The following is a 72,089-nucleotide window of genomic DNA, read 5'->3' on the forward strand; positions in this document are numbered from 1 at the left end:
AGATATGGCTGGGAGCTAGACCATGCTGCATCTCATAGACCGTAATAAAAATCTCTGTTCTTTGAAAAATGTGGAATTTTAATACATTTTATGTACAGGAATGATATGACCAGATTACACTTTAAAAGATTATTCTGCAAGTGGTGTGGATACCATGTTTTAAGAATGTGGTGGTATAGGCTATTTTCTTACCTGGAAATTTATTATTGAAGTAGTTCAGAAGAGAGAAGGTAGTACTTAGACTAGGGAACAGAAAACAGTGGAGAAAGTTATTTAAGAGGTCAAAACAGCATAATCTGTTATGCAGTGTTTGACATGGAGATGAAAAAGAGGAATGTAGGGAAATGTCTCGGACAACTCCTAGATTTCTGGTTTGCATAGCTAGATTGTGGTGCCATTCCTCAGAAAGGGAAAACTAGAAGACCAGATTCGTATAAGATCCTCTCAGTGTATTGCTGTATATTTGTACATTTTAGCTATCTATCAGAATATCTTCTTTCAAACTTTAAGTTACTGAGAAATGAAATGTGAATTTAATTGAGTCTGGATACATTGAGTCTGTTGCTGTTGTTCAGTTGCTAAGTTGTATCCGACTCTTTTCAACTTCAGGACTGCAGCACACCAGGCTTCCCTGGTCCTTCACTCTCTCTCAGAGTTTCCTCAAACTCACATCCATTGTGTCAATGATGCCATCCAACCATCTCATCCTCTGTCGTCCCCTTCTCCTCCTGCCTTCGATTTTTCCCCAAACCAGAGTCTTTTCCAATGAGTCAGCTCTTCGCATCAAGTGGCCAAAGTATTGGAGCTTCAGCTTCAGCATCAGTCCTTTCAATGAATGAATATTGAAAGTTGATTTCTTGTTGGATTGATTGGTTCAATCTCTGTGCTGTCCAGGGACTCTCAAGAGCCTTCTCCAGTGCCCTGTATGTGTGGGTATTCCATAAATCATAATCATCTTCATCCAGCCTCCATCATTACTAGATTTGGTGCAACTGACTTAGTCTCTCTGTGCCCCAGTTTCCTCAACCTTAAAATGGAAATAATACCAGTGCCTGCCCGGGAAGAAACTAGCTAGCAGTGTTTCCACAATCCATTCTCTCCCTTTACTGAAGGGAGGCCCCTAGAAAAGAGGGACACTGACCTAGTTGAACCTCCTTATGAACATAATGACAAATCTCCTAGCAAATCTGAAGCAAAGTCAATTATGCCAAATTATCATGTCACCCAATGATGCCAGTGAGATCTCTGACTCTTGTCTGACTGGAGAATACAATCTTTGTGTTAAGATTACTACATCAGAGGACACTAGTGAGGACTAAATGAGTCCATGCTTGTGAAAATGGAGTGCCAACTCGGTTAGCAGGCACTCATTAAGCTGGCGACTATTAATAATATATTATTATAATACCAAAAAACAGTAAGAGCTATCATTTACAGAGTGCATATTATGTGACCGGCAATTAAGCTAAGGGTCTTCCAGGGATTATCTCATTTAATCACCAAAAAAGCCCTAAGTTCTATGTTTTTACCATTATATAAGAAGCCTGAAGCCCGGAGGTTAGTTTTCCCAGTCATACAGCTAGGGAATTGTGGTACTAAGTTTTACACCCAGGCAGTCTAACTCACCAGTTGAGCTCTTGTCCCTAATTCCAAATAACACTGCCTTGCTACACTCCCGCCTCTGAAAGCTCACTACAGTGTCCGTCCGGGTACTATTTTAGTATGATGAAAGCACAATTTATTAAGAAGCACCAAAATGGCACTCAAAATGTTAATATAGTTTCTAAATATACATGAGTTCCATTGAGGGAGCTGCTAACCTCAGGAGAAGTAAAAACAGAGAAAACTATTATTTTTACTCCATTTCTCAACATGTAATGACCATTTGATATTCCACTGAGCACAGCCCCCTTGTGCTGCCCCCAAAAGAGGCATAGGGCTGGTCAGTTATGAAACCATGAAATAAAACTGGAGTTGTAGGAAAATTACCACAAGGTTTGGTGAGTTTTTCTCTCTATGCTCATATCACTTAAGTTATTTTATCTCCTTATTGTTATCTTATAAACAACAATAGGGATAAACAAAGCAAAAGAAGAGATGCAAGTTAACTCAACTTTGCGTACAGCAATAATTAACAAATATGGCTAAAATATTATTTTGGAGGGTGAAAGAGTATTGATTTGAAATCACGTTTAGAAATGACATAGGCTTTCCACAGCCTCTATTACATAAAAGTTATAAGCCACAGGCACTCAATTTAGTCTTGTTTCATTCATTACGGCCGTTCCCTTTTTAATAAAATCATCTGTATATTGGACACGAAATCTTATTCCCATGAATTTTACAACACACACAATCCTGAGAATAAAATAACTATATATCAGTGTCCCTGGCACTGACACAGGAAAGTGGAAGATTATCTAATGTTACCCAAGAAGCATTATGGTAGCCATGTTCCTGCCGATTGTGGTTTTCAGTCTAGATATCAAACAGGAAGCATTTTTCCTGCTAAACGGAGCAGACCACAGCCTTGAAGAAAACAGGACATGGCAAAGAGAACCAGGTGCACAGAAGCCATGTGAGGAAAGGGCCATATTTAAAGTAAGCTCTGCTCTAGGAACTTCAGATGCATAGGCAAAGACATTTCTGTAAATAGTTAAAGGCTTTGATACAAAAAAGGTCACCATTCTATGGCAGATTTGAATGGAACCCTCCAAAATATGATCAGGAAGACCTGGAAGAAAATAAATCTAGATTGGACCAGAACACAGAAGAAAGCTTATTAAGAAGGAAAATAAAATTGGCATCAGTATCCCATTTGTGAATAATTCATACTTAAATGTTATATAACTATATGGAAGTTAACTGTACATGAATATGCATATTTGTTGTTCTGGAAATCCCAATATGAAGAAATTCTCTAAGTATCATTGGAGATACCAGAACTGAAAGGACCTATTGGGAGATGTAATCTGCCACGGGCAGTTAGCATCCTGCACTTTTTTTGCAAGGTGTGAAACGCATGCAAAGCTCTGACTACTCTCTGCTCAGGCCATTTCTCAAAATTGTGTTTGCAGAGACCAATCTTGAGAGAGAAGGTAATGCACCCATCACAAAGAAACAGCAGGCTTGCTTGCTGCTTGCTATAAAAACCATGGATCCCCAAGTTTGGCTAGAATATAACTGACTGCATGTGTCAGCTCCCCACTAGGCCCTCCCAGGGTACTCTCACATGAATGAGGGGCAAGGGGAACTAACACCAACATACTGATGCTCATGCATTGATAAAACAGTAACATGCTTGCTGTTAGCTTGCAAGCATGGTAAAATCAAATTCCAGAACTGAAAAATCCTGCCTGTCCTTATAATAAATTTCTGGGGCCCAGAATAAGAGAAGTAAGCAGCATCTTTCATAATATGTCTTGGTTTTTCAAAATAGGCTTTATTTTTTAGAGCAGTTTTGAGGCTTCAAGTAAAATTCCCCAGAAAGTTTAAAGGAATTTCCTATTCCTCCAGGTTTATACACTATCATTAACTAAATGTGACACACTTGTTACAATCAATGAAACAATATGATACATTAGGGTTTACTTTTATGTCCTACATTCAGTGGGTTTAACAAATGCATAATGGCATGTCCATCATTAGAGTATCACATAGAATAGTTTCACTAACATAAAAATTTCCTGTGGTCTACTTATTCAACTCCTCTTTCCCCTAACTTCTGGAAACCACTGATTCTCTTTATTCTCTCCTTGGTTTTGTCTTTTCCAGAATTTCATACAGTGGGGATTATAAAATACAAAACATGTATCCTTTTCAGACTTGCTTGTTTCACTAAGCAATATGCATTTTCCCCCATGTCTTTCCACGGCTTGATAGCTCATTTAATTTCATCACTTTGTGATCAGAGAAGATACTTGTGTGCTCTTTGAAACTACTGAGAATGTGTTATATACATAACCGGGAAATTTTCCCCTGTGACCTTGAGAAGAATGTTTTGCTATTTTTGTTGGATACAGTGTTCTGTATGTATTTATTAGATCTTGTTAGTGTATTGTGTTAAGTCTTCTATTTCCTTACTTAACCTCTGTCTGTTCTATCCATTATCGAGAGTGTATTGAAGTCTTCCAACTATTATAGAACTGTTTCTCCTTTTATTTTTTCTGGTTTTATAATTGACATACAACATTGAATTAGTTTAAGGTGTGCAACAATGATTTGACATGCGTATATACTGCAACGGAGATGGCACCCCACTCCAGTACTCTTGCCTGGAAAATCCCATGGATGGAGGCGCCTGGTAGGCTGCAGTCCATGGGGTCGCTAAGAGTCAGACACAACTGAGCAACTTCACTTTCACTTTTCACTTTCATGCATTGGAGAAGGAAATGGCAACCCATTCCAGTGTTCTTGCCTGGAGAATCCCAGGGACGGCGGGGCCTAGTGGGCTGCCGTCTATGGGGTCGCACAGTCGGACACGACTCAAGTGACTCAGCAGTAGCAGCATATACTGCAAAATGATTAGGACAGTAAGTTTAGTTAATACTTCCCTGGTAGCTCAGAGGTTAAAGCGTCTGCCTGCAATGTGGGAGACCCAGGTTCGATCCCTGGGTTGGGAAGATCCCCCCCTGGAGAAGGAAATGGCAACCCACTCCAGTATTCTTGCCTGGAGAATCCCATAGACTGAGGAGCCTGGTGGGCTACAGTCCATGGGGTCGCAAAAAGTCGGACACGACTGAGTGACTTTGCTTTTCTTTCATATAGCTACAGGTTTTTTCTTGTGATGAAAACTTGTGAGGCTCACTCTCAGCAACTTTGAAATATACAATATGGTATTTGTAACTGTATTCACCATCCATATATTACATCCACAAAACTTATACTGGAAGTTTGCACCTTTTGACCACCTTCACTCTTTTCCCCTACCCTCAACCTCTGCCTCTGGCAACTACCAATCTGCTCTCTGTTTCTGAGTTTGATTTTTTTAGATTCCACATATAAATAAAATCATTCAGTATTTGTGTTTACCTGATGTACTCCACTTAGCATTATGCATAGCTCACTTTAATTCTGTTTTGCTTCATATATTTTGATGGTCACCAAGTGCCTAAGTGTTTGTTACATCTTCTTGTTGCATTTAAACTTTTCTAAATGTTTTTGTCTCTTGTAACCTTTTTTGATGTAATGTCTATTTTGTCTGATAGAAGTAGAGCAACACTTTCTCTCTTTTGGTTACTATTTTCATAGAATATCGTTTCCCATTCCTTCACTTTCAATCTGTTTGTACCTTTGGATGTAAAATAAACCAATTGGAGACAGCATACAGTTGGATTACGTGTTTTTAATCCACTCTTCTGATCTCTGTTCTTGTCATTCACATGTAAGTACTAATAAGGAGTACTATCATTTCTTCCAGCCTAATTAAGATATAATTGACATAACACTGTACAGACTTTGGAGAAGGCAATGGCACCCCACTCCAGTACTCTTGCCTGGAAAATCCATGGACAGGGGAGCCTTGTAGGCTGCAGTCCATGGGGTCGCTAAGAGTCGGACACAACTGAGTGACTTTACTTTCACTTTTTACTTTCATGCGTTGGAGAAGGAAATGGCAACCCACTCCAGTGTTCTTGCCTGGAGAATCCCAGGGACGGGGGAGCCTGGCGGGCTGCTGTCTCTGGGGTCGCACAGAGTCGGACACGACTGAAGCGACTTAGCAGCAGCGGCAGCAGCAGTGTAGACTTAGATTAGGGTATACAATGTGATCCTTTGTTACACATATATACGTGAAATATTTACCATAGTAAGATTGTTAAAATAGTCCTCCTCTCACACAATTACCCTTGCTTTTGTTGTTGGGGTGACAATGGTTAGAACTCTACTCTCACAGCAACTCCCTAGCGTACAACACACTAACGTTAACTAGGGTCCCCTTGTACTACCTTAGATCCACAGGATTTACTCTCCTAACTGGAGTCTGTACTATTTAACCAACATCTCCCTATATCCTCTATTCCTCAGCCCCTGCCAATTACCATTCTCCTACTGAGCGACTGATCTGATCTGATCCAATCTTTCTGTTTCTAGGAGTTTGTTACTGTTGGATTCCAGGAGTTTGTTACATTTAGATTCCACAAGTGAGGTCATAAAGCATTTATCTTTCTTTCTCTGACTCCTTTCACTTAGTAAAATGACTTCAATGTCTATCCATTTGTCACAAATCGCAAGATTTCTTTTATATGCATAAATAATATTCCACTCTACAGATATACCTCATGTTCTTTATCCATTCATCTGTCAGTGAACACCTAGGTTATTTCCATGTCTTGACTGTTGTGAAGAACACAACAGTGAACATGAAGGTATAGGTATAGCTTTGAGATAGTGATTTCATTTCAATACACACTCATCAGTAGGATGGGTGAATCATATTATAGTTGTATCTTTAATCTGTTGAGAAACCACCATACTTTTCCAATTGTGGTTATACCAATTTACATAGGAATAAAGGTTACTAAGAGTATTGCCAAAAGAACGTACTGGTCATAGCAAACACCGTCTTCCAACAACACAAGAGACGACTCTACACATGAACATCACCAGATAGTCAATATCAAAATCAGATTGATTATATCTTTCAGCCAAAGATGGAGAAGCTCTATACAGTCAGCAAAAACAAGACCAGGAGCTGACTGTGGCTCAGATCATGAATTCCTTATTGCAAAATTCAGACTTAAAATTGAAGAAAAGTAGAGAAAACCACTAGACCATTCAGGTATGGCCTAAATAAAATCCCTTTCGATTATACAGTGGAAGTGACAAATAGATTCAAGGGATTAGATCTGATAGACAGAGTGCCTGAAGAACTATGGACAGAGGTTCATGACAATGTACAGGAGGCAGGGATCAAACCACCGCCAAGAAAAAGAAATGCAAAAAGGCAAAATGGTTGTCTGAGGAGGCTTTATGAATAGCTGAGAAAAGAAGACAAGCTAAAGGCAAAGGAGAAAAGAAAAGATATACCCATTTGAATGCAGAGTTCCTAAGAAAGGCAAAGAGAGATAAGAAAGCCTTCCTCAGTGATCAATGCAAAGAAATAGAGGAAAACAATAGAATGGGAAAGACTAGAGATATTGTCAAGAAAATTAGAGATACCAAGGGAAATTTTCATGCAAAGATGGACACAATAAAGGACAGAAATGGTATGGACCTAACAAAAGCAGAAGATATAAAGAAGAGGTGGCAACAATACACAGAAGAACTATACAAAAATGATCTTCACGGCACAGATAAGCATAATGGTGTGATCACTCACCTAGAGCCAGACATCCTATAGTGTGAAGTCAACTGGGCCATAGGAAGCAAAACTATGAACAAAGCTAGTGGAGGTGACAGAATTCCAGTTGAGCTATTTCAAATCCTAAAAGTTGATCCTGTGAAAGTGCTGCACTCAATATACCAGCAAATTTGGAAAACTCAGCAGTGGCCACAGGACTGGAAAAGGTCAGTTTCATTCCAATCCCAAAGAAGGGAAATGCCAAAGAATGTTCAAACTACTGCACAATGGTACTCAACTCAAACACTAGCAAAGTAATGTTCAAAATTCTCCAAGCCAGGCTTCAACAGTATGTGAACCGTGAACTTCCAGATGTTCAAGCTGAATTTAGAAAAGGCAGAGGAACCAGCAATCAAATTGCCAACATCTGCTGGATCATCAAAAAAGCAAGAGTTGAGAAAAACATCTACTTCTGCTTTATTGACTATGCCAAAGCCTTTGACTGTGTGGATCACAATAAACTGTAGAAAATTCTTAAAGAGATGGGAATATGAGACCACTTGATCTGCCTCCTGAGAAATCTGTATGCAGGTCAAGAAGCAACAGTTAGAACTGGACATGGAATAACAGACTGGTTCCAAATCAGGAAAGGAGTACGTCAGGGTGTATATTGTCACCTTGCTTCTTTAACTTATATACAAAGTGGTGGTGGTGGTGGTGTAGTCACTAAGTCATGTCCAACTCTTGTGACCCCATGGACTGTAGCCCACCAGGCTCCTCTGTCCATAGGATTTTCCAGGCAAGAATAAAAGGGTGGATTGCCATTTCCTTCTTCAAGGGATCTTCCCGACCCAGGAATTGAATCCAGGTCTCCTGCACTGCAGGCAAATTCTTTACCGACTGAGCTATGAGGGAACATCATGAGAAATGCTGGACTGGATGAAGTACAAGCTGGAATCAAGATTGCCGGGAGAAATATCAATAACCTCAGATATGCAGATGACATCACCCTTATGGCAGAAAGAGAAGAAGAACTAAAGAGATTCTTGATGAAACTGAAAGAGGAGAGTGAAAAAGCTGGCTTAAAACTCAACATTCAGAAAACTAAGATCATGGCATCTGGTCCCATCAGTTCAGTTCAGTTCAGTCGCTCAGTCATCACTTCATGGCAAATAGATGGGGAAACAGTGGAAACAGTGACAGACTTTATTTTTCTTGGGTTGCAAAATCCCTGCAGACGGTGACTGCAGCCATGAAATGAAAAGACACTTGCTCCTTGGAAGAATAGTTATGGCCAACCTAGATAGCATATTAAAAAGCAGAGATATTACTTTGCCAACATAGGTCTGTCTAGTCAAAGCTTTGGTTTTTCCAGTAGTCATGTATAGATGTGAGACTTGGACTATAAAGAAAGCTGAGCACCGAAGAATTGATGCTTCTGAAGTGTGGTGCTGGAGAAGACTATTGAGAGGCCCTTGGACTTCAAGGAGATCTAACCAGTCCATCCTAAAGGAGATCAGTCCTGGGTGTTCATTGGAAGGACTGATGCTGAAGCTGAAACTCCCAACACTTTGGTCACCTGATGCAAAGAACTGACTCATTGGAAAAGACGCTGATGCTGGGAAAGATTGAAGGTGGGAGGAAAAGGGGATGACAGAGGATGAGATGATTCAGTGGCATCAATGACTCAATGGACATGAGTGTGAGTAAACTCTGGGAGTTGGTGATAGACAGGGAGGCCTGGCGTGCTGCAGTCCATGAGGTTGCAAGAGTCAGACATGACTGAGCGACTGAACTGACTAAACAATTTACATTCCCACAAACAGTGTACCAGATTTCTTTTTCTACACATCCTTGCCAGCATATGTCTTTCTGAGAACAATCATCTTAACAGATGAGAGATAGTATCTCATTGTGGTTTTGATTTGCATTTTCCTGATAGTGACACAGAGCTTCTTTTCATATGCTTTTTGGCCATTTGTATGTTTCCTTTGGGAAAAAGACTGATTTTTGCTTTTCTTACTTGTGTCTTGGGATTCACATCCAAAAAATGTCATTGCTAAGACCTATGTCAAGGAGCTTTTTCTGTTTCCAAAAAAGTTTCATAATTTCAGGTGTTATGTTATTTAATTCATTTTGAGTTACACATTGTGAATGACAGGAGGGTGTAGCTTCATTCTTTTGCATGTGAATATCCAATTCACCCAACATCATTTACTAAAGAAACTATCTTTCCCCATTGAGTATGCTTGGCTTCCTAGTTGGCCATATATGCATGGGTTTATTTCTGGGCTCTCAATTATGACCTATTGGTCTATGTGTCTGTTTTCTGCCAGAACTATACTGTGTTTATTACCATAGCTTTGTAATATAATTTGAAATCAGAAATTGTGATGCCTCCAGCTTTCCGAGATACCTTTAGCTAGTTGAGGTCTTTGTGATTCCACATAAAATTTAGGATAGTTTCTTCTATTTCTCTGAAAAACACCATTGGAATTTTGATAGAGATTGCATTAGATCTATGCATGTTTGAGATTAGTGGTCCCCAACCTTTTTGGCACCAGGGCCCAATTTCATGGATGATAGTTTCTCCACAGACCAAGGGGATGGGGTGGTTCATGTGGTAATGTGAAAAATGGGGAGTGGCAGTTAAAGTGCCACTCACTTGCCCATTGCTCACTTCCTGCTGTGAGGCCTGGTTTCTAAGAGACCACAGACTGATAACAGTTGGGGCCCCCTGGGTTTAGGTAGTATGGCCATTTTGATAACATTAACTCTTTAGATCCATGGACATGGAGTATCTTTCCTTTTATTCATGTCTTCAATTTCTTTGATCAATGTCTCAGTTTTGGGAGTACAGACCTTTCACTTTCTAGATTAAATTTATTCCTAGATATTTTATTGTTTTTGATCCTACAAATGAGACTTTTCTTTTTCACACAGTTCATCATTATAGAATTCCAAATAATTTTTGTATATTTATTCTGTATTCTGCAACTTTACTTAATTCATTTCTTAATTCTAACAGTTTTTGGTGGATTCTTTAGGATATTCTACATACAAGATCATGTCACCATCAAACAGTTTTATTTTTTTCCTTCTTAACATAAATGTTTTTTATTTCTTTGTCCTGCCTAATTGCTCTGGCTAGGAGTTCCAGTACTATGCTGAATAGAAATGGTGACAGTGGTCACCCTTGTTCTAATTTTAGAGGGAAAGGTTTTGATTTTTCACCATTGACTATGAAGTTAGTTGTCGGTTTGTCATGTATGGCCTTTATTATGTTGAGGAAGTTCCTTCTATACTCAACTTTTCTGTTTTTACCATGAAAAAAATTTTGTCAGCTGCTCCTTCTGCATCTAATGAGGTGATCATATGATTTTTGTCTTTCATTCTATTAACATGGTATATTATATTTATTAATTTGTGTATATTAAGCCATACTTTCATCCCAGATATAAAAATCACTTGATCATGGTGTATGATCCTTTCAGTGCACTGTGGAACTCGATTTGATCTTCTTTGTTAAGGATTTTTACACCTACAATCATCAGAAATATTGGCCTGTAGTTTTCTTCTTTTGGCTTTGGTATCCAGGTAATGCTGGCCTTATAAAATAAATTTGGGAGTGTTCACTCCTCTTAAATTTTTTGGAAGAGGCTGAGAAGAACTGGCATTAGTTCATTGTTAAATGTTTGGTAGAGTTCACCAGTGAAGCCATCTGTTCATGGTCTTTGATTGGGAGTTACATGATTACTGATTCAGTCTCCTTGTCTGTTCGAATGATCTGTCTTCATGGTTCAGTCGGTAGGTTGTACTTCTGTCATGTTGCTTTGTTTTCTGTATGTCTTAAACATTTTTGTCATCCATTTCCTATATTACTGTCCTCTTTTGTGTTTGTGCTTAGTCACTCAGTTGTGTCTGACTCCTTGCGACCCCAAGGTTCTCTCATTGTCTTTGGCACTTCTATGGGTTGTTTAAAATGGAAGGTTTTTTATAGGAAGAAGGGTGGGGAAGGGAGCTATTAGCAACAGAACAGAAGGATTACTTTAGGCTGGAGGACATTTTGGGGTGAGTGGGGAGGAACCACAGGGTTTTATCATGCAGATTGCCTCTCTTCCTCTAGGGGATGGAGAAGGCCCACAGTGGCACATTGCCTCTGGTCAGATTGGTGCTGACGGAAAATTCCAGACTTGTTGATTAAGGGCAAACCATCCTTCAGTTCAGTTCAGCTCAATCGCTCAGTTGTGTCCGACTATTTGTAACCCCCTGGTTGCAGCACGCCATGCAACCTTTGGTGAAGGCTTCCCTGTCCTTCACCAAAACCCAGAGCTTGCTCAAACTCAAGTCCATCAAGTTGGTGATGCCATCCAACCATCTCATCCTCTGTCGCTCCCTTCTCCTCCTGCCATCAATCTTTCCCAGCATCAGGATCTTTTCAAATGAGTCAGTTCTTCGCATCAGGAGGGAAAAGTACTGGAGCTTCAACTTCAGCATCAGTCCTTCCAATGAATATTCAGGACTGATTTCCTTTAGGATAGACTGGTTTGATTTCCTTGCTGTCAGAAGGACTCTCAAGTTCAAAAGCACCACAGTTCAAAAGCATCAATTCTTCGGTGCTCAGCTTTCTTTATGGTCCCACTCTCACATCCATACATGACCACTGGAAAAACCATAGCCTTGACTGGACAGACCTTTGTCGGCAAAGTAAATCTCTTCTTTTTAATATGCTATCTAGGTTGGTCATGGCTTTTCTTCCAAGCAGTAAGCATCTTTTAATTTCATGGCTGCAGACACCATCTGCAGTGATCTTGAAACCCAAGAAAAAATCTGTCACTGTTTCCATTGTTTCCCCATCTATTTGCCATGAAGTGATGGGACCAGAAACCATGATCTTAGTTTTCTGAATGAGTTTTAAGCCAACATTTTCCTTTTTCATTTTCCTCTTTCATCAACAGGCTCTACATTGTCTTTGCATTCTAGATAAGAGTGCTGTCATCAGACTATCTGAGGTTATTGATATTTTTCCCAGCAATCTTGATTCCAGCTTGTGCTTCATCTATCCCAGCATTTTGTATGATGTACTTTTTATGAAAGTGAAAGAGGAGAGTGAAAAAGTTGGCTTAAAGCTCAACATTCAGAAAACTAAGATCATGGCATCCAGTCCCATCACTTCATGGCAAACAGATGGGGAAACAGTGGAAACAGTGTCAGAGTTTATTTTTCTGGGCTCCAAAATCACTGCAGCTGGTGATTTCAGCCATGAAATGAAAAGACGCTTACTCCTTAGAAGGAAAGTTATGACCAACCTAGACAGCATATTAAAAAGCAGAGACACTACTTTGTCAACAAAGGTCTGTCTGGTCAAGGCTATGGTTTTTCCAGTGGTCATGTATAGATGTGAGAGTTGTATTATAAAGAAAGCTGAGTGCCAAAGAATTGATGCTTTTGAACTGTGGTGTTGGAGAAGACTCTTGAGAGTCCCTTGGACTATAAGGAGATCCAACCAGTCCATCCTAAAGGAGATCAGTCCTGGGTGTTCATTAGAAGGACTGATGCTGAAGCTGAAATTCCAATACTTTGGCCACCTGATGTGAAGAGCTTACTCATTTGAAAAGACCTTGATTCTGGGAAAGATTGAGGGCAGGAGGAGAAGGGGACGACAGAGAATGAGATGATTGGATGGCATCACCGACTCAATGGACATGGGTTTGAGTGAACTCTGGGAGTTGGTGATGGACAGGGAGGTCTGGCGTGCTGCGGTTCATGGGGTCACAAAGAGTCGGACACGACTGAGTGACTAAACTGAACTGAACTGAACTGAACTGAACTCTGCATATAAGTTAAATAAGCAAGGTAACAATATACAGCCTTGATGTATGCCTTTCCAAATTTGGAACCCGTCTGTTGTTCCATGTCCAGTTCTACCTATTGCTTCTTGACCTGCATACAGGTTTCTCAGGAGGCAGGTCAGGCGGTCTGGTATTCCCAACTCTTTAAGAATTTTCCAGTTTGTTGCCATCCACACAGTCAAACTTTAGTGTAGTCAATGAAGCAGAAGTAGATGGTTTTCTGAAATTCTCTTGCTTTTTCTATGATCCAACAGATGTTGGCAATTTGATCTCTGGTTCCTCTGCCTTTTCTAACTCCAGCTTGAACATCTGGAAGTTTTCTCTTCACAAATTGTTGAAGCCTAGCTTGGAGAATTTTTAGCATTACTGTGCTAGTGTGTGAGTTGAGTGCAATTGTGCAGTAGTTTGAACATTCTTTGGCATTGCCTTTCTTTGGGAATGGAATGAAAACTGACCTTTTCCAGTCCTGTGGCTATTGCTGAGCTTTCCAAATTTGCTGGCATAGTGAGTGCAGCACTTTCACAGCATCATCTTTTAGGATCTGAAATAGCTCAACTGGCATTCCATCACCTCCACTAGCTTTGTTCCTAATGATTCTCCCTAAGGCCCAGTTGACTTCACACTATAGGATGTCTGGCTCTAGGTGAGTGATCATACAGTTGTGGTTATCTGGGTCATTAAGATCTTTTTTGTATACTTCTTCTATGTATTGTTGCCACCTCTTCTTAATATCATCTCCTTCTGTTAGATCCAAACCACTCCTGTCCTCTATTGTGCCCATCTTTGCTGAACTGTTCCCTTGGTATCTCTAATTTTCTTGAAGAGATCTCTAGTCTTCCCCATTCTATTGTTTTCCTCTATTTCTTTGCATTGATCACTGAGCAAGGATTTCTTATCTCTCCTTGCTATTCTTTGGAACTCTGCATTAAGATGGATATATCTTTCCTTTTCTCCTTTACCTTTGGCTTCTCTTCTTTTCTCAGCTATTTGTAAGACCTCCTCATACAGCCATTCTGCCTTTTTGCATTTCTTCTTCTTGGGAATGGTTCTGATCACTGCCTCCTGTACAATGTTACGAACCTCTGTCTACAGTTCTTCAGGCACTCTATAATGTCTAATCCCTTGAATCTATTTGTCACTTCCAATGTATAATCGTGCCAGTTCACATCCACTAGGATCGCTAGTGAAAGTGAAAGTCACTCAGTCGTGTCCAACTCTTTGCAACCCCATGGACTATACAGTCCAGGGAATTCTCCAGGCCAGAATACTGGAGTGGGTAGCCTTTCCCTTCTCCAGGGGATCTTCCCAACCCAGGGATCGAACCCAGGTCTCCTATATTGCAGGTGGATTCTTTACCAGCTGAGCCACAAGGGAAGCTTCAAGCTGGTTTTAGAAAAGGCAGAGGAACCAGAGATCAAATTGCCAACATCTGCTGGATCATCAAAAAAGCAAGAGAGTTCCAAAAAAATATCTATTTCTGCTTTATTGACTATGCCAAAGCCTTTGACTGTGTGGATCACAATAAAGTGTGGAAAATTCTGAAAGAGATGGAGAAATGTAAGAAAACTCATCAAGATATAAATATATTCCAATTACAGTAAAGGAAAATAACACATAGTCCCTACAGATTTATAATGCCACTAAAAATCTTATTTCCTGTCTAATTTCTCTTTAACAATACTGATATATGCCAAATGAGCATATCCCCAAAGAGACTTTTTTTTTTTTTAACTAAAACCAAGATTCATTATTTAATAATTACTGAGTGCTGAGTACTGGGAGATATTGTGCTGGGTGCTGGGTAAGGAGCAGGAAGAAAGATAAAACATGACAAGTAGCCTCAAAGAACTTACTTTCTAAGGTAGAAAAAAGACATTCAAAAATTACAGAAAAAAATAATATAATTGTGATAGGTGCTTGAGAGGAATACAGGATGATCTGAGGATATTTTATAGAATACTTGATCTATTTTGTGAGGTTAGGTAAAATTTCCCCTGAAGACAGGACATTTAAATTGAGATCTGAAAGAAAATGTTAGTGATACTTGAGAAAAGGAACCATGATAGGGAATACCTACTATTATTAAAAACACACACACATGCATACAGTAAAGAGCTTATGTAAATAACTAGAGAGGGTTTTTTACAACCAGAAGTCATTATTTTATTTCTATAAAAGATTCTCTGGTGGCTCACTGGTAAAGAGTCCATCTGCAATGCAGGAGACACAGGTTCGATCCCTGAGTTGAGAAGATCCCTTGGAGAAGGAAATGGCAACCCGTTCCAGTATTCTTACCTGGGAAATCTCACGGACCTAGGAGCCTGGCGGGCTACAGTCTATAGGGTCGCCATAGAGTCAGACACGACTTAGAAACTAAAAAGCAACAAGACATTCCAAAACTAATCAAATAATTTCCAGAGAACTTTCAAGGAAATACAATTTAAGGAACCACTGGGCTCTGTACCTTGCATATTTCATTTCATTTAGTCTTACAATGAAACTATGAGGTAACTATTTGTATTGGCCCTGGTTTTATTCTATAATTTGCCAAACTGAAGTGTGTCTTGCACGCTGATTGTCATGACAGAAACTTTAAAAATAACCTAAACAGTAAATGATAAAGTTCTCAGTCCTGCTTTCCATCTAAGTCTTCAAAACCCATACACAAACACTGCATGATTATCCATTCCAGCCCTCTCCCCATCTTAGCAAACTTAAGTCTTCAGACTCTGTAAATACCCTAACCGCATAAGAAGTAAAACTGCTGCCATGCCACAGCCACCTGCTTCCTTGTTCTTTACCTCATTCCTACTGACATCACCCTGTAACTACATGGACCTCTTTGAGCCAATCGAAGCCTTCACTGTCCCCAACCAGAAAAGTTTTTACCTCTCAACATTCAAAAGCAGTGACAGTTCTCAGTTCCTTTTATAAATAAATGGAGACACAAAGATCTAGTCTTAGGTTAGGGGAAAAGATAAGCATGTGGACCAGATAAGAATTATGTAAAAGTTAATATTCCCACCCACTGCTTTTTCCAGTATCACATGTTGCTTACTTGTGGCAAAAGAGGAAGTATTACACTTTTTTTATTAATATGTGTCTATAAACATTATTGGCTTCCCTGATAGTTCAGTTGGTAAAGAATCTGCCTGCAATGCAGGAGACCCCAGTTCAATTCCTGGGTCGAGAAGATCTGCTGGAGAAGGGATAGGCTACCCACTCCAGTATCCTTGAGCTTCTCTGCTCAGCTGGTAAAGAATCCACCTGCAATGCGGGAGACCTGGGTTTGATCCTGAGAGAGTCATTTCCTAGGCAGGTTTATAAAAAGTCTAGGGGTACCCAAGGAGAGAGAGGTCTGGAATTCTCAAGGAGGAAGAAAAGACAAACTTTTTTCCCTCTACATTCCTTAGGATTATGTATCCTGCCTGAGGACAGTCTCTGGATTAAACCTTCGGGCTAATCCTGTTATTTTAACATATAAATTATGGGAGTAGGTCTGGTCTTTATAAGGATTATATAACAATAATGTAACCTGCCTGAGGACAGTCTCTGGATTAAACCTTTGGGCTAATTCTGTTATCTTAAAATGTAAATTATGGGAGTAGGTCTGGCAAGGTCTTTACAACCTCCAGACATTCTTTGGATTCATTGGAGAGTATATAACTCCATTGCTAACACCAGCAAGGGGGTACTATTTCTACCCCCTTCTGATGCCTATGTCAGAAGCTTTCTCTATCTCCTTTAAACTTTAATAAAACTTTATTACACAAAAGCTCTGAATGATCAAGCCTCATCTCTGACCCCGGATTTAATTCTTCTCCTCCGGAGGCCAAGGATCCTGGCGTCCTTGTGTGGTTCAACAACAACCTTTCAATCCCTGGGTTAGAAAGATCCCCTGGAGAAGGGAAAGGCTACCCACTCCAGTATTGTGGCCTGGAGAATTCCATGGACAGTCCATGGGTTCACAAAGATTGGGACACAACTGAGCGACCTTCACTTTCATAAACATTATGTCCATTTTTTAGGTCTGGGGTCCCCCATGATTTCTTTATTTGAAATTCAAGCTCAGCCAGTTATAACTGCTATGATGTTTTGGGATTATTTTTCAAAAATCAAAATCTCAAGTTTCAAATTTTGCTTGAATGCAACAACATGTAAAATGTCTACAAATCAACAACATACTACTGCTATTCAAACTCCTCTCATGCAAGAGGGCAAAAAATCACTGCCTAGCTTTTGAGAAAGATCCTCTTCAGATGATGAAAGTCTTTGAGATAGCAGCAATAATTGCTAGATGATGTAAATTGAAGGTAATGAATAATAAACTTTGATTATCTCCAAGGTCTTCAGATCCCTTCATAACCCCATAAACCACCCTGCACCTTTTACAAGGCAGACATTTGCCAGCCGACATTTCACTCATGACTGATCCAAGCCCAAACTTGTCCTTGAATAGGCACTGAAGTTGCACATTTATTTCATTATGGTTTCCACTCTGAACTTAAAGCTTCTTTCAAAGACTTTCATCAGGATGAATCTTATGATGCCCTTTATGCCTGCTGATTTTAGTTGTCACAAGAAGCCAAAGTTAACTCTTATCTTCGGGACTCTAATTTCCGTAAGACTGAACATCTCCCTTTCAGACCCATTTCTTATCCCTGTCCAATACCTGAAAACTCTCCACTGGGTTCTGTGAGACTCAGTCATCAGCAAACTCACCTTCTCTGTAAACATTCCCTTCCCTTCTTGCTGTAAAACCTGATCAGCCCTGCAGCCCTCTCAACTCCCAAAGGCCACCACTACTAAGTCCGGAGGTGGAGATGACATGCCTGCTCCCCGTTGCTCCTTCCAGACCACTCTTCTTCTCTCAATAAACCTGCCCATTTAAGTATTATGACTTCAAATAACAGCACTAAGTCTCCTTCTCTGCTGCAGTGCTCAAACAGTCCCCAGGCCAGTCTCCCTTTCCCGTTCCCTGGATATTTCAGTTCCTTACTCCCCGACACTGTTTCAGCCCTACTCCTATCATTACTCTCAGCAGCCTTCAATGTCCACAGAGATGATCTGCCTAATACACTGCTACTCAATGCCTCAACCTTCTCTCCTCCACTGATTTTATTCTCCGCCTTACTCCAGCTACGTACTCATGGGGCCATACCTCAACTCTCATCTTTCTCAATAACTACCGTCAGCCCTCCGTATCTGTGCATCCCAGATCAACCAACTGTGGATGAAACAACATTCAGAAACAAACTCTAAAAAGTTTCTAAAAGCAAAACTTGAATTTGCTGTGCACTGACAACTATTTACATAATATTTACAGTTGACCCTCGAACAAGATGTAATTGAACAGTACAGGTCCTTCCACGTGGGTTGTTGTTTTTTTGTTTTTGTTTTTTACTAAATACTATAGTATTGCATGATCCACAGCAGGTTGAATCTGTGGATGTGGAACCAAGCATACAGAGAGCTGACTATCAAGTTTTTTTTAATTTATTTATTTTTCATTGGAGGATAACTGCTTTACAATATTGTTGGTTTCCGCCATTATATCAATGTGAATCAGCCATAGGTATACAAATGTCCCCTCCCTCTTGAACCTCCCTCCCACCTCCCTTCCCATCGCACCCCTGTAGGCTGTCACATAGCCTGGGGTTTGAGCTGTCATACAGCAGATTCCCACTGGCTATTTATTTTATATTTGGTAATGTATATGCTTCAGTGCTGCTCTCTCAATTCTCTCAGTTCCCAGCCTCTAACTCCTCCCCTTCTCCACAAGCCTGTTGTCTATGTCTGTGTCTCCACTGTTGCCCTGCAGATAGGTTTATCCATACCATCCTTTCAGATTCCATATATATGAGTTAATATGCCATATTTGCTTTTCTGACTTTGTAAAGTTATACATGGATTTTCCAATGCACAGTCAGGGGTCTTAACACCCTCACTGCTCAAGGGTCATCTGTACTCTGCATTAGGTATTATAAGCAATCTAGAGATGATTTAAAGTAAACAAGAGGATGCACAAAGGACACAGGCAAATCAAATGCCATTTTATACAAGGGACTGAGCACCCATGGATTATGGCATCCATGTGGGACCCTTGAACCAATCCTCTGCAGATACCAAAGGACAAATGCACTGTCTCTCAATCGTCTCAACTTAAGGCATCTCACTTTCTGACTACCATCTCCTGCTTTTCCAGCTCACCACTTCTACTGGGAAACTGTAAAATTTCAACAGTCCTCTGACCTCACCAGAACCAACAATTCATTGATTCTAATATATTTTTCTTGTGTCTCATATCTAAACTTCCATCCTTATTCAGCTTAAACTGCATGGTCAATCATAACCACTCCTTTGCATACACTCTTAATCCTCCAGATCTTTTTCTGTTTTTCCCTGTACTTGGCTAAACTACAACCCTGGTAATGTCCAACCCTCTCTGCTTACTCTATGCTTGCACTTGTGCATGTACACTTGGCTGGAGGAAACAAATAAATTTGTTTCTAGTCTTCCAAATATCTTAATGTTGGAGCACCCCATCATAGAGGGTTTGTTTTTTTTTCCTCTCCCATCTACACTGATTCCCTTACTGATCTCAGACACTCTGCAGTGGGCAAATTCGAAATGCTAGACCTGCCTTCACTTAATGCAAAGATTCAAAGACTTAGGGAGATTGAAATGTCAAGAGTGGATTTGACAGTTAAGACCCAGGCATCCACACTGGGAAGGTCCAGAAAATATTCTCACCACTACCGTGAGAAACAGACTTCTGAGAAGAACCCCAACATCTTTGAAGAACTCTGTGATTGCTCTTTGTTTTAGGCCAGACCTTACAACAGGGATTGCAGTCACTGAACTGGAAAGCCTAAATGCAGTGGGAGTAACTATATCCTGGCTGGCAGGGATCTGCCAAAGGCAAGGACAGTATGGTGACCATAATGGAGAGCAAAGCAGCAGCAATCAGAATAGTCTGACTTGTATAGACCTAAGGCATTAGCTAGTTGAGCATGTCATTCCTAGAAATGCAATAGTTAGGAAGCCTAAAAAAAAAAAAAAATAGGAAGCCTACTAAATTCTTTCTTGAGATGCCTAAGCAGGAAAATTCTAGGTCAAGAGAACAAAAATTTAACCTGAACCATAAAAAGACAGGTTTCAAGGTCCCTCATTCATTTCCTAGATTTGATCTGGTTTATAGGTCCAGAACCCATTGGATAAACTGCCAAAAATTTATGCTGTTAATCATTCTCCCAGCCTTTCCGAAAGTAACCCACAGTTTTTGCCAGGGTAATTGTGATTGGGCAAAAGGAAATTGATTAATTAGTGTTTTGGGGGACTAATGTCAGTGTTGACTCAGAACTGACATTAATTCCAAGAAATCTAAAACATCGTTGTGATCTAGCAGTCAGAGTAAGAGCTTATGGAGGTCAAGTGGTCAATGGAATTTTAGCTCAAGTCTGTTTCACACTGAGTGAGCCCAGGGGGTCTCTAATCTATTCCGTGGTTATTTCCCAATACCAGAATTATTGGAACAGATATACTCAGCAGCTAGCAGAATCCCCACAATGGCTCCCTGACCTACAGAGAGAGGGTTATTCAAATGGGAATAGCAAGGTGGAATCCATTAGAACTGCCTCTACCTAGGAAAACAGTAAACTAAAAGCACTGCCCTATTCTTGGAAAGACTGCAGTAGATTAGTTCCACAATCAAGGACTTGAAAAATACAGGCATTGGGTTTTCCACTACATCCACATTCAACTCATCTATTTAACCTGTGCAGAAGAGAGATGCATCTCAGAAAATGACAATGGACCATCATAAGCTTAATCAGGCAGACAGGCCAGTTGCAGTTGCTCTCTCAGATGTAGCTCCATTGCCTGAGCAAATAAACACATCCCCTGGCACCTGACACGCAGCTATTGAGCTGACAAATGTTTTTTGTTTGTTTGCTTTTTCTCTGTATCTATTGGTAAGACCAGCAGAAGCAGTTTCCAGCTAGCAAGGCCAAGAGCAATACAATTTCGCTCTCCTACCTCAGAGGACTATGAACTCTCCAGTTCTAAGTAAGGGGTCATAATCTAATCCACAGGTATCTTGATTACCTTTCTCTTCCAAAAGATAGCACATTGCTCCATTACACTGATGGTGTTATGCTCAGTGGGCTTGATGAGCGGAAGATGGACCTGGGGTAGGAACTACTCTAGACTTAACGGTAAGACGTTTGCACACCAGTAAAAAATAAATCTGCACCAAAGGCCTCATGGGGAGTTCCCTAAATCAGCTGACAGAGGAAGAGAAGACTCTGGCCTTGTTTACAGATGATTCTGGACAATATACAAGCACCACCCAAAAGTGGATGTCTGTAGTAATACAATCCCTTGTTCTGGGACATCCCTGAAGGGCAATGGTGAAGGAAATTCTGCCAGTAGGCAGACTTTGAGCAGGGAACCTGGTTGTTCACTTTGATTGGAAAGAGAAATGGCCAGATATATGATTACAGAATGATTCCTGTTGTATGGCCAATCACTTTTTCCCTAGCCACCCCCATCACTGCCCAATGTTCTCATGGACAAAGTGGACCTGGTGACAAGGATGCAGGTTAGACATGGACTCAGAAACATGGACTTCCACTTCCACTCCTCAAGCCCAACCTGGCTATGGCCACCGCTGAGCACTGAACCTTCCAACAGCAGAGACCAACCCTCGGGTTACCATGCCTTGAATGCTAGCCAGTGACCTGGTGGCAGGTTGATTACCATGGACTCTTTCTATCATGGAAGGGGAAATGTTTTGTTCTTACTGGAATAAATATTGACTCTAGATATAAACTTGCCTTTCCTGCACACAGTGCTTCTGCCAAAACTACCATCCATGAACTTACAGAATGCTTCATCCACCATCGTAGTACTCTAGGCAGCACTGCTTCTGATCAAGAACTCACTTCACAACAAATGAAGTGAGGTACTGGACCCACATTCACAGAATTCACTGCTCTTACCATGTTTCCCATCACTCTGAAGCAGCTGGCTGGACAGAATAGCAGAGCAGCATTTCCAGCAAGGTGACTAGAACTTGCAGAACTGTAGCAAAGTTTTCCAGAATGATTATATGCTTTGAATCAGCATCCAATACCCGGTGCCGTTTTTCTCATAGTCAGAATTCATAAGCCCAGAAACGAAACGGTAGAAATGGGAGTGGTACCACTCAACTATTTCTCCTAATGACTTACTAGCAAAATGTTTGCTCCCTGTTCTCGAGACCTTATGCTCTGCTTGTAGAATGCTTCCGCCAGGAAATGCAACAGTGATTCCATTGAATTTCAAGTTAAGAATGCCACTAGGCCACCTTGAATTCCTCATATCTATAAATCAACAGGTAAAGAAGGGAGTTACTGTGTTGGCTGGAGTGACTGATCCTGACTACCAAGAGAAAATTGGACAGCAACTCTATAATAGAGATAAGGAATGCACTCTGTCTGGAATAATATCCCTTAGGGCATCTCTTGGTATTACCATGCTCTGTGATTAAAGCCAGTGTAAATCTACAACAATCCAACCCAGGTAGGACTACTCACAGCCCAGACTCTTCAGAAATGAAGGTTTGTTTGGGTCACTCCATCAGGCAAAGAACTACAACCAGCTGAGGTACTTGCTGAAGGCAAAGGGAATACAGATTAGACAGTGGGAAAAGGTTGTTAAAATACCAACTATAATCACATCTTCAGTGACAGAACCTGGACTGTTATTGTCACAAGCATTTATTCCTTATTTCATTATGAATGTGTAATATATTTGCTTAGTATATATAACAAAAACATTTGCTTCAAATATATATTAATATGTATAACAAATATTGTCTCTTTTCCTCTCATTCCCTTATTACGTAACATAGGATGTAAGGTATAATGTCTAAATATTGTTAATTTTACATCTTAGATTTTAAATTAAATCAGTAAATTCACAATCCTACCATTCATTCCTCTGTTTTACTTTCACCTTATTTTTGTCTTCCAATGCGGCACCATTCCCAGTAAAGTCAAACTTTTCTCTGTAGTTTTACTTTCCATCTATTGGGGAAAAAAAAGTTCCAAAGCTATTCCTGAGCATGACTTTTACATCCACCAATTACCTCATTTCTCTTTTATCGTCAATCTCTTTCTACAAACTAACTCGATCTCAAGTTTCTCTACCCAGTTTCTATCCTGTTTAAACTGCTATTCTTTTCAAGAGTATCCACCTGTGTGTGCTCAGCCAATTAGTCACGTCCAATCTGAGACTCCATGGACTATAGCCCTCCACGTTCCTCCATCCATGGGATTTTCCAGGCAAGAACACTGGAGCAGGCTGCCATTCCCTTGAGGGGATCTTCCTGACCCAGGGACTGAATCTGCATCTTTTGCCTGTCTTGCATTGGCAGGCAAATACTTTACCACTGAACCACCTGGGAAGCCCCACGATTACCCTCACCAATGTATTAAATATATTGATGTAACCTCTTTGTAAATTGGTAGAAACCCAAACACCATTGATCAAAGTAAACAACTCACAAGTTTGCTTCTTTTCTACTGTACATTTTAAATGAACCAGCTGTTTAAATTTTCGTCTGTATTACAGGCCATTAAGGTCTGATTTCACAATCATAGGAGTCAAGTCTTAACGGAGACATAATTAGGTAATTTTTCAATTTAAAGGCCTCCGATGAAAGCCTAAATTCTTATTCAGAATCTTGGGAATTTAAGTTGAAAAACTACAAACATGATGACTCCATCTAGTCTTTATTGTTAACCAGTGTCAGCATAACATAAATACTGTTAAGATTTCAACGGGTTTATTTTCAAAGTACTGTCATTCTTTCTCATCTATCATTTTCCTTATTCTCCTCCCATTCTGGGGACAACGTATTTTTCGCTATCCCACACTGTCATTGTTTCCCCATCGCTCAGTCGTGTCCGACTCTTTGCGACTCCATGGACTATACAGTCTACGGAATTCTCCAGGCCAGAATACTAAAGTGGGTAGCCTTTCCCTTCTCCAGGGGATCTTCCCAACCCAGGGAACAGAACCCGGGTCTCCTGCATTGCCGGCGGATTCTTTACCAACAGAGCTATCAGGGAAGCCCTGACAGCTATCCCACGAAAGCTCATTAAAAAGATAGCTGTTTTTAAAAAAAAAAAAAGTGGATCGTTTCTAAATGTATACCGGGCCAGTACCGCCCTTACTTTAATAACCATACGTTAAAAGAAAGGCACTCGCATTTAGGAACCCTAGTTCATTTCTTGATGAATAACTTCTCTTCAATCCGAATTTTGGGTCCTTTTCCTTATTTTCTCCCCCACATGCTCTTCGGTTCGCGTTTCCAAAACTTTATGATTCACAAGACTTGAACTAAATAAAACTTTCTCGGCCTTTCACATGTAACCCGACCCGAACAGAACCGACAAGAGATCGGAAGGTGGGAATCCTGAACTCGTCACTTCCACCGCTCTCCGGAGCGGTTCCCTGCCGCACCTCCCGGAAAGCCGCCTATGACTTACACGTGATCCCCAGTGACGCCGGTGTCGCGGCGCGACTCCACCGGGGCGGCCGCGCCTGCGCGGCAGCGAGGAGGCGGAACCGCGGGGGCATCCGAGCCGGGCCCGGGAGTGGGTAGGCGGGCGGGGACGGAGGAGGGAGAGAGAGGAGGGAGGAAAGAGGTGGGGTGGGGAGGAGGGCGGAGGGGCGGGCCTTTCCGGAGGTTCCGACACTCTTCACTTCCTGTTCGCTGGACTTTCTGAATCCGGGTCAAGGGTGTCCGCCTCCTCTTCTCCCCGGCTGATCCGGCACCTTTCGTGACAGCCGCTTCTGACTCAACCCAGGCTGGGTTTCATCCCAGGACCGGCTGGAGCCCGAACGCCTGCACCTGCTGCGGCACGCGGAGGCGCGCTTCCTCACCCGGCGGCTGGCAGCCCCGGGTCCTGAGTGCCCGCCGCAGCTGGGGGGCACCCGCTGGCCCCTCCGCGCTGATGCTGAGAGAGACCGCGGGCCCGGGGCGGTGGCGGCGGCGGCGGAGTGTGGGCCTCTGGCTCCTTAGGCCCAGCGCGGACGGGGCCGGTTCTTAGACGCCCCAGACTTGCCAACTCCCGCCCGGACTCGGATGGGCCCCCCTGCCCGATAAATGTGGCTACTGAGGCGGCGGTGGCGGTGGTCGGTCCCGCTGCTGCTGCTGCTGCGCTCCAGGTTCGCCTCCGCCCCGGGGCTCTCCTGGCCCACCTCGGGGCCGTGGCCACCGGCTCCTCACCCCCTGGCCCGGGCCTTGCCGCGTGGCGACAATGGACAAGATCCTGGAGGGCCTGGTGAGTTCTTCGCACCCGCTGCCCCTGAAGCGGGTGATCGTGCGGAAGGTGGTGGAGTCGGCAGAGCACTGGCTGGACGAGGCGCAGTGCGAGGCCATGTTTGACCTGACGACCCGGCTCATCCTGGAGGGCCAGGACCCCTTTCAGCGGCAGGTGGGCCACCAAGTGCTGGAGGCCTACGCGCGCTACCACCGGCCGGAGTTCGAGTCCTTCTTCAACAAGACGTTCGTGCTGGGTCTCCTTCAGCAGGGCTACCACTCGCTGGACAGGAAGGACGTAGCCATCGTGGACTACATTCACAACGGCCTGAAGCTGATCATGAGCTGCCCGTCGGTGCTGGACCTCTTCAGCCTGCTGCAGGTGGAGGTGCTGCGGATGGTATGCGAGAGGCCAGAGCCGCAGCTGTGCGCCCGACTCAGCGACCTCCTGACAGACTTCGTGCAGTGCATCCCCAAGGGGAAGTTGTCCATCACCTTCTGCCAACAGCTAGTTCGAACGATAGGCCACTTCCAGTGCGTGTCCACCCAGGAGAAAGAGCTGCGGGAATATGTTTCGCAGGTGACAAAAGTGAGTAACTTGCTGCAGAACATCTGGAAGGCCGAGCCCTCCACCCTGCTGCCTTCTCTGCAAGAAGTTTTTGCAAGCATTTCCTCCACAGGTAAGGGTCGTGGCCTTCCCGGACAGCCTCTCTTGGAAATGTAGTTTGTGTCTCTTACATACACGCTGTGTTCGTTTCCCTGCTCTGAAAACGTCTTCGTGGAAAAGCTGATCTTAACACCCTCATCCAGATTCTCTTCCACTTGCCATATTCAGCCTGTCACTTTGGACCTTAAAAAAAAAAAAGGGCAGTGTTTCTATTTTAAAGGTTGAGAATGTCCAGGTCTAAGACCTTTGGCAGGAAACAAGTCGCTTAATTACTCAGCCTCTGCTCAAGTTATGGAATGCTTTGAGGATGACAGCTACTATATAAAGCATGTAAAGCTTTTATTCATGAGTGACTAATGGCAGCATAATCATGTTTACCGTATCATAATTGTGCTGTGATTTTGTCATCTTGTTGTCATGAGTTTTTCCTTAGCTTCTGAATTTTCCCACATTTTAATTCCTGGACTGTGCCGTTCGTTTTATTACTGGATTATCCTAGTTAACCGTGTAGTTGCTGAATATTGGCATTTTCTGTTTGTGAGAGTGGATGCAGGGGGGCTGAGTGATCGGTGTTTCCCGCTCCAGGTGTATATAGGCCTCGAATTGTGTCCTTAGAACTACAGGAGGGGGTCAGGTGATACTTAACAGGAAAATGCCTTCTCACCCAGAAATTTTACCTGTGTGTTTACATTCCTTGTCCAGACATGGAGCTTCCAGCTCTGTAAGTTGTGCAACACGAGATCCAAAACTGTGTTTACTCCCTCTCTGCTTGGTACCGTCATCCTTCCGGAATTTGCATCATCGGAGTTTAGGTTTATTTTTTAATTGTAATTGTTCTTATATTGCCTGTGTTGCTAGAACAGTTAGATTTCCCCAGAAGTTTCTCACTTTAGCAGTAAAGGTGCTCACCTTGGCTTTGCCCAATTTTTATGTGTTTTAAGCAAAGTCCCCCTAAAATTCATCTTAATTTCTACTTCTTTAAGAGATTTAAAAAATTGTCCTTAGAACAATGTAATGACTACTGTAATTAATAGGGATAAGCTACTTTGGAGGATCTAAGGAGTTCATTTAAATGATGCCTTGCATTTCTTTTCTGACTACTGCTTTTACAAATGACTATTTTAGCACGACAAAAACAGTATTAAAGAATGCAAGAAAATAAAGTAACTTATGGACTAAATATGGTGATAGGAATAGTTTTTATGTTGCAGTAGTTCTTCCTGTAGAGTGAACGTTCATCGCTATTAGCTCTTAATCTCTCACTTCTGCAGTTCAACATTCCTTGTATGTTAGTGTCTACACAGGAGGTGGAGCATAACAACCACTTGGTGGAAGGGGTGGTAAACTCTTCTCTCTACATACTTCATTTAAACCGTCTTGCTATATTCCTTTGTCTTTTTCATTAAAACAATATAGATGCTTCATTTGAACCTTCTGTAGCACTGGCGAGCCTCGTGCAGCACATCCCTCTTCAGATGATCACAGTTCTCATCAGGAGCCTTACAACGGATCCAAATGTAAAAGATGCGAGTATGACCCAAGCTCTTTGCAGGTACTTCTTCATAACATCATAGATGGAAATTGTAGATTTGGGAGGAGAAGATTATTTTGCTGTATTTTGTGGGTAATGAAAAACTTAGGGCAATGTGCAGAACTGAAACCATGGAATCAAATATATAAAGATTCTCCTAATTAATTGAAATGAATCATTTACCTGCGGGCATTCCAGTAATTCACGAATACATTTTCAATTCAACATTTTTTAATTACAAAAATATAACACATATACACACTTATTGTACAATCAGGAGTTGGTTGGATTATCGATATACTTTATGAATTTCTTTGCTCGGTATCATTTCCTGAAACCTATTTCCTCCCTCTGGGATCTTCTTTTTTCTTCCTGACTAAGGATGTACCTTTACTTATTACATACTTTTACTTTCTCTTTCAACCAGGGCCTCTGGGTAAGACTTTCTTAGTCTGTTCAAAGCATGTTTCTTTCTTGCATATTCTCAAGTATATGATTTGGCAAGACACAGAATTCTAATCTGATAATAATTTTCTCTTAGCATTTTGAAAATAGTGCACTATCTTCTGGCATCTGTTGTTGCTAATATGGAGTCTGCAGTCGGTTTGATTATCTTTCCTTTGTGAGTAGTTAGGCTCTCCTGGTATGTTTATGCTTTCTCTTTATCCTTAATGTTTTTCAGTTTTAGTCTTATATGTCTAGGTGTAAACTCAGTGTTATTTTTATTTCTCAGTACTCTTGTACTCTTGTGCTCTTGTGCTTCCCGTCATTCAGCTATTCAAACACATCTATTGGGCACTTACCAGGAATGCCAAGCAATGTTTAAAAGTCAAATGGATAGAAATATCTCTCCTCATGAGCATCTAGTTGGGGAAGCAGGCAGATAGTATTAACATATTATATTGATTCCAAGATACATCCTGATTTCAGAGATGTTGAAAGGTATAGTCATTGGTGTTTAAATTGCAGAACTTTTGTTGCTGCAGTGGTATATAACCTAATTATACATCCTAAAATTGATTCTGTTTTTAGATTTAATTAGATATGATAAGTAAAATAATTTAGTACGTTGGGTAGTGATGAATGGTTTTGGAAAAAAAGTAGATAGGAAGGCAATAAAGCATGGGGAATGGTTTGCAATTTTAAATAAGATAGACAGGAAGCCCTCACTGAAAAGGTGACCTTGAAGTAAAGATACGAAGGAAATGAGAGTGCAGACCTTTTGGAGATATAAGGGAAGGACAGCAATACTATCTTATAATTTACTAATTTTTCTTTCAAAGGTAAGATATTATTAGTTACTGAGTTTATTTCAATGACTATTCTAATTGAGCTTTCCCTGTCTTCCTATTCTTGTTTCATATCTGTCTGATTTTGTTTTGTAATTTTTTTCTATTTTTTTCCCCCTGTGTATATTGATAGCACATTTTCTTTAAAGAAAATGTAAGGATTTGGAACAAAATGTTTTCTGCATTACAGATTATATTTTAACTAATTATAAATTACAGTCATGAAGTAACATGTAAACTTCAGTATCGATACTTTATGTTGGGGTCTCAGAAATTTACATGTGTACAAATCTCGCTCTCTGGTTCTTTTTTTTTCTTATAGTTGATTTATAATGTCAGGTATGGCACCCTTTTCATACTGTTCATGGGGTTCTCTGATGGCACCCTTAGTCGTAATTTTTCAGCCTCTTCAAAACAACGATAGTTTCCAACTTAAGAATTTATTTTAAGATATATTTGAAAATTATTTTTTACCTACATGTTTCTATGGGAAATTGTGATCCATTTTTTGTATTGCATTTCCAATTTATCTCCTACATGATCCTATTTAACTTACAATGTACCTGGAGTAATTATTCTTGTATTACAAATGTAAATGAAAAGGATAGTAACATTTACTTTTATCATACCCCACCCTCTACTCCCTCATGCTCTATATTTCACACATAGCGCTTGTCATGCTTCACTGTCATTTTCCGTGACCCACAGAAACCCAAATGCAGATACTGTACCAGAACTAGATGAGTCACACTAGAGGATGAAATAGGCCAGGTATAACTGACCTGGTGGCTCAGTGGTAAAGAATCCATCTGCGAACACAGAAGATGCTGGTTCGATCCCTGAGTTGGGAAGATCCCGTGGAGAAGGCAACCCACTCCAGTATTCTTGCCTGGGAAATCCCATGAACAGAGGACGCTGGCTGGCCACAGTCCGTGGGGTCGCAAAGAGTTGGACACAACCTAGCAGCTAAGCAACAACTGAAACAATAGGAAATAGGGTTCATGCTGCTGCTGCTGCTGCTGCTAAGTCGCTTCAGTCGTTTCCGACTCTGTGCGACCCCATAGACAGCAGCCCGTTAGGCTCCTCTGTCCCTGGGATTCTCCAAGCACTTTCTAAAAGAGAAAGCTGACCCTCAACTTCTGCTGTCTTATTATCAAGGGGGAACTTTTTTTTGCTTTTAAACTTTTTAATTTATTTTGGAGTATAGCCGATTAACAATGTTGTGGTAGTTTGAAGTGGACAGCAGAGGAACTCAGCCTACATGTACATGTATCCATTCTCCCCCAAACTCCCCTCTGGTCCAGGCTGCCATGCAATATTGAGCAGCAGAGTCCCCTGTGCTATCCAGTAGGACCTTGTTGGTTATCCATTTAAAATAGAGGAGTGTGTACGTGTCGATTCCAAACTCCCTAAGTATCCCCTCCCCGATCCTTCTCCCCTGGCAATCGTAAGTTCCATTCTCTAAGTCTGTATCATAGGAAAATTTGAGTTCAGTGTTGCTAATCTGATTTTTCAAAAGAAGCCTGACGTCCATTTTTTATGTGAAGTTTTCCAATTTTTAAAACATTAGAAAGAATAAGACTGAAAGCTGGATCTAGCCCTTAAGCTGCCATATAAAAGTGAAAATTGCCTTTATTCTCTACAAATTAAGATTGGATCTATTTTGTGGGCTTTCATAATATTATGTGAGTCGTTCAGTCATGTCCAAGCCTTTGCGACCCCACTGACTGTAGCCCACCAGGCTCCTTGGTCCATGGAATTCTCCAGGCGAGAATACTGGAGTGTGCTGCTGTTTCCTTCTCCAGGGGATCTTCCGGAACCAGGGATCAAAGCCAGGTCTCCCGCATTGCAGGTAGATCCCTGAGCCACTAGGGAAGCCCTGCCAGTTTTAATTTTTTTAAGTTGCGTGTCCTTTTTTTAGCTCTAGAGGGTAATGATTTCATTTAGTCAATAGATTTGAGCTCCATTTCAATGCAGATCAAAGATTAGAGATTAAAAAACAGAACAGTGACAACACTGTTCTTAATCCCACAATCTAATGGAGGAATCAAGATTTATTACAACTACTGAATGTTCTTTAAATAGTAGGAAATTAAATCTGCCTATCAGGGTTAAGTGTCCTTAAAATTCAAATTGTAACCAGTACACAGTGGATAAGATTACAGTAGTCAACCATAAAAATAACTGATTCTAGAGTGACTGTGTGTGAGAGGATTTGAGCCTATGTATATCCAATCAAATTGAAGCAAGACTAGAATGTGATTAAAGTGTAGCCAACAGTGTCTCTTTACCTGCCAGCAGAGCAGGTAATGAGACCATTGCTTCAGATACCAGCACTGCTACTTATTGTGTGGCCTGTTGAATATTTCCTAACTTTCCCTAGCAGTTTGAAGGCATACATCCTAATTTAGAGTTATATTCTTAGCATTTAATGCAGTATCTATTATATAATAGACACTCGAATATTTTTTGAATGAGTGGCTTCTAATTTGTGTTACTTCTGACTTGAAGTATCTTTAGGGTGGTTAGGACATGGGGTACACATGGGATAAGGTAAAAACTAGATAGAGGCTTGTGAGAGGGGAGGCTGGAAGTGGAGAGGATGGAGGAAAAGGCTGATTGGGTGATTAGGGATGTTGAAAAGCCATGGCCAAGTGGAATTTGCTACTCTGCCCCCACCCCCGGCTTTCCTTGTACTGCCCCCGGACCTGAGCTGAAGGGAAACTTGGGCCCTGTGTGCTAGGGAGCCCAGTGTGGTTCCATTCTGGGACTGTGCTCCCCACGGGGAAGAGTCTATAGAACCAAAGAGAGGTGCTCGCTTGTTCTCCTTCTCTAAACCACAGTTCTTTCGTGTACATTTTATAGTAAATATATATATATACATAAAACATGTACTCATATGTTTTCTTTTAAACAAATCAGTTTTTAAAAAGATTTACTAGCATTTTTTTTCTTTTTTAATTCAATAATAGCTCAGATATTTTTGTGTTAGATCCCTGTGGATAGATTCATATCGACCTATCTCATATTTTAAAACTCTACCTAATGTTCCATAGTATATGTAAGTCATTTCCTTATGACAATTTTGCATTTTTTCTGTATTGTAAGCAGTGCTGCAGTGAATATACTCTTCACACACAAATGCAAATGTCTCTCCGGGTGTGTACAGTGGCCACAGACTTGTGAAAACCAGATTAACAACAGTTGAGAGGTGTGGAACAGCTCTCAGATACAACTGTAATGACTTAAAACCATCATTGTTGGCCAGAAAAACAAGAAAGGGAAAAAGAAATAATGTGTGTAGAGTATAGAGGAAACGTACAGATAACCTGTAGTAAAATGAGTATGAACTTTGGAGCCACTCAGGGTCTGATAGGACAGGTTAATCGTTAAGAGCAAAAATCTTAATAAAGGTAACACTCCAGTGTTAATGTAGACAGTTTATATCAATATGAAAGTCAGTGCTTTTGACATGTTAGTTGCTCTTTTGGTCATGTGTTTATGTACTTAGTATTTGTATTTTACATTTTGTACAATCAAAGTATGTATTTATTTCCTCGTCTTAACATTTAGAAGGGAGACATTCACAGTATTTCCAGTGTATTAGTTGATTTAACCTTCTCATCAGTCCTGTAAAATTCATTCATAACCTACAGATGAAGAACTGAAACACAAAGAAGTAACTGATAAAAGTATTTAGGGACCCCCAGCTAATAAATGGTGAACTGAGATTTTTAAACCAAATCACTCTGACTTAAAAATCTGGTTTGTTTTACTATTTGTTTTATTATATATTCACCCAAACTGGATTACTGGATCGAAATCAGATAATATGAACATCTGGCCCAGTTGCCTTCCAGAAGCACTGTAGCATCTTCATCGTGGTTGATATCTAACATAAGGCACAGTTTCCATCATACCCCATATTACTTTATTTTCATTTAATTGGGTTGGTACTCAGAAAGGTGGTGGTAGTGGTTCAGTCACTAAGTCGTGTCCAACTCTTGGGACCCCATGGACGGTAGCCTGCAAGGCTCCTCTGTCCATGGGATTTCCCAGGCAAGAATACTGACTGAAGTGGGTTGCCATTTCCTCCCCCAGGGGATCTTTGCAACCCACAGATCAAGTCTGAGTTTCCTGCATTGCAGGCATATTCTTTACCGACTGAACCACCAAGGAAGCCCTACTCAAAGAGAAAAGCACTCACTGTTACAAAACGAGGCCATTTCAATATTTGTATACTTGGTGCCCTTTTATCTATTTGAAATTTCTTTTTGTTGTCTTTGTATAGTAGAATTTTGAGAGAGATGAAGAGACCTATTTCACAATTCAAAATGTAGTCTTTTTTTAACAGTACATTTTATATTTATTTAGATTGTAATCACCAGAAAGGAGAAATTTTGGTTCATATGCATGTCTTAGTTCAGATAGCCATATTTGAACTGTTCTTCTTAAAGTAAATTTGCCTAATAAATTGACACTACTGAAAAATAAATTCAAAACTTTGCATTTATGCAGAATGATTATCAGAAATTCTTTTTATACAAATGTCTTATATAAAACTGTCAGTTGACAAGATTGGAAATCCCTGAGTACAAGCAGCCAATTGTTCATATTATTTGATTTTGATCCAGTAATCCAGTTTTGGTGAATATATACAACAAAAATAGTAAAACAAACCAGGTTTTTAAGTCAGAGTTATTTGGTTTAAAATCTCAATTCACCATTTATTAGCTGGGGGTCCCTAAATACTTTTATCAGTTACTTCTTTGTGTTTCAGTTCCTCATCTGTAGGTTATGAATGAATTTTACAGGACTGATGAGAAGGTTAAATGAATTAATACACTGGAAGTACATCTTCAATAGTACTTTTCACGTGCAATTTCAGTAAATATTGAGTCACAAAGTGAGTGACTTTGTAACTACTGCTGTAGTTACTCTTGTTATTCCTGACTGAGTAATGTCAAAGCTATTGTCAATGCTAATAGTTGTGTTATCCTTTAATTTTCAGAATGATTGACTGGCTGTCTTGGCCATTGGCTCAGCACGTAGACACATGGGTGATTGCACTCTTGAAAGGACTGGCAGCTGTCCAGAAGTTTACTATTTTGATAGATGTTACTTTACTGAAAATAGAATTGGTAAGTAGGAGTATATTAATCTTTTGGAATGTATAGAGCCATTTAATACATATGTGTGCTAAGTCATTTCAGTCATGCCTGACTCTTTGCAACCCTATGGACTGTAGCCCCCCAGGTTCTTCTGTCTATGGGATTTCCTAGGCAAGAGTACTAGAGTGGGTTGCTGTTTCCTGCCCCAGGGGATCTTCCTGACTTGGGATCGAACCCACATCTCTCTCTTAAATGTCCTGCACTGGCGGGTTCTTTACCACCAGTGCTACCTGGGAAGCAGGACCCGTGTAAGTCCATATAATAAGTCTTTTTATCTTTGGCTTGGCCCCTTTAAAGCATCTAGTTTTGAATATATTCTTGTTTGGGGTTTTCTTTTGAATAAAAATGTTGAATAGGCTTTAGAAATTTAAAATGCTACTTAAGATTAGGTCATAATAATAATTTTGCTGTTTTCAAATATTTATTATGAAAACACAGTCTTCCCATTATCTCTTGAATCACGACTAATCAAGCTTTTACCACCATTTTTCTGCCAAAACGATCTTTGACACCTGTGCTCTTCAGTGTTGCTTAACTCAAGAGTTATTTCTCAAGCCTCCTCTCATTTGACCTGTTAGTCATTTGACATAGTTGATCACTCCCTCTTGAAACACTTTCCTCCCTTGGTTTCCAGGATGTTATACTCTCCTGGATTTTGTTCTCGTTCACTAGATTCTCAGTCCTGGTGTGGATCTTTCTAACTTTAGAGAGTGCCTTAGAGTTTCATCTCTGGTTTCCTTTCTTCTCAGTTCACGCAGCCACCATGGCTTTAAACAACATCTCTAAGTTTATGACCAATGGGTTTTTATTTCTAGTCCATTATTCTCCTGTAAATTCCATATTCATGTATCCAGCTCTCTATATACTTGGATCTCAGGTTCAGCTTATCCACAATCTAATTCCTGAGTTTTCCCTCCCAAACCTGGTCTTCCCGATCTTAAATGACTATTTTAGCCTTTCGTGTCAGAGAAGGCAATGGCACCTCACTTCAGTACTCTTGCCTGGAAAATCCCGTGGACAGAGGAGCCTGGAAGGCTTCAGTCCATGGGGTTGCTGAGGGTCAGACACAACTGAGCGACTTCATTCTCACTTTTCACTTTTGTGCATTGGAGAAGGAAATGGCAACCCACTCCAGTGTTCTTGCCTGGAGAATCCCAGGGGCGGAGGAGGCTGGTGAGCTGCCGTCTATGGGGTCGCACAGTCGGACACGACTGAAGCAACTTAGCAGCAGCAGCAGCACCAGCCTTTCATGTGCTCAGGCTCAACCTTGAAGCTATTCTTGTCTCTTTTCATGCTCTCTCATCCCATATCTTACAAATCCGATTGACTCCACCTTTAAAATATATCCCAAATTCTACCACTCTCAACCAGCTACATCACTACCACCCTGGTCCAGATTCATCACCGGTTGTGCTAAGTCACTTCGGTTGTGTCCGACGCTATGCAACCCTCTCGACTGTAGCCCACCAGGCTCCTCCATCCAAAGGAAATCTATAGGCAGGAATACTGGAGTGGGTTGTCATGGCCTCCTCCAGGGGATCTTCCCAACCCACAGATCGAACCTGGGTTTCCTGCCTCGAAAGCATCACCCCTTGCTATGTTGATTGCAGTAGCCCTGCGGCTCCTATTCTTTATCCCCTTTGGGCATCACACGAGGTCTTACCCAATCTGAGCCACTGCTGCTTCTCTCGTCCTGTCTTCCACTGTAACTGCCTCAATCTCCGTGCTTTATTTACACACACTGCCCTCCTTGTTATATCTCTAGTCCACCAGGCTGGAGGCCTCGGGGCTTTTGCAGTGCTGAGTATATATAATAAGCAGAGCAAAGGCCCTTCTCCCAGTTATCTGTCAGACTTAATCTCATTCCCTTCAGTTTTTTGTAGTCAGGAGTCACGTTTATCATGAGGCCTTTTTTAAATTCCCTATAATAAAACAGCAGAGCCTTTTGCCACTCAGCATTCCCTATTCAACATGCCTTGCTTTCATAGCATTTTTCTCTCATGTTACTTTTAATTGCCTCTATCCAACCTTCTAGACAGTAAGCCCTCTAAGATCAGAGGTTTCCTTTGAATCCACTATTGTTTTCTCAGAATATACAATAGTGCCAAGCAGTAGTAGATGATCAGTAAGTATTTTCTGAATGAATAATGGGCCAGGGAGTATCACCTTGTAAACATTTTTTAACAGATTTTTATTTGATGATGTAGTTTTAAGAGTTGGTGGGGTCATTATACTCCCTTGATCTCTGTCATATTATTTCCTAACTTTCTCCCTCTCCCAGAGTTTAATTACATATGTTATGATAAAATTTCCCAGGAGGGAGATATGCACGTAAATAATTTGGGGCCCTATGAAAGTAGCCACCGATTGGGGTAACGGTTTCCATGCCAGATCCTAAAGTGGATGCTTGTCTTTTGGGCAGGTTTTTAATCGCCTTTGGTTTCCTCTCGTGCGACCTGGTGCTCTCGCAGTTCTCTCTCACATGCTGCTTAGTTTTCAGCATTCTCCAGAGGCGTTCCATTTGGTAAGTTACGACTCAAGTTTCCTACTTCGAAAAACCTTGTTTTAAAATTTCAACTTAGTATTGAGTCACATTTGTATTTGTGAAAAGATTATAGATTGGTCCTAAATCTATTTTCCTGTAGCTTTATGAGTCCTTTTAAAATTGATATTGTGAGATTTCCTCTCAAAGAATATATTTTAGAATGTTTTGGATCTCACCAAAACTTCCACTTGGGATCACAATGAGCAACTGAAAGTTAGAAGTTACTTTTGCACTTGAGAAGTGTCACGTGTCAGTGTCACCGTTCACTGTCGGTTGCACACATGAGCAGTGTAGAAGGAGAAAAATGGTTTAAAACCACTGACTGCTCTAGAACTTCAGAAGCAGGAGAACATCAGTCTTGATTGCCCTAGAATTAGGGCTTTGCATTCTCTCTCAGCTCATACCCTATAAATTCTGTTGATTCCTCCTCTAAAATATATCCAGAATCCTACCACTTTTAACCAGCTGCATCACTGGTTTTGGTTTGACTTCATATTATTTATTTAATTATCAGTATTGCAAGTGAGAAATGACAAAATGTACCTTTGAGAACCTGTCCATTTTTCTGTCTAGGGCATCACAGGAAAGCAGTGTTTTGTGTGGTTACTCACTCCCTCCCAGGTCTGATCCTCAGTTTTACAGAACTAGAAACTCAATCAACACACCCACAGTTTAAAATTTTAGGAGGCCTGACCCACCACAAACATATTCAGAAGAGGCTGATGAAATGTAGAATATTCAGTTGCTGATTGTTGGTTGGAAATTTAACTAGCCTCAGAGAATTATGTATCACATCAGCTACTCAGTGCCCCATTTCCACTGAAGGAAAATCTGCAGGCTTATCAGAAATAAACCTTACTAACAAGTAATTACATTATAATACATTATCACTTAGGAAGAGTGATTTCTGTAGTTTATTGTTCTAATTGGTGAGCCTGATCATCAGTTAATAAACTTGTTATCCATTACATAAAACTCAAACTTGAGCTAATGTAGCAAGAATACTAGCAAAATCGTCCAAGGGAAAAAAAACAACTCTTTGTCCCTCCCTTCAGGCACAGTCAGTATCAACTGTTTGAGAAAAGGTTTATATTTATTTACTTTCTGGGGAGGAAATCCATTCTAATGTTTATTACTCTCCACACATTCCTTTTTCTCTCAGATAAGTCACTTTTGCTATACTCTAAACCTATTTCTTTGCTCAATTTTTTAAAAGATGGAAGGGATCTCCTTACCTTTTGTTGCCTTCCCCCTCCCCGCAAAAAAGTAATTGAAATGGCAAATGGTTGACTTTGAAAATTTGACTACTGAAATAAGTAAATATGAAATCATTTATTTAAAGAACAGTTAGAGCTGAAATAGGAAACTGTGATCTGGCTTAATAAAGTCTAAAAACAAAGACCTAATTATTCTGTCTACATACTGTATATAGCCTGACCTACTACTCAGCTAAAATTAACTTGGGCATCTAGTAGTGGGTCATGCAGGAGTTAAATCACCTGTAACTCTAAATAACTCAGCAAAGGACTCAGATTTAGGAGTTGCTAAGTATGAACAGGAACCTGGAATCACTAGTGTATTACACATTTAGAATATTTTAAAGCAAACCAAGATTGATGTTACAGAGTATGTTTTTATGGACCATTTGCTTTTCATATGCTTTTTATAAGTGACGAAAAAATTTTAAATGGAAGAGAAAATATCAAACCTTCTAATTAAATGTTATACATATTTTCTTAAATAGTAACTTAAGTTTAATGAATATCACAGTAATGTCTGCAAATATTCAGATTTGCTCATTCAGGAAAAAAAATCAGTTTTCAGATATTTAGAAGATAATAAACTGCTTGGACATCTGTCTTATACACTTGTGAAGAACTTAGTCTTATTTTTGAGTCAGCGATCATTTTTTACCATGTAAGATGTAATAGTAGATAACTAGGTATATTATCTGTCTGCAAAGATCCAATCTACACTAGGAAGGCTTTTGGATGATTTAGTATTATACATTAAATAATCATTTTAAAAATTCTTTCTTCTCTTCCATCTTTGTCTCTCCTATCACCTCTGAGGAAACCATAATTTTGGATTTCTGATTATTTTAGCAAATATCTGATAGATATGGCTTTATGGAGAAAAAATTCAGATTTGCTTTGAAATGTAGCGATGATAGCAGTGGTGTGAACCATTAGGAACTGGTAGTTTTATGGTCAGATTAATGCCTTCAATGGAGGTAAGACTAAAGAAAGTGGTGTGAAAGCAAAAATATGATTTAAGACCTCAAAGCATAAGAGTAAAACCAGAGAGGAGAACGAAGAATAGCACTATTATTTTAAGAATATGAATTTCTTTCTACAAGAAGGAAGGGGGCTGACTGGAATATAACTTAATTGTTTGCTGTTTGACGGTAAGACCATAGAGCTGGCTGTAACTTCACTTTTGTCATGAGTTAGCCATGAACCAAATAGATGTTCTACATTGCTTATACCAAATAATGTTCTACACTGCTTTTTATTTGGCTCATTTGGCTACTTTAAAAGTAGTCTAAAGGAGGGCAAAAGGTGAAAGCAAGGAGACCATTTGGGAGGCTTTGCATGAATTTGAGGCAAGAGATGATTGTCAGTTGAAACAAGAAAAGTTTTAGGCAGTATATAGGTTTGATTCCATTTGTACAAAAAAATCACATATATGGTGTGTGCCGTGACATGCCATATAAAGTTTGATATACAACCAATGTCTTTCGCTGGACAGTGGGACGGAGACTTTTACTTCATACATGTTTGTATCATCAGATTTTCTTTATACTAAGTGTATAATTCATTTGCAACAAAGTTAAACTTGTATAGAAAGATAATATAACAATATAGGAAGTTAGGGCAATATATCATGAAATTACCCACAATCTCACTACACTAATTTTTATGTTTTCCATTACAATGTTTTTTCCCCTAAATATTCTAACAAGGTTGTATTTATATTTATAATCAATATGTAATTTTTGTATCCTTTTGAAATTTAACATCACATAATAAATATTTTCCCATGTTGCTACATATACACACACACATACATACACAAAAGTTCTACAAAGAGAAAATAATAAGATGCTTTTTACATGTGGACTCTAAATATGTAGTATCAAATTATAATAATTAGTTGAAACAAGTGTAGTTCTGTACTAATGAGCCATTGCTACAAAGTAGCATTTTTGATAATAATATCTTAAATATGTGATTGGCTCTGTATTGACTTTTTCTTTAATTTTATAATGAAAGGACATTGTTGTGCTTATTATCAGTGTTAATAGTTTTCTACATAATTATGAGCAATGAGCATTTTAGATTTCACTTTAATTTCTAACCCCAGTTCCTTAAAAATAATGGACTTTCCTAATTCTCTTTATTTTTAGAATCATCTCTTCTTTTTTGGAAGTGGGGCATGGGGATCATTAGTAAGGATAACCATGGTTGCATAAGACACCATCCCTAAAATAAAGGTAGTCCCTTGTCTAAAATAGAGGTGGTGCTGTAGCCTCAGCTGTAATTTTAGTTGTATGGATAAGTTATCACGAAAATTTTCTTGAAGCATTCTTTAATGTGCTGCTGCTGCTGCTGCTAGGTTGCTTCAGTCGTGTCCGACTCTGTGCGACCCCATAGCCGGCAGCCCACCAGGCTCCCCCGTCCCTGGGATAACATGTCTAGTTCTTTCAAGTGAAAAATCTAAAATTCACACTAGATGGCGCTCTTAAGCTAATGCTTGGTTTATCTTTTAAACATTTGTCCCTATTAAACAATCTGGTAAATATAATAGCCCCAACATTTTTCAGTTTAAGCCATTTTTAAATGGCAGCAGTGACTTAGGCTCCTAGTTATTACCTTAATTTTTTGTACCTTAGTTTTAAATGGAGTATAAGCATGAGGAGAGGGGTCTTATATGGATTACAATTACATATGCTTCAAAAACTAGATTTACCTTGGTATTCTAGAAATGTTTAACTTCATAACGTTTTTAGAAAAAGGCAGTGACCAAACATACAGAAGAGCATTTGCTAATCATGTAACACTTGCGTTCCATTTGTACTGGTGTGGGTTGCCACTTCCTTCTCCAGGGGATCTTTCCCAAACCTGGGTCTCCTGCATTGCAGGCTGGTTCTTTACAGACTGAGCCACCAGGGAAACCCTATTCCATTTGTAGGCTAGGGAATTTGTTGCCAGTTTGTGCAAATTGAAGAATGTGTGTCTTTTTCTCTGTTCAGATTGTTCCTCATGTGGTTAATCTGGTTCATTCCTTCAAAAGTGATGGTCTGCCTTCCAGTACAGCCTTCCTAGTGCAGTTAACAGAACTGATTCACTGTATGATGTATCACTACTCTGGATTTCCAGATCTCTACGAACCCATCCTAGAGGCAATAAAGGTATGATGGCAGTTGCACCAGTGTCTGTGGAGCTGCAGCCTATGATGTGATAGATGAACGCAATGAAACATTCCTATAACCAGCTATTCAATTTTCTTTTTTATGGAAATGTGCGTTTTGTTTGAAAAATGCAACTGGAACCGTGGTTCAATAATTCTTAGTGATATCTTTCTTATGTGCTATTACTCTCCAAATTAATAATCATATTTCTTCAGTTCTACAGTGCCAACAATGATAAGGCATATCTTTAAATTCGTAACAGCTTTGGAGGAAATTTGTTTTAAAAAATGATATATTAAGCTGATATGTACATAAGTTGCTTCCCAATATCAGAAATGTCAAAATATGTAAGATACATCTTAGATTCAAAGGAAGGCATTGTAATTACAGTATTTGACCTCTGTTTCTTCTCTGATTTTTATTTCATTTTTGCTATGGATTGTTCATGAATGTTCATATATCTTAGAATCTTTACTTGAATTATTTGTGAACTCACTGTTTTTCAACTTTGTGTGGATACTGGATCTGAAAAGCATTGATTCTGTTTGTCTTGAAAAATGGGTCACAGATAGCACACTTTCCTCTTAGTAAATGTATTGCTTAATCAGGGAACAGCAAAATAATTGGAGAACTTCCTTCAGCTAGATGTGTTCAGAAGTCATTAGAAATCAGTTCTATTGATAATGTTCCTTTTTGAGATCTGAAATAAAGTATAAGGTCTCATTATCTTTACTTCTGTATCTGAAATGAATACAAAGCATATTCTTTCTACTGTAGAGTTTCTAGTTAGACTTAGAATGAGTTTGGATGAGGCCAAAACACAAAACTGTTCAGCAAAGAAGGTATACTACTGGTATGACCCTTGGACACTTCAGAAGTAACTGTCTTTATTTATAAAAGATTTTTGTCATGGATTTGATAGCAATATTAACCTCTTTCTGCAATGTTGCTGTGTCCATAGATGAAAGCTACTGCTGTTGTAAAATGTCATTCTTCACCACTAAAAGCTGAAAATTCTGATAACTGAAGTAGGCTCAGTTTGCACAGATCTCCCTGTTAAACTAAGGGAAGCATTTTCTATTAGATGTCAACAATAACAATAAAATCAAAAGATTAAAATTCCTCCAGAAAGTATTTTCTGAGGTTTAAGTACTTTAGGTGGTAACAGCAGTCCAAAAAAGCCTTCAAGATTTTGCCCCAGCTTTCCTTAGTCTCCAGTACTCCACTCATGCTTGAAAACCACTGACACGGAACATTTTCTCTCATATGTCACAAAGCGGGGAAGAAACTGTACCTTGTAATAATTTTCTCTATGGTTAAACATGAGATGGAGTTTTGTGTTTTAAAGCCAGAGGTCATTGTGCTTAGATACTTCCATTTTTCATCCTCTGACTACTTTGAGATTTCATTTCTAAGGGTTAACACTGGGTAAATATTAGTAGTGAATGATAAAGAGATATTTCTTATTTTACTATGAACTCTGAAAGCAAATTGTGTGCTACGTCCTCATTCTACAGACTTTGAATAGCACTGCCACATATTCTCTGATGGCAGAGGTTTATTTTGAAAATATTTTGCTGGCAAATAGGAAGTAGAAATAGTTCAAATGTGACTTGAGTTCCTATTTCTTGAGTATTCCTCAGCTTGATAAACTCTAGGAGATATTTATTCATTTTTGGAGATCATTATTTTTGCCATGTACTGTGATTTTTCTTGACCATCAGTGATGTCAAAACTAAATGGGAAAAGAGAAAGATTAAATGTCAGTGGAAGAATCTTCTTTATGGTGTTAATAACAAAAAATAGTTTATATTTTATACTACTTTTCCTCTTTATGATCTACAGGATTTCCCTAAGCCCAGTGAAGAGAAGATTAAATTGATTCTCAATCAAAGTGCCTGGACTTCTCAATCCAATTCTTTGGCATCTTGCTTGTCTAGACTTTCTGGAAAATCTGAAACTGGGAAAACTGGTCTTATTAATCTAGGGAATACGTGTTATATGAACAGTGTTATACAAGCATTGTTTATGGCCACAGAGTAAGTTTAAATTTGAACTTTAAAAAAATTTTTCATTTTAACTGTAGAAATTGATGCATGCTGATGAAATATAAGATGGTGAGATTGTCTTCAAATTATTTCTTATATATGGCAGAACAAATATTAATATTTTCATATAATTGCCTTATTCAGAAATGAAATTGCTTTTAGTGCCTGGACCTATTAAAATGCTAATTTATATAAATTATACTTCATGTCTATATTATTTATTTCATTTAGAGCCTTTCAATTGCTCTGACTTGATATTTATTAATATATCAGAGGAAGTGATTGAACTTATTTCACAGAATTTAAGAGTCCTCAAGTATTAATTTGTTATTATCCTGTTAGACTGATTTTTTTTTTTTTAACCTGTATATCTTCTGAAGTGGTCATATTTAGTTTTTTCTGCTTGTAGGTATTTTGCTGTTTGTTTCTCAGATCAATAACTTCTTCACTGCCCTTAAAGAAATTCAAGCTGTGCTTCCCATCCCAAGTTGATAGATACTGAACAGATGTATAACAGACATGTTCCTTTGTCGTCTTACAGATTTACTTTCAAATACATTTTCTTTCGCAGCCAAGCAAATAGGAAATCAGTGGCTGTTAGCTATGTGAATGCAATCTGTAAAGGAACAAAATAGTGATGAACTTTTCCTGAAGGCAAAAACCTGGTTGAATTTTTCTCTTCTATACCAATAGGATATTCATGGAACTTGACCAAAGATGTTTACAAATTGAATTTTAGGCCTTTGTAAGTTTTTATGCCTTCCTAGAGGTATCACAGGAAAAGGAGAAGGAAATGAACCTTTCCCACTCCAATACTCTTGCCTGGAAAATCCCATAGATGAAGGAGCCTGGTGCTGCAGTCCCTGGGGTCACTGCGAGTCGGACACGACTGAGTGGCTTTGCTTTCACTTTTCACTTTCATCATTGGAGAAGGAAATGGCAAACCACTCCAGTGTTCTTGCCTGGAGAATCTCAGGGACAGAGGAGCCTGGTGGGCTTCTGTCTATGGGGTCGCACAGAGTCGGACACGACTGACGCGACTTAGCAGCAGCAGCAGCAGCAGCAGAGGTATCACACCTGGAGCAGGGTTTGGCAGCCCACTTCAGTATTATTGCCTGGAGAATCCCATAGACAGAGGAGCCTGGAGGACTGCGGTGTGGGGTTGCAAAGAGTCGGACATGACTGAGCGATTGATCACAGAGGAATCATAAACTAAAAGCTGAAGAGTTTAGCTTTATTTTCTTTCCTGGCCTCAATATATACAATCAAAACTAAGGTGTTTTCATTTGGTCTAGTGGTTCGTTTGTTTTTAGGAATTTTTTCTTGTGTTCTAAGAAAATATTTATTCATAGACACAACTGATACTAGGCATAAAACCAAAATAATCCATGTCTTACCACCAGAGGTCATCTCATCCAGCCATCTCATTTTACGAATGATAGAGAAAGCAAAAACTCAAAGCAGTTATAACTGACAGCTACAATTAAAAGAGCACATCTTATTTTATAGCAGCCAATACTATCTCAGAATAGGCAGACAGCATATTTTATTTCTTTGGTAATATGTAAATTCTTAAATAAATCTAGGAGTACATAAAATAAAAATCAGACATTCCCATAGGTTTCTGTTAATAGTTTTGCTTGCATTGTTCCAGACCTATTTTTTGTATAGTGATAAGATTTATCTAGTATAAAACAAATGCGTTGGTTTTTAAAAATATGTTTACAAAGAATCTTGTTTATTCTTTTCCAGCCACTTATTTTTTTTCTTTTGATGATTTTATATTGGAAATAGTCCCATGTTAGTGTAATGACAGAGCTATGTCATTCTGAGTAAATAGATGTGCCATAGTTAATTTAATCATCTTCCTAATGATGAATATTAGGTTGTGTTGCTTATAATTAACATATGCCTATGATATAGAGGCTATTCTTTGAATAGGGTGTGCCATATTGGTCTCCAGAAAGGTTATAGCATTTGAACTTGCATACTAATACATGATTGTACCTATGACCCCATACCTTTAGCAGTACTTGATAAAATCAGTATTAAAAAATCTTTCCAATCTGGACGACAGTGTCTTTGTGCATCTTGGCTGACCTTTACAGTTTTTTGTCCTCTCTAGTATCTTTGTTCACTTGTGTCTCTTTTCTGAATGACCTTTTCTTTCCATTGCACACCTTTCTGTTGGGTCCTTTTCTTTTTCCTACTGATTTATCCTGGATGTATATGTGCTTTCTTCCCATCAGAATGATACATTTATCAAGTGTTTTGTTTGCAATTTTTTATTTTATGTAGACAGATCTGCTATTTATCATTTATAGCTTCTGAATTCTAGGACACCTTCCCCTCCAAAATCCCTTTACCCTCTTTTCTTCTGTTAAATACTTCAGTATTTTCATATTTTATATTTAGCTCATTACTTCTCTGTGGCATCTGTAATGATATGAAATCTTGTTTAATTCCATTTTTTTCCCAAAAGGATACCAAATTGTTCTATACTGTTTTTTGAAGTTTCTTCTTTTCCCATTCAGCACTAGTACTACATTCTTTAAAACTCTAACTTTATCATAGTTTTGATGACAGGACATTTTTTTATATTTCATGAGTTGAAAGAATTTAAAAGTTGTTTACTCAAGTTATTAGTTAATAGCTTCATCTATTTCTATTTGCACCATTTTCTTTCTTCTTCACTACATTGTAGGCAGTGACTTTGCTAGGTAAAGGGCCTTCAGGTAAGTGAAATTTTACTTTAAGGATAATAACTTGAACTAACTTCCCTTTAGCTTTTAAAAAGTGCATCATGTGTACACATGTAGACAAAAAATCATTATATGTTACTATCTTTCAGTTTCAGGAGACAAGTATTATCTTTAAATCTAAATGGGTGCAATTCATTAATGAAAAAATTACAGCATCTTTTTGCCTTTTTGGCTCATACACAGGTGAGTGTAAGTGTGTATAGTATGTATATGTTAACTGAATTGATAATCTTCTTTAAACTTCACATTATATCAAATTTGATGAACCTTTTTAACTGAAGAAATAGTATCTCTCTCTCCCAGCACAACAGATCCGCATAGAAATCTAAAGAGATACTGCCTAAAATCAGGATATGCCCTAAGTTCTTACTTCTCCCTTCTACTTTCCATTCTTGTAGATGAATATTTTACTGACCCATTATTCTAATTATTATAGGTAAAATTTGATTTCCTATCAAAAATTAGCTCGTTCATGAAGAAATATTTTAAAATGCATCTTTAAGTTTATAGATATTAATTTGGTAGATTTTCATAGTAATGAACAATTTAACATGAATAATTAAAATAATTTTGTGACATCTTGGCTTTTTTCCCCTCCCGTTTCTAATGTATATATCCTTTCATTATGACTAAACTTTTGAACTTAATGGATAAACTGTTTATCTGTTAAAAGTTATGGAGCTTAAAATTTTGTGATCTTTTATGTCCACAAATTAATCCAAGGAAATAAGTTTATGCTAACAGCAAGAACGTCATGTAAATAGCCATTTATTGAGAGATATAATATGAAGTCTGATAAGCATTCAGAAAGGAATCCTTATGCTCAAGGAACTTGTACTTTTAAGTTTTGAGTAATACCTATGAATAATACAAATCATTTATAAATAATATTTTCTGGTTTTACTGTTTTCATTTCACAGAGGTCTAAAGGAATAGGTAGTTACAGCCAGAAGAGAAGATAGATTTAGAATTGATGGAATTGAGTTGTTAGGAATGCTTTGTTTCCTATCTACAAGCTGAGAAATATCTCAAGTATAACTTCTTAAATGGAAGGAATCAAGATTGACATGAGTGATGGCCTGAAATACTCAGAGGATCATTTTACTGTTCTCTACCTGGAGGAAATATGTTCACAAATTTAACACCTCAGGACCAAAGGAGATGAAATCTCCTCCCTGCAACTTCCAAACATTGTTTTCTTGTAAATGGATGTATGTACTTGCTGTATTTACTGTATGCTGTATTTACTGTATGTTATATAGAGTTTGCCCTTGAACATCACAGTCGAACTGCAAAGGTTCACTTACACATGGATTTTTTTCAATAAATATGTACTACAGTACTACATAATCCATGTCTGAGTCCACAGATACAGAACCACAGATATGGTGGGCCTATTGTAAAGTTATACACAAGTTTTTGACTAAGCAGAGGGTCAGCACCCCTAACCCCATGTTGTTCAATGGTCAGCTATATAACATGTATGCATATGGTAGGTGTGTGTGTATCTATGTGTACATGTGTAGAAATAAATACATTATATATACTATATTAACTTAAGTCAGAGCTATTAGGAAAAAGCCTTAGGAGTCTTCCATATTCCCAACAAAAGAACAATTAACAAGAGAACCTAATTAAACTTCTGCCATAGTTGAGACCCTGTCTGACAAGTAGATTAGGTAGGTAGATTTACCCTATATGATTTAAAAGGCTTTTATTCTCATAATTAATAAAGCTATTATGTATTGAGCATTTAAATTAGTCACTTTCACTTTTCACTTTCATGCATTGGAGGAGGAAATGGCAACCCACTCCAGTGTTCTTGCCTGGAGAATCCCAGGGACGGGGGAGCCTGGTGGGCTGCCATCTATGGGGTCACACAGAATCGGACACAACTGAAGCGACTTAGCAGCAGCAGCAGCTCCTGTGCTAGGTGGTTTACATATATTATCTCTTAATCCTCAAAATCAATCTGTGAGGTAATAAGGTAGTGTCCCCATTTTACAGGTAAAGAAACAGGGCTTACATGACCTGCTTTCATGGCCATGCAAACAAGTGGCAAGACTGGAATATGAATCAAATGATTTCTGAAACCCATTGCAAACAATCCACCAAATTCCTTTTCTTCAAAATGCCATAAACACACCTATTTTGATAGAAATGTTTTCCTTAACTGAGAACCCTGTCATATATACTACAAATACTCAAATTCTAAATTTTCAAGTTATAATCACAACTTTGTAGATGTCTTTTTCAGTTCTTTTTTTGTTGTGGCAAAATCTAGGATTTCAGCCTACCTTGCTCTAAAGTCCACAAGCAATCACTTCACTAAACTGCTCCTATGCTAAAACAAATAAAGTTAGGAAAGTTCCTGACCAGTGTGTTCATATTCCATACATTTATGACATGTGTTCCCAGTCAAAGAAATTTTCACCTAAAATCAGTATGCATGGCTCTTTAGAGTATGTCCCTTATTAATCCAAAATATATATCCACTAACTTTTTTTTTCAGATTTTTTTTAAATTGTGGATTCAAGCACATCAGAGAGATAAGGGCAGAAGCACTGTATTAAGTTAAAGAGACTTGGGGTCTGATAAAAATCCCCTCTGCTACTAGTTTAGCTATATGACCTTGGGCACATCACATACTTTCTCTAGATCTTATTTCTGATCTGCAGAATGAGAAGTTATGACTGAAAGTTACCTAAATGTATTTGTTTGGTCTTTTGTAGTAAAAGTTAAGCCCATGTAATTGTAGTAATCTTTATTAAACATTATATATTAAGATTTAGGTATTTAGCTCATGATGTGAGAATCACTTCTTTGTGTTTTCTTGATCAACAGAGAGAAGCATATGCACCTCGGATATTCTTTGAGGCTTCCAGACCTCCATGGTTTACCCCCAGATCACAACAAGACTGTTCTGAATACCTCAGGTTTCTACTAGACAGGTAAAAAGTATTTCTAGAGCTGTGATTTGAATTAGTTCTTTCTTAACAGATTATTTCTACCGAATATTGTTTTTACCTTTAAAGACATTATTTCTAATGTTAAACTCTAAAATGCCTTGCATTTATTGTATTTTTTTAGGTGTTTTTAATTTAGTTTCTTTTTTAAATTTTCTTACTTTAGCAGTTCTCAAAGTGCAGTACAAGAACCCCTAGGGGTTCCCAAAACACTTTCAGGGGTCTTTCCCTTTCCGACTGCATATCTGTGTATCTGTAGTTAAGGCCAGACTTTCTTCATATGCTTCATCCAAAACAACAGAGCACAATAGACTGAATGCAGAGCAGATACAAGGATCCAGCCTGCCTTCTGTTCAGCCAGATGCTTGAAATATTTGCAAAATGAGCCATTCTTCTCACTAAATTTTTTTGGGTTTAGAAAATATAACTGTTTTTCATTTAAAAATGTTATTTATATTAGCATGTAATGAGTTTATTATTTATTATTATGTAGCACTTTATTACTTTTATTCTCAGTTTTTGAATACAGTAAATATTGATAGATTCAACCACATACATGATAGCTCTCAGGTTCCTCGGTTATTTTTAAGAGCATAAAGGCATTCTGAGATAACAAAATTTAATAACTTCACCTTTAGACCAACTGATAATTAGGTGGGTTTGATAAATTTTATTGTCTTCTTCCCCCTTAGGTAATAAAACCTATTGTTTCCTGGTCTTTGCCTCCTTTCTGGAATGTAAATGACTAGTAAAGTTAGTTGAACCCAATATGTGCAACATGTTCTTCCCATTCAACAAGGATACATTGAGTAGTTTCTTTGTGCCAGGCTTTCTATGAGATGCCAGGCAGACAAAGATCTATAAGGCAGTTAGTGGGTATATACGGTATAAGTGCTATAAAATAGCAGTATGACGAAAGTGTAGTGAGAATATAGGTCAGGAACAATCCCTGAGTTATCTTCTGATCTACATTCTCGAACTGTTTGATAAAGGGTTATCTGGTTTAAAGGAGGAGAAACTGTATTTTTTAAATAAGCATTATATTTGATAAGAATAATTTGGCTATTTATATAAGCCAAGCCACTCATATTTTTGAGTAGAACTGACATTTAAATGTAAGCCAAGTAGCTATATAATGATATACTCTCCTGCAGGCTCCATGAAGAAGAAAAGATCTTGAAAGTTCAGTCCTCACACAAGTCTTCTGAAAGTCCAGGATGCAGTGAAACTTCTTTACAGGAGGTAGCCAATAAAGCAGCTGTCCTACCAGAGACCCATTGCACAAGTGACGGTGAGAAGACGCTAATTGAAAAAATGTTTGGAGGAAAACTGCGAACTCATATTTGTTGTCTGAACTGCAGGAGTACCTCACAGAAAGTGGAAGCCTTTACAGATCTTTCACTGGCCTTTTGTCCTTCCTCTTCCGTGGAAAACTTGTCTTTTCAAGATCCAGCATCATCACCCAGTACACAAGATGATGGCCTAACACAGGCCAGCGGGCCTGGTCCTTCAAAAGAACCAGGAGTCTGTAACGCGTCAGCAGTTGCCATTGCCTGCGACTCAGCTGTGAATGAAAGAATGGTTGACAGTCCTGATGAGTTCTGCTGTACTGAGGACACTTCTGTCCCTAATGACTCTAGCAAGATGCTTGTTAATAAAGATGTACCTCAGAAACCAGGAGGTGAAACCACACCTTCAGTGACTGACTTATTAAATTATTTTTTGGCTCCAGAGATTCTTACTGGTGACAACCAGTATTATTGTGAAAACTGTGCCTCTCTGCAGAATGCCGAGAAAACTATGCAAATCACAGAGGAACCTGAATACCTTATCCTTACTCTCTTAAGATTTTCATATGATCAGAAGTATCATGTGAGAAGAAAAATACTAGACAATGTGTCACTGCCACTGGTTTTGGAGTTGCCAGTTAAAAGAACTCCTTTCTCTTCATTGTCAGAAAGTTGGTCTCTAGATGTTGACTTCACTGACATTAGTGAGAATCTAGCTAAAAAGTTAAAGCCTTCTGGGACTGAAGAAGCTTGCTCCCCAAAATTGGTGCCCTATCTCTTGAGTTCTGTGGTCGTTCACTCTGGTGTGTCCTCAGAAAGTGGGCATTACTATTCTTATGCCAGAAACGTCACAGGAACAGAGTCCTCCTGCCAGATGTGCCCCCAGCCTGAAACTCTGGCGTTTTCCTCCTCCCGGAATCACTTACTAGGGAGAGAGAGTCCCACCGTAGTGATTGAACAGGACTTGGAAAATAAGGACATGTCAAAAGAATGGTTTTTATTTAATGACAGCCGAGTGACGTTTACTTCATTTCAGTCAGTCCAGAAAATTACGAGTAGGTTTCCCAAGGATACAGCTTATGTACTTTTGTATAAGAGACAGAACAGTACTAATGGTTTAAATGGTAATAATTCAACCACTGGACTCTGGGTAAATGGAGACCCACCTCTACAGAAAGAACTAATGGATGCTATAACAAAAGACAATAAACTATATTTACAGGTAAGTTGGAAATATAGTCATCATTTGTGGAATATATTTAAACAGTTGATAAATGGTTGAATGCTTGCCTTAATTTTGAAATCCACCTTTACACTTCCTAGGAATTTACAAAGTGGTGATTTTGAAATTTGAATCTGGGTTCATATGAAATGGGTTCAACCTTTATAACTAAATTTTCTTACTTGCTAATACTATGAATTAGTTATGGAGAGTCACAATTAGATGCAGTATAGAAGCCCTTCTTTGTTTTCAATTAGAAAAGATCTGATCATTATAAAATCATGCCATTCAGAAATTTAATGTTTAATAAATTTAATAAGAATAAATTCAGAAGTTTAATAAAATGGAAATGTTTTCCTCTTCCTTTTAGTTCCACCTGCCAGGGGAAACAACTGCTAAATTTGTATTTATTTCTTCTTGACCTTTGTACAAATATTTTAAGAACTATTTATTGACAAGTGGTTAAAAGGAGACTAAAAGGCAGAATATGTACACAACAGATGTTTGTATTCTTTAAGGACCTGGTAGTAGAATCAAGGCAATAGTACAACAGTAAAGAAAACTATGGAATAAGGATTTCATATGAGCTGGATTTACTTATAAATATACTTTTCACAAAGATTTTTCTTACTTTAAACTTAATATAGACCTTGCTGAAAGTATTTTTCTTTGAAACCTGCCAACTTGCTATCAACATAAAAGACCAACAGTAAATAGGAGTTAAAACTGTAGGTGTATTACAAACACACCAAATGATTTTATGAGTTTAAATATGTAAGTTTCTAAAAATTTTGTGTTACAGACTCTTAAAAGATTCAGAATAAGAGAAAAAACAGTACTGATTTTTTGGAAAGTTTACTGTATTATGAAATATTCAAATAATGATACATGATACATTTTTAAAGGAGTATGGCAGTGTTCCAGCATTACACAGAAACAATACATTTTGCAGGAAAAAAAAATAAGAAACTCAGAATATTCCTTATTCACTACCAGAAAGGCTTATGATCAAGGTAATAGAATATATTCAACCATGTACTTCTTGCTAGATATCAAATAAGCCATTAGATAGGAATCATCAGGATTCTTGAACATTGGAAAGATGGAGTGAGGGTAAGAAGGTAAGGTTGAAACAGAATTTCTACAATATAAAATATGAAAATAAGTCCCAGTGCAATCTTGACTTTTGAAATATATAAAAACTACTCTCATTTCTATAATTGGAATGCCAAAAACTTACCCCATTACATCCTATTTTACAGTGTTTGTGATGAGCCATTCTTCTCATTATTACTTTATTATCCGTATGCCATTATAAAGAAAAACCATTATGTACTTTGTGAATTCAGTTTCTCGTGCTGTGCAGTTGTTCTAAATTCCATTTTATGTCTCAGATTGTCCAGTTGTCTAATGCAAAAAAGTTATCACTTCATTTTACATTAAAGTTATTACCTGTTTTAAGATATTATTTATTTACCTGTATTAAGACTCTTAGGCTGTTAAAGCTTCATATTAAAGTGCCTTTTTGAACCAAATTACAATAACAAATACCCAACTAGAAATTAATTAGAAACTTAAATATATTTAGACTTTATATTATTTAATTTCAAATACAATACTATAATGGATAGGCTTTGAATGGTGATGTTTCTCATACTGTAACCAAGTCATTCTGGTGTTTTAAGTTTGTGTTAGGAGCTGTAGTGCTGCTTCTGTTGTGAACGTGTCTTCATAATTGCCTGGCAGTGACAATATGTGGTGAGATTTTATATATAGCAGTTTTCAGCTGTCATTCTTTAGTTTTGAACACGTGGAACATATATGTGTATATTTTTCCTCTCATTTCCAGTGCTGTTTTTACATTCACTCTTGAGTTATAGTTAAAAGTGTGTGCCCATTTCATAGTAAAAATGCTTTGTAATAGATTGCTATGTTTGGGATACAGCTTTGGCTTTAAGAAATGGCATTCTGCCTAATTATAAAATAGTTGTAAAAAACTTACCAAATCTTAGTAAAAGTAAGGCTATGGAGTTAAGTCACAGCTAGATTTACAAGTGTTAGAAAGACTCTTGCTCTTTATAGTATGGGAAGCACTAGTGGTTCTGAAAAACCTAGGCAAAAGAATTCTACCACACAAACTATTTTCTACTCTGTATCATAACCTGACACACAGGAAAGCAGTGCAAACTGTAGATCTTGAAGTATATCTGGGAAAGGGCTTGTTCCTCATATCCTTCTACCCCCAACTTCCATTAGGAGTATCTCCATTCTTTTAGCGACTGGACTACAAACATCATGCTTTCTGTTAGGATCCAGTGTGAGAAAGGATGTGTGAATGGTATCACCTAACCCCATGTGTTCCACCCTAACTGCAGACAATCCTCCCCTTTCTTGTTCAGTTTCTTTTCTTTCTTTGGAGGAGGTGGGAGTTTGTCTGAATATCTTTCTTCATCATACATAAGAGTATATATTGTATCTCATGCATAAGAGTATATATTGTATCTGTGTAGTTTAAAACAAACAAAAAAGCTGGATCAATTTTATGCTTACAGATTTACTTAAATGAGAGATCTAAATATACTGAAAGGTTTTTGTATAGCAACAGTAGCTCCTTTTTGTTACTTGACCAATAGTCAAAGCAACAGTAGCTCCTTTTTGTTACTTGACCAATAGTCCACTATTGAAATAAGAATTACTTTTAATACTTTATATAAATTGGGTAAAATTACTTATAAATTTGTGAATTTACCTAATATTCTCATCTATATTCAAAGAAATAAAATGAAATGTTTCCCCTACTTTTATCCATAGTTGAAGCTTATCTTCTGAAAACAGAATATCATATGCTTTCCTCCATTAGCCATGTATTATATAAATAACTACAAAAGTAAAAATGAAATCTTACTTCCTTGAGAAGCCCTATATCTTAAAGTATAATATAATATAGGTTTCAGATGTCTCAGAAGCAATGGGGTTACTCAGTTTTGTATTGTGTAGGTTCTTCAACATAGTTTCTGGTGGGGAATCACTGTTTAAGAGAGTCTAGGCAAGATCTTCTTGAATAGAACTTCTTGAACTCTGCCTTGCATATTTACTCAGTTTATTTATTTCATTAGGGACCATGATCTGTATCCTAAACCAAATATTGTTTCTTAGATACAGAGCCATATTTTCATTGCTTGTTTAGATAGCTTAATATATTATAGAGCCAGAATGGAGTATTTCTGTTTTTATTTTTGTGTCTATTTCTGATATCTGTATGGCAGCTTTTATTTTTTTATCTGTCAAACATATGTAATCTTACTCTAACTTTACAAATTGAAGAATAAATTAATATAATCCCTGAGAAATATTGTGTGGTTAGACATGATACAGAGGAGCCAACAGTTATAAATGTTGTAACTGATAGAGTTAATGGAAGAATTGTTTCTGAGAAATATCCTGTAAATTAAGTTTTAAAAGCCTTTCTAAGGGCCTATCAGAGACTGGTTAATTAAGCCATTCTGCTATAAGGATTTCTTATCTATGATCACATTCAGCCATAAAATATGTGGTTGTTGATCATTTTGTGTATTGGGAATCGCACAGCAGTCATGTATGCTTACTGAGAAACCAGGGTGTCCATAATATAGAGAGATGTCAAGGTATGCCTGAGGTTTTTCCTCCATGATAAAACTCAGGCATCTCATGAAGAGGGTAGAACAGTCAACTAAGAAAATTTAGCTAGAAATTGAACATTACATTGCCAGGCGGAGCAAACTAATTGGACTTGTAGTTGAAAAGCTGGAAATAGTACAGTTTTTAATATTAATGTTGATGGCACTGTGAGAGTCCTTCAGGATGAGTATACCTAATCATTTAAGGGTTATGCTGTTACCAGTGGCTTTTACACCTTGTTGACACTAATGACCTCATTTGACAGTTGCGGACTCTTTCCCAGAAAATGGACCTATGCCAGAATATTTTGCCTATTCTTCCTTGGAGTTTGTGTCAGTTTTAGAATCCAGTTCAACACCTTGCCAAATGAATTTGCAATTTACAAATAAATGTTTATTCATATTTGTTCCTTTCATGGCTGAGTACCTAACAGTGTTCTAGTTTGAGATCATGAATATTTACTGAGCACTTAATATGTGTCTGGCACAGAGATGAATATGAGTCCTTATAAAAGTTCTAATAATCTGGTAGGGGATGGTTTTAAGTAATACTGTAAGAAGACAGGCTCCATTTTCTTTAGCAGTGTTTTTGAGATCTGTTATTTACTGAGAAATATTCTGAGGAAAGGGCAGGAAAACATTGAGCCCTCTTTCATTATTTATACCTTTTACTGTAATCACCCACTTCCAAAACAGCCCCACTTGACGGAAAGTAGATAATCCATTGTCATAACCTTTGAATTTTGTGTTCTGTGTATTAGGAAAGAAATCCATTCTTGTATTTGTTGATGAGCTTTGCAAGAACTGTGATGTTTCTGTAGAGAAATCTGAAGACTGTGGGGCTTCAGTTAAAGTGGGGTATTGACAGAGGATGGCCTTTAGGATCTATCATTCTCTAAAATTACACCAGGATTTTGCTCTCTCTCTTGTTTGCTCCATCTGTGATTATGTACTTTAGTACGATTTGATAAGGATTAGTGTAATCAGTATTTTTAAAGTTACTGAGATTTGAAGGATACTTAAGGATTAAAGCAACTGAAAAATATTTTTATAGATGATATACCCATCCACGGTAGTTAGAGTTTTAATGTCATAAAAACTATTTTAAATTTCAGGAACAAGAGTTGAATGCTCGAGCCCGGGCCCTACAAGCTGCATCTGCATCCTGTTCTTTTCGGCCCAATGGATTTGATGACAACGATCCACCCGGAAGCTGTGGACCAACTGGTGGTGGGGGTGGAGGCGGATTTAATACAGTTGGAAGACTCGTATTTTGATGCTGAGAGAGTCCAAAATGCACTGGTCACAAAACATCCAATACCATGACTGTTAAAATGTCAGACTGTAACAAATATCATATCTATCTTTTATTTTTCTTTTCATTAGACCCTTATACTTTAAGAAAACACACTCAGTGCTTGTTTTATTTTCTTGACAATACATTTATTAACAAAATGCATCATGGGAAAAAAAAATCTACCTCTTAAAACTCCATTTGCTTTTATGGTTAGACATGCTTGACCAAAAATTTTCAGAGGAAAATATGTACCTGGTCCCTAATGAAGCTGCATTAAATTTAGTTAGAGGCATTTAAATGGTCCTTGCTCAGTTTTACCGAACAGAAAATAGATTTCACTTAGCATCCTTTATAAAAGAATTGTGTGTTGGAGGTGAAGGAAATATTGTTTAAAAAGAAAGCAAATATTTTATTCCCTTTGTAGTTACCCCATTATTAAATTCAAGTCTTTGAGAATACTAGCGATGATACAGTCTCTTATGAAGGCAATAACATAAACTTTATCAAGCTGTAGTACTTTTCAGGTTTGTTCAGTGCTGTCTTCAGCATCACTGTCTCTGCATTTCGAGTAAAAATGTTTTAAAAAAGGATTATTTATACATATGTGCTGAATTTGATCTTAAGAAAGGTGCATGATCCTGTAGGAGTCACATTTTTACCTTAAGAATTGCTAACTTTGTAGTATTTCTAATTGAGGATTTTAAAAATTCTATTTCAGGGAGTATATCTTCTGTGTGTTTTGAAGGAGGTGAGTTCTGTATGTGCCTTGCAGTACTGTAATTCAAAAATAAGAATCTTTGGCTGCGGAAAAGGTTTTCTAAAATGAAATGTTAGGAAGTAATTTTTTGTGCTAACATTAAAATTATAACTTTTGAAAGGTATTAGATTTTCCTGAAGTAAAATCTGATGGTTCTAAATCAAAAAGTGTGGTAGTTTGTTTTTAACTCTTAAGAATTCAGAGGAAATGAACTAGATCGAGTAAAAAAATTTTTTTTGATTTTTTTTACTTAATCCTCAGAATATTAAACATTGATCATATATTTTCAGAGTTGTACATTTGGGCTTTTTTTTTTTTTTTTGAGTCATGTGTTTTGCACAGTTATATCTGTTTCACAGTTTCAGATAAAATGTCAAAATGTCAGCCCCTACCTTCCCACATTTTCTTTGCTGGGAAACTGGAAACAAGTCACTTCTAGGTCTTGATTATACAGTATTCAGGATCCCAGTTGTCTCCATTCCTAAAAGTTTTAACTTACCCATCGTGTACATAGCTCCGAAGATTGGTCATATATTTATTTTTAAAACATTTCACGGAAAGAATGTTCTTTGTTGATTTGGGATTTATCTTTTTCCCAAGCTTTTAATGTCAGTGGTTAAAAACAGATATCCTCATCTTCATTCTACTACTTCCCATTCCTAACCTGTTTCTGGTCATCAGGAAGATTAGAAAAACTGATTGGATTAGTTAAAAACTGGAAGTTCTTTACAGAATTGAGATTTCTCTTCCCTACAAATCACTGAAACCAGAAGGAATTTTATCAAGTTTCTTTCCTATGGACTTCCTGTTGTTCTAATAGTGAATGTCTAAGTTATGTGTTCAGTTATCCACTGGCTAGAAAATGATTTATAGTCAGACTGTATCAATCGGCATCTATTGAAACTGATAAAGTCATTTAATACTTGGTGGGTTGATATTGGATTCAACTGCTTCTACTAGGAACTTGCATAAAGACAATTAAACCTACATAAAGTTTTATCTTTGAATAGCAAGCCATTCAAGGATTTTTATGTTTCAAGGTAATTGAATATTCAGAATGATAACAAAGATGAAATTCTAGTTATGTAATATACTGAGCATGGGGACTTCCTTGGTAGTCTAGTGACTCTGTGCTTCCAATTCAGGGGCATGGGTTTGATCCCTGGTTAGGGAATTAGAATCCTAGGTGCTGTGTGGTGTGGCACAAGAAAAAAAAAAAACATACTACTGAGCATATTTAGATTAACTTCATACCATTACCAAAAACTGGAAGTTAAAGATTTCCTTTTAAAATTACAACTATAGTAATAGTTATTTGGAAGCAACCTAAATGTCCATCAACAGATGAATGAATAAAAGAAAATGTGGTTATTTATATGTAGTGGAATATTACTCAGCCATAGGAAAGAAATACTGCCATTTGGAGCAACGTGGATAGACCTAGAGTTTATCATACTAAGTGAAAGAAGCCAGAGAAAGACAAATATCATGTGATGTAACTTATATGTGGAATCTAAAAGAAAATATGCAAATGAACTTATTTATAAAACAGAAAGAAACTCACAGACATAGAAAACAAGCTTATGGTAAACACAGTAGAACAGTGAGGGATAAATTAGGAGTTTGGGAGTAACACACACACACTACTGTGTGTGTAAAATAGATAATCAACAGGGACCTACTGTACAGCATAAAGAACTGTACTCAGTATTTTATAATAACATATTGGAAAAGAATCTGAAGAGATTATGTGTATATGTATACCTACACACACACACATATCTAACTAGTTAACTATAAGTGGATCACTTTGCTGTAATCTAAAGCACTGTAAATCAACTATACTTCAATTTAAAAAATAAATTTAAAAACAAAAAAGATAATAACCGCCCCCCCAAAAAAAACCCAATGAATCTTAAAAAAGAAGTCTAATAAAAGAAAAAAGAAGTCTAAAAGGCTCTTCTATGTGTGTGTGTGTATATATATATGCATTTACCAAACTGTCATATCATCATAATGTTAGCCTTATTTTTTGTTTTACTAATTTTCTTATAGAGTCCTTTTTGGAAGTGAATGAAACTCAAAATGAATGAAGGATTTTTAAAAAACAAGGATTCAAAGTAAACAGTTCTTTAAAAATAAAACTCATAAAAACCTCAGGTTTTCTGTGTAAAAAGAAATTCTGTTATATAAATAGTTTTAAAGAAATGAAATAAAGATTTTATTCAACAAATCAACTATCTGGGTTTTACAAAATCAAAAGGATTTGTTATGTAAAACCTTTAGCCCCAGTGTTACATAACCAGTGTGGATTTAACTTTAAAAATAGACTCTAAGAAGTCAGCCAAGTGTGTAGCCAACTCTCATCACCAGTGTCAGTTATGGCCTGCAGTTGTTTTTCTCTTAATAAATCTCATGTCTTCAAGTTTTGCTTTGTGTGCTAGACACACACACACCTTGATTTCAGAGAGATGAAAAGGTTAGCCTTCCCTGGGTAGATCAGTGGCTTTCAACCATGCAAAATGTTAGAATCACTTGGAAAGTTTTTAAAAAATATTACCAAGCCTGGCCCTGCCCCAGACCTATTAAATTACATGGCGACTGGGTATCAGTATTTTTTGAAGTTCCTCACGTGATTTAAATGTACAGCCTTTGCTGAGAACTTCTGGGCTAGAAAAGGAATTGTTTTCTCTGGGACTTTTATCCAAGGATAGTAACATGTAGAGTGATTAAGAAAGATTAAAACTATAGTAATATTAATTATTTGGAAGCAGCGTAAGCGTCAACCAGATAAAAAGATGATGTGGTGGATACTGATAGATGTTTATGCCTTTTGAACTTACACCAGCCCTGTAAGTGAGTTCTTACCTTTGCCCTCCCTTACTCTTACATGGATAAAGAAAGTAAAGACTCAGATTAAGGAACTTGCTCAAAGCTATGCAGCTAAAAAATCAGAAATTGAGATTTTTCAAAGTCATAACTGAGATTTTAATCCATGTCTTCAGAACTCCAAAGTCAGTGCTCCAAAAGAGGGACGGTAACAAGTAGGAGAAAAACATGAGCAAAAGAAGGAAGCAAATTACATATGAATAAAGGTTTGCAGTGAACTATGAAATCGAATTTCTATAATCTGTATCGTTTATTCTTTTGCACTCCAAACACCATTAAAAAAAAAAAAAAAAGTGAGACCCACTCTTGAAACCTGTAGGTAGTAATCCCAACAGTTGAGAAATATGGTTCTGAGCGAACTCATGTGCTACCCCTGTTTAACTACACTTATTTTACTAGCCTTATCTCTTCCAATCTTCCCTTTCTGTCCTCCCATGTCATTTAGACTGTGCGTCAAACCCTGGTCTCCTGCATTTCAGGCAGATTCTTGACCATCTGAGCCATCAGGGAAGCCCAGTTCTTACTTAGACATCATATACTTGCCATCTCTAGGCTTTTCCACATGCAAGTAACAGTAAGCACATCATTCCCCTGACCCCACTTTCCCTCCCTGCTTTCATTTGACTAATTCCTGCTCATCTGTCAATATGCTCAAGTCTTCTCATACCAACCTCCCTAACTGACTAGTCTCCCGTTTTATCCTGGTTGTCTTGTGCTTCTCATTGAAAATACCATAGCTTAGTAATGGAGTAAATTAGAGTTAAAGACTGATCCTTCAAAGCAGACGTCCCCAACCTCCGGGATCTAATACCCGATGATCTGAGGTGGAGCTGATGTAATAATGATGGAAATCAGTGAACAATAAATGTACTTGAATCATCCCTAAACCATCCCCCCATCCCTGGTCTGTGGAAAACTTGTCTTCCACAAAACCAGTCCCTGGTGCCAAAAGTTTGGGGACTGCTGCTTTACAACAACAAAGATTCAAAGCAGGTCTTAACACAAGCAGGCTGTTTTAGTTAGCATAAAATTCACCTTAACTCGTGTATAAGCCAGAAAGACTTCTCTGTATCTCAATATGTGAAATTTTCTTGTATCATTTCCCTGTTACAATCATAAGATGTCCTTTCCAGTCTCCTATTCTTGCTGTGAAAGACCCTGCACCCCAGTAAGTCATGTTACAGGAACATATAACTGTAGTCCAGGTACAAACAATTCCCCAAAGACCCTATTTTTCTGTAAGTCAATAGGTTGATGTTTATATTTAACTCTTAATAAACACTTAAATTTTGGGGGGAAAAAAAAAAAGCAGACCTTGAAAGGATCAAACTCACGTGTAAGTAACTACACGCAGAACAAAGTCCAGCACTCTTTAAAGGAACACAACAAGCCGAGCATTTAAGAAAGTAAAATTCACAATGTTGAGGATCTGATAAAAAATTATCAGTCATTCAAAGAAAACTATGGCTTATACCCCCCCAAAAAAACACAAAAAACCAATCAATAGAAACAGGCTCAAATTATGGAAAGGAAGGAACTGACAAACGTGAACCTTAAAAGAATGTGAAGAAAAATGAACAAAATGAATAAAGAAATGGAAAATCCAAGAAGCTCAACAAACCCTCAGCAGAATAAATATAAAAGAAGCTACACCCAATCACATAATAATCAAGTTTTTTAACAATGATAAAGAGAAACTCTTAAAAGCAGCTGGAGAAAGAGAACACGTTACATATAGAATCAAGTTTAGCACATATACAGCCCTCAAGCCGTATCTATTCTGCCTCATGGATTTTCATAAATAAAATCCTGTTGGAATACTGACACACCTATTTGTTTACCCATCATCATAGTGGTTTTTATGCGACAGTGGCAGAACTGAGTAGTTGTGACACAGACTATTTAGCAGTGAATGACAAAAAATATTTACTAAAGTACTTTACAGAAAAAGTTTGTGACCCCCAACATAGAAAAACAGAAGGAATACCGCAGTCATCTCACTAGAAAATATGCAAGCCGAAAGGCAGTGGAATGACATCCAAAAAGTGCAGAAGAAAAAACTACCTAGTGAATATTTGCTGTGGCTTCCCTCGTGGCTCAGTCGGTAAAGAGTCTGCAGTGTGGGAGGCCTGGGTTAAATCCCTGGGTCAGTAAGATCCCCAGAGAAGGAAATGGCAACCCACTCCAGTATTCTTGCCTGGGAAATCCCATGGACAGAGGAGCCTGGTGGGCTGCAAAGAGCCCATGGGGTCACAGAGTCCGACACAACTGAGTCACTATCACTTCACTTCACCAGTGAAAATGTCATTCAAAACAAAGGTGAGATAGACGTTTTTAGACAGAAGTTGAGAATTCTTGAGTGTTTGCTCTATGTGATATGTTAAAGAAAATTCTTTAGGCTGAAAGAAAATGATACTAGATGGAAAATTGGGTCTACACAAATAAATAGAGGGCTGGAAATAGATTTGGCACAGTTGATTCAATATCCAAGAAAGGAGGGACAGCTTTGGAAAGCTCCAGTCTGACACTGTGCTCTTGAGCAGCAATTTGATTGACCACCTGCTGTATCCACCATGCATCCAGCACACCAGACAGGCAGACGAGACTCCCTTCCAGGAAAAGAAGTGTGAACATGGACTAAAGCAGAGTTTGGCAAACTACAGCCTATGAGCCAGCCACCTGTTTATGTAGAAAATCCAAAATAATGAATGCTTAACTTACCTATAAAATTTAAAAATTAATAAGTGAATTCAGTTAGTCACCTGAATATAAAGCCAATATATCAAATTCAAGTGCATATATAAAGAACAAGTATCAGAATATAGAAATGAATAATGATACATACAATAATATGTTTATATAGTGTGTAATATTATATATATAAAATAATATAACAAAAATAATATGAGGCTTCCTTCATAGCTCAGTCAGTAAAGAATCTGCCTGCAATGCAGGAGACCTGGGTTTGATTGCTGGGTTGGGCTGATCCCCTAGAGAAGGAAATGGCAACCCACTCTAGTATTCTCTCCTGGAAAATCCCATGGACTGAGGAGCCTGGCAGGCTACAGACCATGGGATTGCAAGAGTCAGACACAACTTAGCAACTAAACCACCACCACCACATACAATAATATTTTAAAAATCAGTTTTTTTAATATTACACAGAATACTATAAAACATTACCTAAGAAATTAAAGAAGACCTAAACAATTTGGAGAAAGCAATGGCACCCCACTCCAGCACTCTTGCCTAGAAAATCCCATGGATGGAGGAGCCTGGTGGGCTGCAGTCCATGGGGTCGCTAAGAGTTGGACACGACTGAGCGACTTCCTTTTCAATTTTCACTTTCATGCATTGGAGAAGGAAATGGCAACCCACTCCAGTGTTCTTGCCTGAAGAATCCCAGGGACAGAGGAGCCTGGTGGGCTGCCGTCTATGGGGTCGCACAGAGTCGGACACAACTGAAGCGACTTAGCAGCAGCAGCAAACAATTCATGGCTTGGAAAACTAAAAATTATGAACACCTATTTTCCCCTACACTGACGTATATAAACAGTGCATCCCCAATCTTGGAATTTTTATTTCTGTTAATTGAGAAGCTGATTCTAAAATGGAAATGAAAAAAATACAAAATTTGTCAAGACTCTCTTGGAAATGAATAAAATAAGATGACTTTCTTTATAGAATAACAAAGTTTATTATAAAGCTAATTAAGACATGGGCTTATTAGTCTGTTCAGAAGAGAGACTCAAGAAATAGACCCATATTTATGCACACACAATTTATGACAAAAGGAAGATGATCATGTATCCTAGTTTGCCTGAGGCTGTTCCCAGAATATAGAATTTTTAGGCTGAAACCAAGAAACTCTCAGGAAAACTGGGATAAGCTAGTCACCATAGACAAAGGTGGGCAGGTGCTTTAGAGCAGTGAGGAAAGAATGGGCTTTTCAATAAATTATAGTGGGGCAATTGGATAATCATATAAACTAAAAGAAACAGCCTTTACCTCACACTATGTACAAAAATATATTTCAGATGTATGGTAAATCTAAACAAAAGCAAAATAAAAGTTTTTTTTAATTACTTAGAAAAATATCTTCAAAACCTAAGAATATGAAAAAGATTTCTTAAATAGGACCCAAAAAGCCCTTGTCATGAAGAAAAGCAATGATAAAATGCATAACATAAAATGAAAAACTTCTGATCCTCAAAGACACCATTCAGGATGAAAAAGCCATGGAGTGGAAAATATTTGCAACTCACAAGTGAATATATAAAATAACTACAAATTAAAAAAAAAAAAAAAGAAGATGATTCATAGAAAATGGGAAAGAGAGAAGCAGGCACTTCAAAAGAAAACAAGTTTCTAATAAACATACAGAAAGACACCTTATTAATCATCAGAAAATGTAAATGAAAGCACAATGGTACACCATTTATTATTCATAAAATGAATAAACTTTGACAGATTGAAAAATACTGATGAGAATGTAGAATGTAAAATTTCACGCTTAACAGGAGTGTGGATTGATAAAACCATTTCGGAAAACCGGCATTATCTTTGAAAACTGGACCTGTGCATACGGCTACAAAAATGTGTTCACAATACACATTTGCAAAGATCTTATGTGTTATTCAGGACTTCCCTGGTGGCCCAGACGGTAAAGCATCTGTCTACAATGCGGGAGACCCGGGTTCAATCCCTGGGTTGGGAAGATCCTCTGGAGAAGGAAATGGCAATCCACTCCATTATTATTGCCTAGAAAATTCATAACAGCATAAAACTTGAAATAATCTAAGTGTTTATGAAGAGTAGAATAGATCAGCTGTGGTATATCATATATTAGATTCCTGTACAGCAGTGAAAATAAATGAACTCCAATTAACATTACAACATGGATGATTTCCACAAGCATAATTTAAGGAGAGCAAATTATTTCTGTAAAACAGGCAGTCTGTGGATGTAAGAAGTATGGATGTTTCCTACACCACCACCAGCCCCCACCGTGTGTGGTCAGGCTTCTGGACTGTAGCCCACCAGTTTGTCCTGTCCATTGCATTTTCCGGGCAAGAATACTGGAGTGGGTAGCAATTCCCTTCTCCAGGGGATCTTCCCAACACAAGAATCAAACCCATGTCTCTGGTTCTCCTGCACTGGCAGGCAGATTCTTTATCACTAGCACCCAATGAACAGAGGAGCCTGGCAGGCTACGGTCCTTGGGGTTTCAAAGAATCAGAGATGACTTAGCAACTAAACAACAAGAGATCTGAGTCAGTCCCATTGTCTCTGCATGGCCAAGCAAACACTTGTATGGCTGTTACGGTGGGAGAAAGGGAGAACTGATCACAGAGAATCATGAATGGGGACTTCCATGGTATAATTCTGTTTTACCTATTACTCATTTATCAGCTTTGTTCACTTTATGATAACATATCTACTGTATACTTATAATTTTGTGCTTTTCTGTATGTCTTTTATCAGTTCAGTCACTCAGTCATGTCCAACTCTTTGCAACCCCATGGACTGCAGCATGCCAGGCCTCCCTATCGCCAACTCCCAGAGTTTACTCAAACTCGTGTCCACTGAGTCCGTGATTCCATCCAACTATTTCATCCTCTGTCGTCCCCTTCGCCTCCTGCCTTCAATCTTTCCCAGCACCAGGGTCTTTTCAAATGAGTCAGTTCTTTGCATCAGGTGGCCAAACTATTGGAGTTTCAGCTTCAGCATCAGTCCTTCCAGTGAATATTCAGGACTGATTTCCTTTAGGATGGACTGGTTGGATCTCCTTTCAGTCCAAGGGACTCTTAAGAGTCTTCTCCAACACCACAGTTCAAAATCAATTCTTTGGCACTCAGCTTTCTTTATAATCCAACTCTCACATCCATACAGGACCACTGGAAAAACCATAGCTTTGACTAGATGGACCTTTGTTGGCAAAGTAATGTCTCTGCTTTTTAACATGTTGTCTAAGTTGGTCAAAGCTTTTCTTCCAAGGAGCAAGCATTTTTTAATTTCATGGCTGCAGTCACCGTCTGCAGTGATCTTGGAGCCCAAAAAAATAAAGCTTGTCACTGTTTCCACTGTTTCCCCATCTATTTCCCATGAAGTGATGGGACCAGATGCCATGATCTTCGTTTTGAGAATGTTGAGTTTTAAGCCAACTTTTTCACTCTCCTCTTTCACTTTCATCGAGAGGCTTCTTAGTTCCTCTTCACTTTCTGCCATAAGGGTGGTGTCATCTGCATATCTGAGGTTATTGATATTTCTCCTGGCAATCTTGATTCCAGCTTGTGCTTCTTCTAGCCCAGCATTTCTTATGATGTACTCTGCATGTAAGTTAAATAAGCAGGGTGACAATATACAGCCTTGACGTACTCCTTTTCCTATTTGGAACCAGTCTGTTGTTCCATGTCCAGTTCTAACTGTTGCTTCCTGACATGCATACAGGTTTCTCAAGAGGCAGGTCAGGTGGTCTGGTATTCCCATCTGTTTCAGAACTTTCCACAGTTTATTGTGATCCACACAGTCAAAGGCTTTGGCATTGTCAATAAAGCAGCTGCTGCTGCTGCTAAGTCGCTTCAGTCGTGTCCGACTCTGTGCGGCCCCATAGACAGCAGCCCACCAGGCTCCCCCGTCCCTGGGATTCTCCAGGCAAGAACACCGGAGCGGGTTGCCATTTCCTTCTCCGATGCATGAAAGTGAAAAGTGAAAGGGAAGTCGCTCAGTCATGTCCGACTCTTAGCAACCCCACGGACTACAGCCTACTGGGCTCCTCCCTCCATGGGATTTTCCAGGCAAGAGTACTGGAGTGGGGTGCCATTGCCTTCTCCCAATAAAGCAGAAGTAGATGTTTTTCTGGAACTCTCCTGCTTTTTCGATAATCTAGTGGATGTTGGCAATTTGATCTCTGGTTCCTCTGCCTTTTCTAAAACCAGCTTGAACATCAGGAAGTTCACAGTTCACGTACTGCTGAAGCCTGGCTTGGAGAATTTTGAGCATTACTTTGCTAGCATGTGAGATGAGTGCAACTGTGCGGTAGTTTGAACATTCTTTGGCATTGCTTTTCTTTGGGATTGGAATGAACACTAACCTTTTCCAGTCCTGTGACCACTGCTGAGTTTTCCAAATTTGCTGGCATATTGAGTGCAGCACTTTCACAGCATCATCTTTCAGGATTTGAAAGAGCTCAACTGGAATTCCATCACGTCCACTAGGTTTGTTCGTAGTGATGCTTCCTAAGGCCCACTTGACTTCACATTCCAGGATGTCTGGCTCTAAGTGAGTGATCACACCATCATGATTATCTGGGTCGTGAAGATCTTTTTTGTATAGTTCTTCTCTGTATTCTTGCCACCTCTTCTTAGTATCTTCTGCTTATGTTAGGTCCATATCATTTCTGTCCTTTATTGAGCCCATCTTTGCATGAAAGGTTCCTTTGGTATCTCTAATTTTCTTGAAGAGATCTCTAGTCTTTCCCATTCTATTGTTTTCCTCTATTTCTTTGCATTGGCTTTGTCTTTTATACGTCAAAAAAAAAAAAAGAAACAAATTCATGTTAACAGTTTTTTGAGACTGATCTAGCAGAGTATAAGATTAAAGGCCAGAAAGCAGTTAAGAAGCTACTGCAAGGGCCCCAATGATGGATGATGGACTTACACTAAGAGTTGGAGAAAACTGGAGAGGATGAAAATGAAGGGTTTGCATCTAAATTTAGCATCTATTTTCAATTAAATTACAATGTCAGTCCCTCAGGTATACTAACCACATTTGCATGGTCAGTTGCCTCATTTAAGTGGTCAGTGGCCACCATAACGAACAGTACAACCTGAAAAATAGTGATCATTTTACAATTTTATGCTTCCTTCCCATCCTAACTACCTATCATCTAGAAATCCTTATAAAAAATTAAATACATGTCTATTCTCTTTGAAATAAATGAAAATATTTAAGAAACAATTTTTAGGTATCCATCTTCCTGGAAGTTTCAGGCTCAATTCTATGCCTAGAGAATGGACCATGTGTGACTTCTGAAAGGGGAACTTGTAACAATATTAAAGACTTCCTTATTATTAAGGCAACAGAGCCATAGACTTATTTTAATTGCTGCTCCTGTTGACCACTTATTAACCAGTCTGTCCACGGCTATGAGAAAGGAAATAGCTCATAATGTTTACTTGCCCTTTTAGAATATCTTTTTATTTTTTTCAAGTTTATTTTTACTTCTTGGGTTTGGGGTTATAGTCTGTCCTTTACTTCCCAGCACTGACCTTAGTTTCTTTAAACAGACAACAACAGGCGTGAGTATTTTTCAGGATGTCTGCCCTGTGGTATGTGACCTTGATACCAAAATCCCAATATTCCAGTAGAGAGCACTGGTGCCATTCAGTTTCTCCAGGATCATCTATACTTGGCTAGTTCTAAGCACACGGTTACAAATACTATCCTCGCTGTATTTTTGACAGTTTATATTTCCCGAGAACATCATCATTTTCAGGTGTGAAAGACAGGCTTGACCTTAACCTGGTTCTGTCTGGAGCAGTTTGTTCTCAAACATGGTCCAGAGTTAATGAGGAAAATATTTAAATCTAGGTTCAAAACATGGAAAAGTAATTTTCTGTTGTAACTGACGGTACACTTCTGTATGTTTCTGCTGAATAATTTCTTTCCTTGGATAATTTTCACCTTCTCAGTTTTCAGTAATCGCAGAAGCAATTGCATAATCAAATTAACCAGTGGTCATAGAGAAGTTTATTACTTTTCTCACCCATGGCTAAAATGAATACAAAATAAGAAGTAAAATAATAACAAAACAATAATACAAAACTTGCCCCTCAATCTCCCCTGCCCTCCCCTATATCTCAACAACATAGTGTTAGAGAAAACATTCCAAGCTAAACTAAGAATCTTGCTTTGGGACATGACTGCCCAGAATATTCTATTGTGTCTTCAGCCAGGGCACTGGCTGCCAGTATAAACAGGTCAGCAATCGTCTGGAACAGTTCTTGAATTTTCCACTATCCTTTGTTGGAACATCATGGGTAGACACAAGTATACAAAGAGCTAGGTTTGTGTTAAATACTAGAGACAAAATAATAGATTGGCTGCCATTTGGCAAATAACTTCTCTTCCCAGATTGACTATTGACTCAGAATAAGTGCCTTAAACAATCCACATCTCTATTTTCTAGGCAATGCAGTGTCAGTTAACACCACCTAGTACACTGGGGACTTGGTTTTGAAGAACAATGAGAGCAATAGTGTGTTTTACAAAGAGGATCTTCATTAAGAAAAATGTATGATCAAAGTTTGCAGGACTTCATGGATAACCCCAAGCCTCACACTAGTCAATTATTTTACTCTCTCCATAGAAATTTAAGAGAGCTGCTAACAAGGAGCTGTTTGACTATTCCCCTTTGAAGAGTAATTTTACTTTTCATACTTGAAATAAATTGATTAATGTAATTTTTGCCATTTCAGTTTCCAACAAAAAAAGTTATATTTAATACAATCTTCATTAAAATGTTGAGTAGAGCCTATTGCTAATTTTGTATATTTGGGGATATAACTGTTTGCAACTAGACTGCTTTCCCTCTGAAAGAATGCCTTCACCTGTGCATCCCCAATATTACCAGATATTTAGTAGGCACTAAATAGACGCACATGGAACTGAACACAGGGTCCTGTTAGGCAGGGTCATTCTCCAAGAGCTAAGAAGTATAAGTCTTGAAGAACTTGATCAACATACTTGGTCAAGAAGTGTATGGATGGTATGTCAAAAAGAAATCATGCATTAGCATAAGTAGATGGAAGTATTTCATACTTTGGGGGATGTTCATCTAACCAAGAAGCTAATCATAACCGGGTTAAGAATGGACATCCTCCCCAAGGTGAACAAATTTAGACTTCCTTTCTAGACATTTGGAATCAGGACCTATAGATAACAGTAATTCTATACTAAAGTAATGTGTATCTATTGTAGCATATTAGAATTTATAAGGCTATAGCACTTTAAATAATAATATAAGATAATGTATAAAAGCTTCAATTTGAGTAGAATAGGCACTAAATTATATATTAAATAAGACAATAGTATTTGGCTCAGTTATGCTTTAATGTATTTAATTACAAGACAGAGTCAAAATCCATAGGGAAAGAGTAAATTTTTTTTCACAATTTTAGTTATCTTTAACTTGTGTGGATTCTATTTGGCATTGATTTGATTCTTGGACCCTTTGATCTTTAGAATGATGCATTTCTGTAACCTCTGTTTTTAGTTAGCTGTTCTGCCATGAATTTTCTTAGTAGGTACCTATACGTTCTTTGGTAAGTGTAACCTGGTCTTCCTCATAGAAAGAGATAACACGGAGTAGGCTGGGCCTGAGGCCAGCTTTAAATCTGCCCTGTGCTTGAGGATGGAAGGACCATTTCTTAGGGACGAGCTGAACCGATGAGAAGAAAGAGAAAGGAAGCGGGGAGAGAGGAGGAAACAAAGGAACAAGAGATAGGGGTGGCAGCCTTGGGAATTGCTGCTGGATGTTTACGATTTTACTTCATACCTTAAAGTGCAGTGTTATGCAAAGTATTAGTTAACGTTTTAATGTTAATTGATCTAATGATATACATAATTATTGGTTGATATAAATATCTTGTATTATGCATGTGGTGGGAACCTCAATTGACTAACTCTAAAACTTGAATGATTAATCTCTAAAATCTTAAAGCAACTGCACTGCTACAGCTATGACGTCAAAGAGTTGTTGTAAAGCAGGGTATTAGGGAGTACAGTGCTGTCTCCAAGCACAGATGTTAAGAAGAGAGCTAATGGAAGCTCCCTGGTGGTCCACTGGCTAAGATGCCATGCTCCCGATGCAGGGGGCCCAGATTTGATCCCTGGTTGGGGAACTAGATCCCACACGCGACAATGAAGACCCAGTTTATTTGCAGCAAATAAACAAATATATATTAAAAAAGAAAAAGAAGAGAAGCTAGAATCCAGGATCTGAGGATAGGCTTGCAAAAGGAGTGATGCCCTCCTTTGCAATTCTCTTTCCTACTTATTTCCCAATCTCTGGCCTTCCCCATCCTGTCGTGGTGGATCTAACACAATGGCACTTAAGTCAAGATACCTTTTATTAAAATCCCCATGGTTTTGGTCTTCATCAGAACTCACAGTTCTGAAACTAAGGAGACAAGAAGCAACAGTAGGATTGTCTAGTTTTATCAATGTTTTTAACTGTCAATTTTCGGACCCTGCTAGAACTCAAAGCAGAAATGTTCACAGAAATCTATCAGTGGATACAGGCACCGACTAGTTTAAATTCTTATTTATGCTGGCCTGTGATTATTCATCTGGAAAAAATGAAAGTGCTCAAGTTATCAAAATCAAGACAGAGCTTTTCAAAACCAAAGGAAAAAAAATAAAAGTGAAGAAAAGATCTTTTCAAAATTGCCTTTCTGTGCTGGCTGCATAAATGACAGTCCAAAACTAAAAAGGAGCCCTCAAAAGCACAGATTAGGGAAAGTTAAGGATTACTCAATAATTACATTTAATTTACTACCATTTGTGATGTATAATTATGTCTTCTGCAAATATATTTAGAATATCTCTGGAGGAATACACAATAAACTGTGAACATTAATGTTTCCAGGAAGAGAACTGAGGGGCAGAGGTAGAAGGGAGGCTCATTTTTACAGTAGCTTTTGTTGTTGTTTTTGTTACTTTTTTGAATTTTATATCATGTATATGTAATTATATTTTTTCTGTTTCAAAATAATTTTTATTGGGGGTACAGTTGATTTACAGTATTGTATTAGTTTCAAGCATATAGCAAAAATGAATCAGTTATACATATATCCACTCTTTTATATATTCTTTTCCCAGATAGGCCATTACAGAGTATTAAGTTGAGTTCCAATGTGGTACTTACAGGGTACACATTTACAACATATTTTTTCATTTTTTTTCTAAAGAAATAACCATTTATCTAACCAGACAGTAGTATAAATACATTCTGTTCACTGGTGTAGAGTATTGTTAATAGTGCCTCTCCATTGTATGGCTTTTTTGTTAAGCCTTTTTACAATACCAATGTTTAGGGAGCTCTTAAGTGTGTTTATTATAAATATAATTGTGTTCTATT

General features: G+C 38.3%; 1 protein-coding gene across 1 annotated transcript; it reads left to right on the forward strand.

Moving 5' to 3' along the window:
• The first annotated feature begins 24,912 nt into the window (after positions 1-24,912).
• USP38 (ubiquitin specific peptidase 38) lies at positions 24,913-57,347 on the forward strand. The gene is made up of 10 exons (XM_027567417.1): positions 24,913-26,124; positions 27,528-27,663; positions 33,943-34,072; positions 36,525-36,626; positions 40,903-41,061; positions 42,907-43,100; positions 45,961-46,054; positions 48,716-48,822; positions 49,992-51,348; positions 56,120-57,347. The coding sequence occupies exons 1-10, from the start codon at positions 25,443-25,445 to the stop codon at positions 56,279-56,281; spliced, it is 3,123 nt and encodes a 1,040-aa protein (XP_027423218.1). The 5' UTR covers positions 24,913-25,442; the 3' UTR covers positions 56,282-57,347.
• Positions 57,348-72,089: the final 14,742 nt, after the last annotated feature.

The sequence above is a fragment of the Bos indicus x Bos taurus genome, chromosome 17 (genome assembly GCF_003369695.1).
Source record: "Bos indicus x Bos taurus breed Angus x Brahman F1 hybrid chromosome 17, Bos_hybrid_MaternalHap_v2.0, whole genome shotgun sequence".
Lineage (NCBI taxonomy): Eukaryota > Metazoa > Chordata > Mammalia > Artiodactyla > Bovidae > Bos > Bos indicus x Bos taurus.

Bases quoted from the DNA above. Each gene is read 5' to 3' on its own strand.
- USP38 (XM_027567417.1), top strand. From the start codon at position 25,443: ATGGACAAGATCCTGGAGGGCCTGGTGAGTTCTTCGCACCCGCTGCCC. The intron at 34,073-36,524 runs GTAAGTAGGAGT...TCTTTTGGGCAG, and splicing joins CTTTACTGAAAATAGAATTG to GTTTTTAATCGCCTTTGGTT. The intron at 41,062-42,906 runs GTATGATGGCAG...TATGATCTACAG, and splicing joins CCATCCTAGAGGCAATAAAG to GATTTCCCTAAGCCCAGTGA.